Here is a 71571-nt window from a genome sequence, read left to right as displayed (position 1 = left end):
CTGTGCATCAGTCTTCTTTTTCTTTTTAGGGCTCCTTTTTTTCTCTGAGCTAGCAAGGATTTTGCTTATTATATGCTATTTATAGTGAGAGCTTCAGCTCCGCTCTCAGTAACAATTCACACCTCATTTGCTCTTCTAAACAAATGCGATGCTTCAGCAAAGGCCTTAATCGGAAGAAGAGAGACTTGAGGTGCTGTTACCGTCCCTTCTCTCTCTTTGTCCCCTTTCATTGACTCCTCCCCGTCCTGGTCTCTGCCTGCTCCTGGGGCCCCAGGACCTTCATTTTAACACGTCTTCCAAGAAGTAGCAGGGAGGCCGATCTGATCCGGAGAAACTTGTTCCTGGTTCTGGAAGCAGCGATGCAAGAAGCAGCCAAACGGGCACAGAGCAAATCCGTTGAGACTCTCAAGAGGGAGGTATCTGACAGAATCATACTAACAATGACAGCATTTTGCTTCCTTCAGAAGCACTCCAAGTGCTTCACCCATATTAGCTAATCTCATGTGGTGAGGAGGTGCGATTATGCCTAGCCAGGGGTTTACTGTCAAAGCCATCAGGCCACAGGAATTCCGTTTGTCACAGTATTTATAGTGGCTTTTCCGTGTCTGATTCCCCAACCCTTCCTCTGTTTTTTTTTTTTTTTTTTTTTTTTTTTTTTTTTTTTGCGGTACGCGGGCCTCTCACTGTTGTGGCCTCTCCCGTTGCGGAGCACAGGCTCCGCGGCCATGGCTCACGGGCACAGCCACTCCGCGGCATGTGGGATCCTCCTGGACCGGGGCATGAACCTGTGTCCCCTGCATCGGCAGGCGGACCCTCAACCACTGAGCCACCAGGGAAGCCCCTTCACCCCTTCCTCTTAAAGAGCCTCAGTATTGGTGAGAATGCATTTGTATCCTCACTCTTTTAAAACTAAACATTAGGGCTTCCCTGGTGGTGCAGTCATTGAGAATCCTCCTGCCAATGGAGGGGACACAGGTTCGAGCCCTGGTCTGGGAAGATCCCACATGCCACGGAGCAATTAAGCCCATGTGCCACAACTACTGAGTCTGCACGCCACAACTACTGAGCCTGTGTGCCACAACTACCGAAGCCTGTGTGCCACGAGCCCGTGTTCCACAACAAGAGAAACCACCGCAGTGAGAAGCCCACACACTGCAATGAAGAGTAGCACCCGCTCGCCACAACTAGAGGAAGCCCGCGTGCAGCAACGAAGACCCAATGCAGCCAAAAATAAATAAAATTAATAAATTTATAAAAAAATAAAATAAAATAAAAACTAAACATGACGGTTGAAGTAGAGGGTCTCTTTCATCCCAGTATACAATTTCACATTTACAAAAACATCACTCCCTACTGTATTTTCAGAGGTTTCCCCATCTCTTCGCCAATCACACCACAAGAGCAAGTGGAGCTTCGGACAGACGAGGCACCCGGAACTGCACAGAAGTTTCAAAAGTTGTGTGGAGATTTGACCTCCGAGAACTCTCAGAGCAAACAGCTGACCGGTTATCCTCTGCAGTGGTGACTGCTTCTGTCTGAAAAATGGAAGCAGTGGGATTCCTTGGACGGCCTGTAGGTCCTTGAAAGTAGGGGCTGCAGAGCTGACCCGTCAGGGCACCTTCAGCACAGTGCCTGGCACACCATAAGGCCTCCCTGAATATTCGTTTACCTTCTCATTAATGAGTCTGCAGAGGGAAAGAATCAGACTAAAGATGAAGGACTCTAACTCTTCAACAAGCAAAAAAATGAACAGGGACAAAGTGGTCAGCAGAGCGTCCCCTTTACATCCCTTCTATATCGCGGGATTCCCAGGCCCCCAGTGCCCTCCTGACTCCCCAGAGCCGTGGTGCCCTGACAAAGCTTCTGTTTTCCAGGGAAGAGCTGGTATTCCCATTGTCCCATTCCTTGTTTATTTAATAAAGATTTGGAAGAGAGAGGTGAAACTTATGTGTTTGAGCATCAGACACACCTGAGTTCCATCTTGGCTCTGTAACTTATTAGATGTGTCATCTCAGGAAAATCGTTTAATAACTCAGAGCCTGTTCTTTATCTGCAAAACGATGACAGTACAGACCACCTCCAAAGAGTGCTGTGCAGAGACTGGGGACATGGGGGGTCCCCTGCTCATCATGGTCACTCAGGGACTCAGGCTGAGGTTGCCGGGTGGCTGAGCCAAAAGGGAAAGAGAGCTCCCAAGGGTCTCTCGTTAGCATTTTAAATGGGTAACAGGCCCACTTACATCGGATGGGCTAGGACCAGTCACACGGTGCCACCTACCCACCCACAAAGGGCCTGGGAAGTACAATCCCCACGGGTGCCAGGAAAGCTGAGAGCCAGAAACATTTGGCAACTAGCGCAATGTGTAAAGTAGCTGGTGCTACGATGGCTGTGCTCTAAGGGCCGTATCCAGGCTAGCTGTATTTTCGTTTGGATCTGTTATATATAACATGTTGTTTCTGTACTATTTTAGTATATTCAGGAGTGTCCATGGCTGATAATTCATTGACGTTTTATGTTCTCCCTTTCAGGAGTACCCACAGTTGAAGAGGAGATTCGTGGAGATGTGATATTAAACCTTGAGGAATGAATCTCACCAGGAGCTCAGAGGGCGGAAGCATTCAGGCTTCCAGAGGAGGCAGCACCTGGCCTGGTTTGGGCGTGTGGGTAGCATCTCAGACACGAGGAACCAAGGGTGACCTCAGCATGGGGCATAGAGCACCGAGTTCTCTGCTTTGGGCCTGGGAATTTATCTACCACTTGCTCATTTGTTTATTCATGGACTGTTTACTGAATGCTCATATGTGCCGGGCACCAGGGCTGTGGCCCTGAGGACAACAGACACTGCCTTCAGACACTGCGTTTTAGGGGAGAAGACACGTGAAGCACAAGTAGGTGGTGGTACCTGCAGAGCCAAGGGTGTCGGGTGTGCCAGGGTGCACAGGGCGGGAGGGTGTAGCTGCTTTATCTGGGGTGGTCAGAGAAGGAATTGAGGGCCTTGGGGATCTGGGTGAAGAGCCTCCCTGACAGGGGGCTGCAGAACCAGGGAAGCGTGCCACGGTGGAAAGAACAGGATCTGGGAGTATCGGAGCTTCGTCGGTTCTGCTACTGATTTGTGCTGGTTCTTGGACCCAGTGCCAAAGCAACGCAATTGTGAGGATGGGCTAGGAGCTGGACCACGTGGATGTGAGTCCCAGCTCTGCCACTTACGACTAGATGAGCTGGCAAGTTACTTAACCTTCCCAAGCTTCCATTTCGCCACCTGAAAATATGGGGGAAACCCTCGTCCTCCATGCCCTCTTTGGGAGGATTAAATGAGTTAATTCATATAGAGCACCGAAACCAGGGCCGGATCTGCTGTGAGCCCAAGCTGACGGCAGCTATTTCTATGAGAGCAAGTTGTTTCCCCTCTATGGGGTGCGGTACTGTCCTCCCAGATTGTGAGCTTCAGAGAGGTGGTCTCTTTAAGTGCTCAACCCAAAGATTTTTGGAAATCTGATGCTAATTTACATGTTATTTTATGGACCATTTCATATCATTTGTTAACTGCTTTTTTTTTTTATGGTCTGCCCCCATCACAGTCCTCCTGCAGGATTTAGCTTCTTTCCAGTGATGTTGAGTAAGGGGTCCTTCACTTGTCTTTGCTAGAATTCCACTCCTCTCTGCCTCACTGGTGGGCTTTATTCCTTCCGGGATCTCTACACAGCACTCAGTACACTTAGTTGATTAAAAACATTCTCTCTATTAATTTTAATACACTGGCAAGGGATCTCTGTAGCAGAAACTTTAAAAAATGAAATTTCAGGCCTGTTTACTGTTTGGAGACCAAGTGTCTGGGTCCACAAAGTCACAGACACTCATGGATGGCCCACTCTGCAACATTGTCCTGGATGCCAACAAAGCTTTGTACAGCTCACCTGACTACTGCCCTGGCCACGGTGCCCCATACAGTGGGACACTTGAAAATCCCTCCAGCCTCTCCAGAACTCATGGTGCACTGCGATCCTCAATGCTGGGGACCAGCTGGTGCTCATATTGGATGGACGGGTTTTAGAATGAAAACTGTAACCAGGGATCCGATATCTCTGGGTATCAGAGACGCCTGACTTCACTTCCCCATCTGGGTGGTCAATTCCATAAGGACCCTGGTGAGGAGGGACCAGAAAGCCCGGACGGGAGTGCCAGTGCCACCGTTTATGAACTCTGTGACCTGAGTCTCACGTTTCTTATCTATAAAATGTGGGTCTGCACCTTTGTTTTGATGAATAAATGACAATCTGTGGCTTTATAAATTCTTTACTTATTATCCTGCATAAATAATGAATGTGCATATTTATCTTGCTACATAAATATACGGCGGCTCTTCAGTTTTAGATCCTGACAAGTCCACAACCTACTGAGTCTATTGTATTTCTTGGTCAGGTTGGAAGCAGAGAGAACAATGCCTGGAGAGGGCTCTGGGTCCAGGTAAACCCAGCAGAGGGTGGACCTTGTAAGGGTGTCTCCGCCTTCTCCTTCACCCTGGGGATTACTTATTTATCAACTAGTGAGTGCAGATTCATGCACCTGTAAATAAATCATGCTCTTAGCGATTCTCCCTTGCCCAGAGCATGTGGACCCTGACACCCGGGGAGGGACATCTGGACCCAGCCTGAAGCCCCCGTCTGGTTCCGCGTCTTCACCCGGCTCCTTTCCTGCCACCTGTCACTCACACGCGCCCGCTCAGCCTTCAGGCTGCCTTGGCCGCCTCCGCTTTGGCTGCCCCTCGGCCCACATCAGCTTGCAGACCGTCTAGAATCTCCCCACGCCCCTCCTCATCCTGCCTACCAAGACGCTGTCCAGCACAGGGCTTGTCCTTTTCATTCCTAAGTCCTGAGCCCACCTGGTCCCACAGTATGGCTTTAACTTATCTTGGGCGAACACATGGAAGGTCGAAGAAGCTGAGGGGAGAGAGAATGAATGGACTTCCTTCCAGGCTTCCCGGCAAAGCAGCTGCGCAGCCAGAACCCCAAACCGAGAATCCGGTTCCTACCTGGAGCTTTCCATCGTGTCAGGCTAGCTGGGGCCTGGCTGTGCTTCTGGGACGGGGAAGCCGCATTTGGCGGGGCCGCGGCGACATCTCCTTTGGAATCGCCCTCCGCCCGCAGGGGCGCCACCTGCCCGCCACGGGGACGTTGCCCTCACGCCCAGCTGGGACCGCGCTCCTTGCTTGTGGCTGAGACAACAGCGCCACCTGCTGGCCTTGAGGCCCCGGCCCCGGCCTGACTCCGGAGGTCTCGCGCGCCCTCTGGTGGGCTGCATCAGAAGATGCAGCGCAAAAGTGGCCTGGTTACCCCCAGGGCGCTGAGAGCCATGATGTCCCTGGGGCCTTTTCCACCTTTGATGTTTGAGCCATGCTGTGGGCCCGCACTGGAACCAAGACTAGAAAGCAAGGTTTTATAGCAACTTAGGATGCAGACGATCAGAGCCGTATGATGGAACAAGTTTCCAGGCACAGATGACATGGCATGCTCCCTGGTGACAGAAGGTCCACACAGCTCCCCCAAGTGGCACACACAGCCGTGGGAAAGGCGGTGGTGGTGAGAAAGAATTGTGGAGGAATTGGGAAGCAAAAAGAAGTGGAGGGAAAGGAAGGGGTGCTATTCTGACCTCCACACCCCTCCTCCAGGACTGAACTCACCGACGAGGCCATTTGCGAAGAACAGGCTGCAGTGTAGACCGCCTCTCCCCAGGAGGAGGCCTGCAGCATTTCCAGTTACCCTCGTCCTAGCCCTTCAGGAACACCCCGGCCCTGAGTGTCCCCCCGTCGCTGTCCTGTTACTGCCCATCATTGTTGGCTCTGCTGGAGCTCAGCCGCCCTCGGCTCCTGTGTCAGCCATGTAAGAATCTCAGAGGCTTGGGAACGCGAGCCCAGCTTGAAATATACTTCCCTGAAGGGCTTATTTTGTTTTGGGACAAGTCTCATGTCAGTCTGTCCTGCCAAGAAATGATTGGTGTTGAACCGTTGGTTTCCATTGCTGTCAAACACAATCTTACACGGAGAGTAAGGGGGCAGTCACCCTGGAGGGCCAGCTGGGAAAGAAGGCTTCTGACTGGCTGGGACTTTCTTAGAAGCCCATGGAGAATTTTTATTTTTAAAGGAACATCTAGAATGGCTGATGTCCGATGAGCAGGACACTTTTCCAGTGGGTCCTGTCCATCTCAAGTGGCTGCAGTCAGATTCCACAGGTGTCCAGGGAGAAGGGCGAACAGAGGCCCAGAGCCCCAGCTTAGCTTTGGGCACAGGCTTGGATTTCCTCTATTCCAAATGCAGACAGTCCTGCCGGGTCCCGCCTAGCACACAAAGGTCGGGAAGAACGCAGAAGCAATGTCCCCGTGTTTGTGCAGGTCTTAGGCTACTGAAGGGAGTCTGGACAACGCTGGTAGAGAAGCTCGCTTTCCAGTCATGCCTCTTAAGACACCTGAAGGTGTGAGGAGGTGAAATTTGATGCTGCTGGCCTTGTGCTCATGTTTATTTTGTTTTTCATCCTCATACAACTTATTTGAATGCAAAACCAGTAGAAAATTGATAGCTCAGAATCTGTTCAGATGAATCATCCCGTCAGACCCTGTTTTAGGAAGAGCTGATGGTTGGTTAGAAGTCAAAGACACTGACTTTGTGAGTGTTCACTGTATTCGTTCTCCCTCCCTGGGCCTCAGTTTCCTACTCTGTACAGTTGGAGGTTGACTGACTTTCAAGGACCTCTACAGTTCTGATGCTCTTTGGTTCTTTAAAATGAAGCCTCATATCATCCCGTGGTTGGCTACCCATCACATTATCACACATAATGGTCCTTACTTTACCAAGGAATGTTCATCTGCTCGTGCATATCCCCACCCATTCATTCAGCAAACAGTGAGTGCCTGCAACGTTCTGGCACTGCTGTGGGCACCAAGGACAAGCTGGGAATAAAGCGAGGTCCTGGCTCACCTGGAGCTTGCTGTTTTGTGCAGGTCAGAGACACACAATAAAAAAATCTAAAACTGTGTAGCATCGTGTACTGTCCTACAGCGTGAGATAATGTAATGACAGTCAGCTGGTAATAAGTGCTAGGAAGACAAAGCGGACAGGGGTCGTGGGATGAGGAAAGCTGTTTTCTAGACAGCGTGATCAGGAAAGTCCCCTCTGAGAAGAGAAGATGGCATTTGGCAAGAGACGATGGATGAGGGCGTGAGCACTGGACGTCTGGGCAGGCACGCGGGCAGGAGGGCTGCGCAGAGGCCTGATGCGAGCGTGCTGGGCCTGGAGTGGGGAGGTAAGGAGACCGTGCGTGGGAAAGGAGGCTGCATCCCTGGATCCCATCTTGGGTTTTGATGCCAAGTGTGATGGATGCCATTGGAGCTGGTATGTTCTTGAGTCAGTGTTGTGAGCATGCCTCCCGGCACTGGGGGCGCTGAGAGGTAAACTACAGTCTCCGCGTGCAAGGGCCTCGAAGGCGCCTGGGTGCCCACGTGTGGCGGTAACAGGCGGTGGCAGGAACTGTGTGCGGGATGGAAGCAGTGGTGCAGGGTCCCGCCCTGGAGGAGCTCCGCCTGGGGCCTGCAGGCTGGGCGCTCCGTGCTATGCCCAGCAGGAGGCATGGCCCGGACAGCCGAGAAGCGGCTCGAGCAGCATCTGGAAGGAGTCAGTGGGGCAGAGGCAGGAGTGGGAGGGACCCACGTGGGCAATGGCTGGGCTGCCCCAGCAGTTCTCACGGCAGAGGCGGCGGAGTGAGTGAGTGAGTGAGTGAGCAGGCTGGCTGAGGAGGCCAGGGCCCGCCCGCACTCCTCCTCCCCGAGCCGCACGGGAAGGGGGCAGATCCTCGCCCAGCAGGTCATCACGACCGAGCGGCCAGGCCCTGCTGCCCTCTCTTGCGCACAAGAGGTGCATGGTCCCCCTTGAGGCCTTGGCCCCTCCAAGTGCTGAAAGGGATGGTTCCTCGTAGGCCACCAGGCCCCACCTGCCCTGCGGGTGAAGCCAGCGCCCCCAGGGGCCCAGCTAAGGAAGGATGGCGGCTCAGCGTGGCCGTGAGCCCACGTCTTTCGTCGTGTGACCGGCTGCTCTCTGCATTCTGACTGAGCCCTCCAGATGCTCAGGGGCCTCCCGAGCAGGGACCGCCTTTCTGCGAACCAGTGTGATTGTCCAAAAGTGAGCCTGTCTGCACCTCGGCCTGTGTTTCCCCGTGTCTGCTTCTGGGCAGGAAGAGGTGCAGGACCCCAACTTACTGGGCACGGCTTGGAGCCCAGGGCCTCCGGCCGTCCGTCCGCTGAGAGCTGGGGTGCGCAACACTCCCGGGGCCAGCCGCCTTGAGCCGGTGCCTGCCCGCTGCCACCGGCCATGAGATAATGTCTCTCCATTTTGGGACTGTGACATAGTTACATCAGACCTCAGTGGCCAGTGCGCACATTCCAGACCTGAGACCAGGGTGGCAGCAGAGAAACCTGAGCTGTGAGGAGACATTCTTAGGCTCAAAAATCACAAACCCGAGAGGGAAAGGCACTTGATCAGAAAACAACACCATTCAGGTTATTTTAATGCCCTGTTTGTGCTGCCCTTTCAGTGGAGCCCCTTCTGTGGCGGGACTTTGGTGCCAAGTGACCCTGGGGCAGATGACCTTCACTTGTTGTTAACTGAAGAACAAGGTCACGTCTGGCTTGGTGCGCTCCCCGAGCTGTGGTTCTGTCTGCGTTTTCCGTGCACACGCCTTGCTCTCAGACGGCGGCATAGACCAGGTTCTGGGGCTCAGTGGCAGCTGGCCTGGTGTGAGCACACGGAGAACTCTCTTCCCCTCCCCAAGACAACTCCTGAAACTTCTCCCCTTTTCAAGCACTGTGGTGTTGAACGCCATCTGGGCAAGTTCTCTGACCACCTGAACTTGCAACCAAGGGGTAGGGATGATTGTCACCTACTCGGAGAGCCCAGCACCAGTCCCTCAGACGGTCAGTCCATTCATGAATTAAGCACTGTTTATGTCCCTGCTGAGTCCTGAGCATTTGCTACGTGCAACGGAGAGTACCAAGCCACCAACAACATAGGCTGTACTCGCAAGAAGTACATAATGAAAGTGCAAAAGACAAGACTTGTACTCAGAGAGTCAGAAACCAATGGTCCAGAATCAACTAGTCTGGCACCGATGAAAATGGCAAGAGGAAGGAAGAGAAGAGAGACTTTTCCGGTGGACACTCGGCCTGAGCGAATGCTGGGAGGTAGGAAGGAGAATCACCATGGCAACAAGTCACCCTGAGCCTTCTCTCTTAAGACTGAAGGAAGAAGGCCTTTCCCCAGGACAGTGGGAGTGTCTGCCTTCAGGCTGTCAGTAATACTGGATGAGAGAGCTTGGTTTATAAACTTCTGAAACTTTAGAGGGTTGACACCCTGCCCAGAGCAACGGGGAGCAGCTTTGTTTAATGGAGTTCCAGGAGATGTTAGCTCTGGACCCAATAAATGGACACTTGGATGAGCTTTTCAAGGAAACGTGGATGGCCTTAGGTTCTGGTCTGCACGCTGAGGATGACACCAGTGGGGGCAGTGGAAATATCCCTGAACTGGAAGTTGGGGGACTCGGGTTCTAGTCTTGGCTTCGGCAATGAAAACGACAAACATTTATTACGCATTGTGTGCTAGAGCTTGTACTAAGGATCCTAAATATAACCCCTTCTCCCGCCTGTTCTCTGTGAGGAGAGTTCCATGTTATTCCCATTTAATGAATGAAGAAACTAAGGCACCGAGATTTTAAATCACCTACTGAAGGACACAGAGCTAATCAGCGGTAGAGCTGGGATTCACACCTGGTTGTCTGTCGGCAGAACTATTTCTTAATCCCTGTGCTGCCGCCGCTTGAGAAAATGGGTGACTGATCTTGGGCAAAAGTTCCTTTTTCATTAAAATGAGGACACTACTAACTCCCCCAAATTACCTTAAAAAGTGATGGTCAAGATCTAAATGAAATATTGGATATGAAATACTGCATAATTTAGAAAGCCCTATACGTGTGTAAAGTATTACATTCCTCAGAGGAATGAGGAAAAGATAAAATGGAAGCAGAGCTGATGGAAAAGACTCTAGGAAGATGAAAACCAAAAGTGTGTACTTTGATGATCAACCCGAGACAGGCTAATGGGAGATGAACAGGTCCTTGGACTCCATGGAAGTCTGGGGGTGTGGCTTATTCCTCAAAGCTGCATGGTAGCCTGAATCCATGTGATTTTGGCAGGCTTAAAGAGGGAGAATGGAGGATAGGGACTTTTATTCTAGGAGCCCAGAGAAAGTCAAGACAGTCCTTCAGAGTCAAAGCTACCTTCTTTCCTCCCTCACTTTTTTTTTTTTTTAAAAAAACCCAAAGTTTTATTTAGAAAGGCTAAAATGATTGTCTGCTAATTTGAACAGGTAGGTTGTATAAGAAAATTCCATTTTTGATATCCTTCCAGAGTCCTCCCTCACTTTTATCATGCTTCGCTCCTTCCTTCTTTCCTCAAACTGAGACCCAAATGAAGTGGAAGAAAATCTCTACTGAGATAAGAGACAAGATGAAATATAATCATTCATTCGTTTGGATGACAAACATTCAGAGAGCCTCATCGCCGTTCCAGAAACTGGCCAGGAACTGGAGGGCACCGTCTTTGCTCTCTAACTGATGTGGAGGAGCTGGCCAGGGTTTCATCCAATATCCAGCCCATCCTCTGTACGGAAAGAAAGAAAGAAAAGTCCAGGGAGGTGAAGAGGTGTGTTCAAGGTCACCGTGCCCAGGCAAATCAATGTGTGTTCCTCCCCATTTCAGTCATTCCCTTCTGGGTGGATTTGGGGTGAGGGAGGGGGAGTTTGTTCACAATCCATATCCTGCCCTGTGGCAACAATTCCAAAGAATGCCGGGTGGTTTTTTTAAAGCTCATCTTTGAAATGGTTCTTTCTCTGCCTGTATATGCCTGAAGAGTTAAATAGGAACAATCTATATAGGGGTCTCATGGACTATCGATCACCTGCTTTCCCGTGTCAAGGAGTGCTTCCTTGTAAGACTGAGCTCAGCACCCACGTACGGAGTTGTGTGCTCCTGTGAGATGAAACGGTCAGTTACGGCCACTGAACACCTAACCAGCCCCCGTGGAGCTGACTCTCTGCTCCTCTCCCTCTTACCTTCCCTTCTCACGTGCTGGTGGCCGAATCTCCCCCACTGACTGCAAGATAATTCACATCCTCTGGTGTTACTCCTCCCTCCCACTTGAGCTCAGCATTATAAACAAGACAAAATGTAATCAAAAGGTAAAAAAGACAAACAAAAACACCTTTCACCAGGGGCTGGGTTGGGGACTAGAGAGTACGTCTGTCATTGGGGGAAAACAACATCCCTTTTTAGTCCAGAATTCATCAGAGTCCTCCTATGGTGATAGAGAGGTCCTTTCACCCCAGCAACCAGGAGGCTCCAGCTGGGCATGTGCTTCTGAGATGGGTCCTGGCTAAGGGCCGCCAGTCTGGGGCCTGCTTCTGGGGACGTCGGCACCTCCGATGAGATGGTCAGCCTGAGAGGCATGGGAGGCGGGGCCTGGTGTTACTGCTGCAGCTATGAAACCCACTCAGACAGCCTCCTCCCATACTGATCTGAGAAGCTGGCAGGTCTTTACAGCGGGGGTGCTGACAGATGTCTAAGGCTTCACCTCTGCTCAGTGGAAGGTTCCTGCTGTCATCTGGCTTTTAAGGGGGGTTTCAGGGGTGTGGTTCCATTGTGGGTAGGAAGATGGAGAGAAAATTGCCAGATGGCGTTGAGGATTCCAAGCCTACCAGAAGAGAAAGAAAGACATTACTCACTGACACAAGAAGGCTGCCAACTCCACTTACAGAGCAAGCCTTTGTGTGCAGGCAAAGCCTGTTCCGAGCCTGTGTGAGAGGATGAAGGAGCCAGCCATGGCCTCTGAGAATTTGTGAGACGACAGAATATTTAAGGGGAAACTAGGGAGATGCCACGGTGTACTAGTTGGAGAAATCACAGAACACAAGACAATCTGCCCCCAAGGGCTCTACAGCCGCTGGAGAGGACAGATGGGCACGTCCTCAGGGGCAGGGCAGGACAGCCCTACTCCAGGTGCAGCTCCATGAGCACAGCTGGATACAGTCCAAGCAAGATCTGCTGAGCCCAGCCAATTCAAGGGAAACTTCTGTTTCATTACGTTTCATTTCTTAAAAAGGAACTTCTTCATTACACATTGCTTCTCAGGGCAGCAGGTAAAAGACACACAAAACTATGAACAGATACAATCAGCAACCACTTCTGCTTTTACATGGCATCTTTCCCACTTGAGCATTAATTATTTGGCATTTTCTCCCTGGTTTTCAGAAAGTTTTCTCTAGGAGGTTGAACTTACAGAGATGATTTAAGGGAGAGGAAAGCTTCAGCAGTATCTCCAGAGGCTGTTTTGCATTTTCTAATGTCTGAAAGTTTTACAACAGGTTTTCCATGGAAAACTCAACAAGTCACTAAAGTCTCTGAGTCTCAGAACCCAGACTTAAAGTCAGGGGAAGAGATTCCCATGGCTAACCTTTCTAGACGTGTGTCCTGTCAGCTTGGACTGCCATAACAAAATCCCACAGGCTGGGTGGCTTCAACAGAGATTTATGTCTCATGGTTCTGGAGGCTGAGAAGTCCAAGATCAAATGCTGGCAAGGTAGGTTTCATCCTGAGGCCATTCCTCTTGGTTTGTAGGTGGCCACCTTCTCACTGCGGGCCCACATGACCTCTTCATGTGCGTGAGGAGAGGAAGCTCTGGTGTCTCTTCCTCTTCATGCAAGGGCACTAATTTCATCATGGGGGCTTCCACTCTCATGACCTCATCAAAACCTAACTACCTCCCCCTGGCTCACCTCCTGATACCATCACACTGGGGGCTAGGGCTTCAACATAAAAATTCTGAGGTGGGAGGGACACAAGCATTTTGTCTACAACATTGTGTGAATAGTTTGGAACATGTAAAGCATTTATGAAAATATTTAATCTTAGGGTTGATGGTTATTCTGATTTCACAGAAGGGAATACTAGGGCAATCTTCCTCATAGAATATCAAATATGGAGTCAAGTATAAGAAATATCATACATTTAAGGTTTACCTGCAATATTAAGTTGATGTCCATATTAATTTATCATAGAGACAATTAGACTAGTGGGACAGCCAAGTCAACCCACAAAGACTGGTAAGCTGATACAGGAGGAAAATTTAAGGAATAAAGAGAGAGCAATTTTTGAGTTGCATAAGAAAGGAAAAATGACAGAGCTATGAAGTCTTTATAAAATTTTTTTTCCTGTTATTATTTACTTAGTTTGGTTTTTAAGAAAAGGGTTTCAGAAATAAACACAGGAAAGGATTGGGTGAAGCAAACTATTGGTCCAAGGCTGCCTTCTATGAACAAGACTAGATGAGGAAAATTTCTATCACTTGGGAAACATCTACAGAAACCCTAATCTTATATAGATCTCAGGTCACTCCACTCCAGCAGTGGGCATTCTCCACATCCCAAACCTCAGGACGCAGAGCCTGCTGAAACACAAACTCTCACTCACCTCAATCCTCTCCAGACTGCTAGAAGGAGGTGCACAGCCCTGCTCTTCAAGCATTGAGGCCACGAGTATTACTGCCGTCTCCACACATGCATACTTATCTCCCCTCTTATCTGTCCAGACAAGCTCTCGCCTTGTAAGCAAATGCCGTATGCCACTCACAAGCCCATATCTGTGCAAGGCACACACCTGTACATGGGGGCAAATTCTGTTTCAAACATTCAAACAACAGCTTCTATCTCATCCAAACAGATCGTTGCAAAGGAAACTTTCTGGGTCCTCACCCATATGCAGGATATACAAAGCTGTCTGGAAGGGATCTGGTATTAATTACCTAGTGTTCTACACTGGAATAAGTGCTTAATCCCAAGGAGGTTTACACTGGAGACCGACCAACCTGCCCCGGGGTGGATACAGAACCAATCTTGGCTCCAGAGACTATTCCACATCATGTGTTGTGCAAATGTGCACTGGCACAGGAATGGACTTCGTTCCACAGCAGATGGGATCCTTCTTCCGTGGGCCGACTCTAACGTAATGTATGACCCAAGCACTACATTGTCTAGAGCTTCCTACTTTTCACGAAATGCATCACTGTCTTAATTCTCAGAATGAACTTCTTCCTCCTTTACCTGCACTTGCCCTCTTTCAAGTCATGGCCTGGAGGCTCCTTCTGGGGCCCAGAAACAGCAGGCGACTTTCATGTTGACCTGCAGCTAATTTGGATGTCTTAGATTCCTAAGGTTTCATTCTGATGGCAGCTGTCCAGTTTTGATCTGTGTTTGGGCAAATAGTTGCAGCAGCAAACGTGGTGGGGAGGATAGCAAACACCTGTGAGAGTGAAGAGGCATTTATGCTAGGTTTCCTTTTCTTCATGGTTATTACTGTGTCTTTGAAGAGTTTTCCTTGCCGTATCTTAGACGTGACTTAAACTATTAGAGAAGGTGTGAAATAGAGAATTTTGGATCTGGGACCAAAGGATTTCCAGAAAGCAAATGGGAGAGAAAGTTGTCTTTCTCCTCATGGAAACTGCATTCCTTACAAATTTGTGTCTGGGGCAGGAAGAAGTAGAGAATATTTCTTGCAGGCAGATTTTTGTTTTGTCTTATGATCTCAGTGAGGTAAAGAGTAGGTGAAGGTGGGGGACTTGGAAAGTAAACAGGGCACGCTGGGTGTTTTTATGGCTGGATCATTTTAGAAACCATTTTCAAATCAGGACGAATTTTCTTTAAAAAGCGTATAGTTTTAGAACCTTACGGCCTACATACTTAGATGGCAAACAGCACTCTTATAAAACTGTGTGGATTTTGGCAATAGAAAAATGAACTTCTTTCATTTGATATTTGCTTTAGAATAAAGATATAAGGTCCCAAACAGGAAAGCCTGGCTCCGCCTCACCCCTTTCTCCATCTTTTGTCCCCAGCAAGTTCTTCTTTCAGTCAACTTATTCACATACTTTACCTCCTAAGAGTCGATAAGCATAATAGTCTTTAATTAAACGAGCTTCAGTATTTATTTTGCACTAGGCAGATAAAAGGGTTGAGAAGGCACCGGGGTATAACGGGAGTAGAACAGATACAACGTTCGTTGCCCTTGAAGAATTATAACCTCTTGCTGAAGACCCCACACGTGTGCACAAGGACCTGAGAGGCAGCGTGTTGATAGATAACTCTGAGTGGCACCATCAGATAAAGCTTTAAGGAGAAGGTTGAACTTGAATGGCTCTGACAGATAGAGGGTGCCCACCCACGCACAGCTGGAGGAAGGAAGGGAATCTACCTGGAGAGCACGGGCCAAAGGACAGAAGCAGGAGAGAGCAGAACACAAGCCCCTAGACTTCTGTGAAACTATCTCATCCAACTTCCTGGCTAAACCAACTCCATAATACATTCTGTCCCCAAGTAAAAGTCCTACTGCCAACCAAGCCCACATGATTCTCCTAGAGACACATGAAGCCTTAATGAACGGTGCTCTCACGGTTCTGGAAAGAATCTGGTTTGCCATCACTTTGTTGAATTTGGACTCCATGAATTTGTAAAGGATATAAACTCTAAAGAAAGGGCTGGTTTTTTCCTCAATAAGGTCTGTCCTCCCTAATGGCAAGATATGAAATGCAATGCAGACATTTTGCTAAATCATGGTAAATCTTTCTGACAGCTACAAGGGCAGAATGATTTTTTATCAAGCGGCACAGGCAAAAGCGCTGATGCCCTGAGCTTACAGATCACCACACAATGCTACACCCAGCACAGAGAAGTCACAGCTTCTGTGGTCACGATAGTGCCTTTATCTGCAACCTCAGACTTTTGTGTTTATCTGTCTTGGTCTTTATCCCCCATTGATTAATCCAAGTGTCTGGAAGTAAGTATGACCCACTCTCCATTGGTCATAATAATATAGTGCAACAGTAACAGGGAACATATGGGGAAGAAAAAAAAGTCCAAGTGTGCACGTGACCACATGTAAAATAAACAACAAGGACTTCCTGTATAGCACAGGGAACTATATTAAATGTCTTGTAATAAACTATAATGAAAATAATCGAAACATAAAAAATGGATATACACATATATACGTATAACCAAATCACTTTGCTGTACACCTGAAACTAACACAACATTGTAAATCAACTATACTTCAATTGAGAAAAAGTCAAAGTGTGGATTATTTATACATAAGCCGCAGATTTACCTCCTTAACTGTTATGACACTTTAACACTAAAATTAGCTTGCATTTCCTAAACGAACATTGGTGAGAAAGAGGCCTATCTGGGATTAAAATGAGTAGATAATGTCACTTAGGAAATGTTTGCTAAGTTTGGATCTTGATTCTATCACTTTTCTTTCATTCCCCTCCAGCCCTCCACACCCAGAAACAGTGTGCCAGTGGCCCCTAGAGAAGCAAGCGCCTGTGGGTGAGGTCTGCAGTATCAAGATGTGTGGGGAAACCAGACTCTGTCCTGCTGGTGAAGACATCAAAGCCAGGAGTAGTTCTCTGTATCCTATCACTTGCTTGTGTGCACTTCCAGAAAAGCCGAGTTCACAGGTACTTTCAGACCAGAGACAGGTGGGAGCGCGCGGGACGCGGCAGGAGGGCTCAGCGAATCTGAGAAGAGCGCAGCGCACGTGCCACGGGGGCTGCTGGCGCCCGAACCTCCTCCACCGCTTCGTGCTGCCTCTGCTTCAACCCCGCTGCGCCTGGCTCACGGCAGGGAAACGCTATGATGATTTTCACTTGTTTCTTGCTTGACACATTCTTCCGGGTTCGTGTTTTCCTGCCCGTTTTTAAGAAAACCAGACCCTGCCGTCTCTGTGCACTACGAAGTAGCAGACCAGTCTCAGGGTGCGGGAGGGGCGTTTTGGGGGTAGCCGCCCCTCACGGGCTCTCTCCCGAGCAGCACTGGCCTCCTCACCCTTTACGCCACAGAGGAGCGACGGAGGCTTGCTGGCTGGAAACCCTCCCGCCTTCGGCGCTTTGTTCTCTGGCCCGCCAAGGCAGGGCAAGCAAGCGCTGCCCTGTGACGTCTGGCTCTCCCGGTGGAAAGGGGACAGAGGAGCCGCGTTACGGCGGAGCCCGCCCAGCGGGGCTTCAATGAGCGCAGCATCATGCTTTCCCTTCCCCCCCGTTACGGCTCCTTCCCGGCTCCTGCTCCCGTCTGCAGCCCGCAGGGCTGGCTAGCCCTCCCGTCCTCACCCTCAGAAAGCGCATCTCCCTGCAGCGCGCAGGGCGGCGAGGAGCAACAGCAGGCTCCCGGGCCGCGGCGGCGGGGGCCGGCCAGAGCGCGGCCGCCGGGGGCCCGGAGCCAGGCTGCTCCAGGGCTCCATCAGGAGCTGAGGAGGGGCCAGTAATGGCACCGCTGCGTCCCAGCAGGGCGCCGGCGCTTGACAAACCTGCTCTTACACGTGATCTCGATCGATTCTCAAAAGGGTTGTAACGTTTTCGCCCCTTTTTCTACTAGAGACCTGAGTCTCGGTGCAGGTGAGTTACCCAAGCACATGGCATCCTCAGAGCCGACTAGGTGGCAGGGCGAGGACTCCACCACCTCATATGCAGGCAGCGGCGGGAACAGGCTGGGAGGGAGCAAGGGGGTCAGGAGGGGCTGAGGCAGGAGCCGAGTCCCAGGGGCAGGACCAGGCCGGCGGTTCGCGCGCGTGTGGTCGAGCCCCCCGTTCCAGGCAGCAGGCCTGCAGACGAGAGACGCTCTCAGGGGGACTCTTCCTTGACCCCCGCCGTGCAGAGGGAACCCACCGAGGTCCCTCACCTGCCGGGCCCTAGTGCCCACAGGCCCCCTCCGCCTGACCCCGCGGGGCTCCCGCCTCGGCTCTCGCCCCTCCCTCCCCACACACCGGGCTGGCCCTGTGCTGGGCCGCACGCAGCTGTCTTTAAAATTTCTGGAGTGCTGTAACTTACACGCAAAATGTGGCGTCTCAGCCACTTCCAAGTGTGCAGTTCAGCAGGGTCACACACACTGGTGTAGACGGGTCTCCAGGACTGCTTCCTCTCGTGAGGCGGAACCTGCTTCCTCTCGTGAGGCGGAACCTCCGCGCCCGCTACACGGCCACCCCTGGCCCTCGACCGCCATTCCATCTGTCCTGTGGGCCTGGCCACTCGGGGCGCCTCAGATAAGTGAGGCCGGACAGGATGCGTATGCCGCGGTCTACTCTCCATACCTCTGCCCACCTGGTTCACTGTGCCCCCACCTGGACACACCCCCATTCCTTCACCAGCTAATTCCTGTTAATCCTTTAGAAGTCAATTCAGATGTTATCACCTCAGGCTCTCCCTGGCTCCCCAGCCTCAATTAAGTTCCCTTCCTGTATATTTAGTGGTGCATTAGCTGCACCCAGTTGGAGGTGGCGTCCGAGTCCTAAGCCCCTGATGCTTGAGGTGCGGTTGAAGGCCTGCATTCTCACTGGCTACGTCTGGGAGCTTGTGAGAATGCAGTTCGCTAGGCCTTTACCAGGGCGCCGGGTCACTCACGCACACACTCAAGTTCAGTAAGCACTGTTCTCACTGGACGAGGGGGCTGCAAACTACTCTGGCCTAAAGGCAGCCAGCCGCCCTCTGTGTGAACAAAGCTTTATGCCAACACAGCCGGTCATCTGACTACGCATTGCCTGTGGCTGCTTTCACACTACAGTGGAAGGGCTGAGCAGCTGTGGCCACACAGCCTAAAATATGTTCCCTGGCCCTTTACCACAGACATCTACCAGACCATAGGCTCCTTCAACGTGGGAACCCGTCTTATTTTGCTTTGTAAGAAGAAAGGCAGATTAGCACAATGGCTATGTGTGTGGGCTTGAGGGCAGACTGACAACATTCATATCTCAGCTCTGCCATTTCCCTCAAGTGTCACGTCTCTCTGTGCCTCATGTTCCCTTATAAAATGGGGACAGAGAGTAGAACTACCTTACAGGGCTGATGTGTGGGTTACGTAAGGTAACGTACGTGAAGTGCTTCACATGGCACCTTCCGCAAACGTTACCCTTAGCTGGTTTGTTATTTTTAGAGCACCGGGAACTTTGGTGATGTTGGCAGGATGGCCCCTGCACCTGACCCTGTTTATCAACACCCTTTCTCTGCTTCTTCCTTGCTAACATCTAATTATTTTTTCAGGTATCTAACCTTCCTGGAGAGTGACCTCCTCCCTGGGCGACAAACACTACTACGAACCAGTCGTGGTCACACGTCCTCAATGTCAGGGCACTGGCTCAGGGGCGGGCAGTTCTGGCCGAGTCAGGAGAAGAGCAATCTTGGAGGGCTTCTGGAAAACGGTGTCCTCATTCTTTAGAAGAAAACATGGGAGAGACGCCCCCGTTCTTGCATGGATATTGTTATATGTGAATGTGATGCCCTGAACCGCAGCAACTATGAAGATAGGCGGTCTGAGGACGAGCTAGCATGTTTACAAGGGCAAAGCAAAAAGATGGGAAGAATCTGGGCCCTCTATGAGGTCAGAGTTGCTGAATCCATCCACCCCTGGGCCTCACCCACTCAGGTACTGATCTGAGGGAAGACAATAAATGCTTCTAGTAATTTAATTTCAGTCTAAAGCAACCTAACTCATATAGCCAGGGACCATGTTGACACCTATTTTTACTCCGCCCAGGACCTAACAGCTGTTTCTGGGTGCCACGAGGAAAGGAAGAGTGGAAGCTGGAAATGGAGGGGCTGGGCAGGGCGAACGGGGAACCACGGATGTTCCAGGTTAGTGTAGGTCCAGTTCTTCATTCATCACTCACTCTCTCAGCTGGAGTATCTTTTCCTGAGACCCGTGGCTCGCTCCCAAATGCTTATCTCCCTCGTGGTCTGAACCTACTACCTAAACACGGGAGGTCGTTTCAGAGCCAGATGGGGTTTGATTATTTCCTTGACGATATCCATTATTTCCCTTCTGGGTAGAAGGAGGGTCTGCAGACAGCTGATCTTTTTGGGGCAGAGAGTATGGAGGTGGGGTCTCTTATAGAACACGAAATACAAGGAAGTGTTCTTTGGGCTGGAAGTATCAGAAGATTGCTTAGAATTTACCGTTATAGGGGTTTAACGGTGTGTCAGCTTGTGTACTGGTTTTGTGTCATATCTGAGCCAGAACCAGTAGCAGAGATTCAAAGCAGTATAGGTGGCAAGTACACACGAGAGCAAAGCACGGGGAGAGACGGGCAGCAGAGCCTCTCCTGGAGAGCACCCTGGCCCTGGCGGAGGGAGGGAGGGGCGGCGCAGTGTCGCTGGGCCCCCTGCAGTCCCTCACCCTGCACACACTTACCACAGGGAGAAATGCTGAGCGGCTTCTCCTGTGAGTGCCCCAGGTGGGAGACGCTCTGAGAACTCTGGAGCCAGAAAGTGACTGTAACAATCAACTTTTTTGTTTTGGTTTTTGTTTGTTTTTTTTGCCGTACGCGGGCCTCTCACTGCTGTGGCCTCTCCCGTTGCGGAGCACAGGCTCCGGACGCGCAGGCTCAGCGGCCATGGCTCACGGGCCCAGCCGCTCCACGGCATGTGGGATCTTCCCGGACCGGGGCTCGTACCCTTGTCCCCTGCATCGGCAGGCGGACTCTCAACCACTGCACCACCAGGGAAGCCCAACAATCAACTTTTTAAGGCAGAAGGAACCAAGTGACATGACCTTATTCATCCCCTTGCCTTTAGGCACTAACAGTACCGCTAAAGCCCCCAATTACCTCACTACATGTTTGATGGTTAAAAGCCTTCCAGGGTGGGGTGCAGGGAAGCAGAAAGATTTCACAGCTTTCTCCCGTGAGACGTTTTAATCTAAGAGAACTTTGACGCTTGTCCTAGACCCACCCTTTTCTCACCAGTCCAACCCCAAGACCCTCCTCCAAGTGGAAGGGTCCCGGTTCAGTGGCAGCAGGCACTCCCCAGCGAGCACAAGCTAAAGGGACGAGGGTGAGCGAACCCCCCGCGGCGAGACCTATGTGCAGCGCCTGCCTCCTGGCTCTCTGTCCCTCCTTTCCTTCCACCAATTTCTACGAATTGTCTGTCTTTCTAATGGACGCCATGCCTTTGCTTTCACCACTAGTGCTCTTCAAGACTAATTAGATCCTGAAGGAACAGGAAGTAAAAAGCTGTTTCTGGGTAAGCTGCTAATGTTCTTGGTTTAGAGTTAAAGATCCCTGCCAGAGACTTGTGGAGAGAGAACCCTCCCTCCTCTGGGCGTTCTCAGCCAAGAAGCAAGTGCTTCCCTTCCCTCGGGCAGCTCTGGGCTGAATGTGCAACGTGCCATGCGACTGGGTTGAAGAAAGACAGGGGAGGCCACAAAGGTCAAAACTCACTTGCTCTTGGGGAGGGGGTTAGAAAGCTAGTAAAGAAAACCTGCGGTGCAGCTATCAGGAGAGGGTATGGAGGGTCGGGTGGATCTACCAGAAGTGTTGTCAGTCTGTGCTGAGGTCTTTGGGACAGGAAGAGTACAGCCACCCAGGGAGAAAGCCTGCAGTGACACCCTCTACGGGGCCGATGTGCTGGAAGGAGTGCCTTGAGAAAGGTTTCCCTCTCTCTTGCGGGGCTGTTGGAAAGCTAGGTAGGACCAGGGGTCTGGCTTTCAAGAGTGGTCCCGAATGAATTTTCAGTTTCCTGGTGGGAAAGAGAACTCAGAAGATTGTCTTCTCCTCTAAGAAAATCTGGCTATGGTTTTTCTCCTGGTCTACCTAGAGCCTGCACTGGTGGGTGAGGCACACGTGTGCACGGGGCCAGGCTGTCGGCAAACAACCTGAGGGAGGAGGGCAAAGGAGAGGCAAAAGGGGCTCATTTCTCTACCTCACAGCTTTCTTTTCCAAAGGAAGCAGGATCCACCCACCAGCAACAGTCCAAACACCACCAAAGAGGCATGGAAATGGGTATGCATGCAACTGGTACATATACCCCCTCATTGCCTGCTACAAATGGAGTGTAAGTTGGGGGAGAACTGTGCCACTGAGACCCCAGGCCTTCTGAGCCACAGCCCAGTTCCAGAGGCACAGCCCTTCTGACTGGTCTCTGGGTGGCAGAGTAATGCTCCCTTCCTAACCTTCGAAGAAATGGGTGAAATAACCTCCGGCTAAGGGGAGATGCCCATCTTCTTGGGGCTGCCTGGGGTGTCTGCAGCAGAGCTGGTTATGGCGGACTCCTCAGCAGAGGCACTGAGATCCAAGAATTCCAGGATGATGTCCCAAAGGCAGTAAATCAAATGCCTGAAACAAATGAACAAAACAACTTAGAGGAGGGTCTGGCTCCGTCTAGAGACACCAGATCCTGTTTATGACATTTATCTTCCCTCTCCCTTTCCCCTCTACTGATATCCTTAGTGGACTCCAAACATCAACAGCTGGACAAAGCCTCTGCCATGAAACAAAAGTCTGTTGAACTCATAAAGGCTATGACCCTAGTAAAGGTGGAGATGGTACCTGAGACTGGATGTTAGGAAATTCTGCATTGCTTTATAGCTAGCTACATTAGCACACTGGCACTGCTCTGAAGAACTCTAAGGGAGGGAAAAATCCCTGTGATAACAACTTACTAAGAATTTTCGGGTTACCTGTGATGAGGTAAAGCCAGGAGCCTTGGGGTGCGACAGTTAACAGACACGGCGTGCTGCAGGACGGGGGCGTGAGAGGGGAGTGGACAAGCACTCAACACGTGCAAAAGATTCCACCCCAAGGCACCAGCCAGGGAACCACTGACCTCTCTGTACTATTCAAGGAGGGTGCACCAGCATTTCTGGTCCCCTTGTCAGAGGCCAACTCATCATCTTGTTGACCTCACATCAGGCAAAGACCCACGCTGAAAGTGCTGCCCAGGCCAAGGGCTGTTCTCGAGATGCTCACAGGGGCAGGCAGGTGTCAGGAAGAACAGGCCTGGGGGCTGACAGGGCCTTTTCAGTAGCTCACGTCGGGGCCTGCATCAAGTTCTTCCAAATGCAAACAGTGGCTGGTCCCACCGGCTTCCGACCACCTGACACCTGCTCAGGGGCCAGCGGAGTGGGTTTTACCCAGTGTGTGTGGGCCTGGTCATCACACTCCAGGGCCCAGGGCCCAGGGCGAGGAGAGACTGCAGCGCCGTTCCTCTCAGTGAGGCTGTTCACCCAGAAACCCGAGGTGCCTCAGACCAGAGACGGCTTCAGCCGTGCCTACCGGTTGATGAGGGGCTGCTGCAGTGACTCTAAGACAAGACTCCAGCTCAGCCGGCATTTGTTCACCCCAAGGATTTCTACGACGATATCTGAAGAGGAAAAACAGATGTGGTTTTAGTGTCACCGCTGAAGCTTTAGCTTCTAAGGGGTTTGTCTCCTCAAGATACCTGCTGTCTTTAATCATACTGGGTACTTCTGGCACACCTCTGAACCACACAGCCAAACTAAAATCATCAGCAAACAGGGAAAAGCCAAGAAAAATGTTTCTTAACTTTACATATCTAAATTAGAATGGGCCTCAAGAAACAATTTGGTAACCCGTCACTAAAGTGCAGGTACTTCTGATACAACAGTTTAGGTTGGAGAACAGAGGTTACTAAGAGTGAATAACACTGTCCAAGGCTAAGAGTTCACTACTGTACCCTGCTTCCCCCAGCACAACCACAGGCAACAAACTGCCTTCCCCGCCCTCCCAAAAAACCATATAAAGCAAAGGGAAAAAACCTTCTTCAGAGTTTGTTTTTGTCTACTGCTAAGGACCATACACTTCACTCACTGGCCCCAAGCTACCAAGCTCAGCTTCTGCAGGACCTATATCATTTTCTTCCCTGGTCCAAAATGCCATAAATTGGCAGAGACCAGGAAGTCTTCATCTGGTGGGAAAATGAAGAGACCTGCCTGAAAGTGAGCCTGCCCATTCCCTCAGCATCCCTGGAAGTCCTGACCATTTTCCTGTTAGCCTCAGAAATGGGGGGGTCAACAAATTTTTGAGTTCAGCCACAGTCAAGGCCCTTTTAAAAAACGGGGAAGGGTGTAGGTAATGGTGGTGAAGCAGGAGGGGAAGGAACAGTTATTGGCATAATCAGTCTCACTGTCCAGTCACCTGGCAGGACTCCCATCAGGCTCTGCAAGGCCTGTTTCTCAGCAGCTGCCTTCTGCTCCTGGGTCCTTACGGGTCGAGGATACTCAGGCAAAAGCCCGCCAGGCCAGATGGATTCCTGAAGAAGCCGGAGGTACTGCACCCAGCGCTGAGGACATGTCAGAGTAGCTACCTGCACCTCTAGCCACCTGTGGTCGAAGACAGAAGGGTCAGGTCAACCTGGAGGAAAGGATGCGGCGAGGCGTGAGTCATGTGAGCAATCAGAACAGAGCAAAGCCAAGTGAGCACCGACTCTCACGGGTGAAACCAAGCCAATCAACCACTTGGGATCACAGAATTTGAAGATGACTAATAATACTCTCATAATTATTCACTGAGCTCTGCTATGAGGCACGTGTAGTATTAGGGGCTTTAGAACAGAACATGAAAGGGGCCTCTGGCTCTGGGGAAGGCTGCACCTTTCCAGCTGTCCCCCAGTGGAAAGCACCAGAACTTCTCGGTAACGTGTACACACAGCCTTCAGAGTGCAGGGTTTGGTTGATTTTATACAAATCCCTCTCCCTGGCCACCCTGTCCGTATCCAGTTGCTCTTCAAGCCCCCAGGACCTGTCCTGAGGACTCCCTTCGTCTGCCCTTTGCTCCTTACAGACCAGGCCTTCTCCGTTCCAGTAACAGAAATCTGTCCCTTTGGCAAAACCTGTTCAAACTCCACCTCCTCCACGAAATCCTTCCTGAGCATTCCAGCCAGAAATGCTCTCTCTCCTCAGGTCTCCTTTGGCACTCAGTTCTAGAACACAGATTTAGCACCAGAATTTCACTTTGGAACATAAATTATTTTCTCATGTGTCTACAGCTTGACTTTTCCAACTAAATTGTAAGCACCACAAGAGTTCCCCATAACAAAAATTTCCCAAGGTGAAAAATTTGTTGATTGACTGGCAATTGTTCTTATTACAGTGAAAATTTACCCCTTTGTCTTGCTTTCAAAAACGAGTCAGTAACTCTGAGGGGGCAGGTATGCCTAACCTGCAGTTCCTGCAAGGCGTTTCAACGTTAATTCTTTACTTGTCTCTGTGTTTTTTCAGAGTGATACGGTCACTAGCTGAGGTTTAAGACTGCAGAGGCCTCCTTAGTAGGTCCCATTTTGAGACTGGCATGGCTGTGGCTGCGATGAATGAACCATCAGCCACGTTACTCACGCACAGAAGACTCTATTTGGTACCGCACCACATGCAGCTCATGCCACCACTCTCAACCCGAGCTACTTGTCGCCCATCCAAGAGCAGAGGGGGCTGCCAACGCAAACTTTATTTAACCTCCACTCTGCCAGACAGTCTGCATTCCACTCAAGCTAGGCATTCCAGCTTTGGGGGCTGCAATCCCCCAAGCCCAGGGCTCACAGATGATTCTAAGAATAGGAAGTCTGAAAGGTGATGGCAGGGCAAGAATGGCAGACGTCGATGGAGATCAAGAGCGGCACAGAGCTGCTCCTGCCCAAAATAGCCATCACAATTGTATTGTTATTGTTAGGGCTGCATCTCCTCCTTACAGGGCTTTTCATTCAGTGAGTCTAAGACGCCCGATGAAAGGGATCCAGTAGCAAGAATTCCTGTTCCTGTTTATAGAAGAGGGTCGCCAAAGGGAGGCGCATGCGGTGACCTGATGTTGACTTTAGCTAAGGTGTTGACTAAACTAAGGTGTAGCTAAAGTGTTGACTTTAGCTAAAGTGAAGGACCTGCACCAGCGTCTCACCTAAGTGATTTGAGGGAGAGGGGCAAGGACCTGAGAGTCAAAAAATTTAAGTCCTCCAAAGGAGCCAGGAGAATCCTTAACAAGAAGGCTTCAGTCAGCATTAGCTCCAGCTCAGCTTCTCATTCACAGACGCATACAATAGGCTGGCTTGCCCTTCTGTTTGCCCTTCTCTTTGCCCTCAGGAGCCAGTAGTACCTGTGACTCAACTCTTCAGAGAGATCTTAACATCCACTCAACCCTTCCTCGGCTAAGCATAACATACGACAGCAAACCTGGGCACCTCGGTCACCTTCACGGCACGTTTTACAACATATGAGTCTCACGGTTTTGAATTAACAGTCATTCACTCGATGGGAACAGGACCTCAGCTGCATTTGGGCAAGGAGGTCCTCTTTGTTCCCTTCCACAGTGACTGAGTGTCTCATGCACACATGCTTGATGCAAAACAAATGTGTGCACGTGGCAAAATATAAACTTACACAAATATACTAGACTGTACCTCATCAAACTCTACATGGGGGTATTGGGAAGAAGAATCAAAGTGTGAAAAAGTAAGAGTAAGCTGTTCTTAACCTACGAGTGGGAAGGTTAAAAAGAAATCTGTGTTTTGAAGCAAAAGGAATGGAACTTATGTGTCTGCAGGCCAGTGTGTCACAACAGCTTTTCCAGCATCAGTTTCTGGAATCTGCTGCTATCACTATTAAGCTAACAGACAGCTCAAGTTTCAAGGCGGATATACACACACATATCCCTCGGACTATTTACTATTTACAAATTATTTATAAGAAACCATCTACTAAATACAAATGTTACTGTTTACGTAATACAAGATGCATGAGGTAAATACGCTAAAATAAATATGGTAGAGAATAGCCTCAAATAGCACTGGTTTTATTTTCTACTACTATTCTAGTTCTGATATTTGATTTAGATATCTTCTTCTACCATCCTACCTTTTTCCCAAAGAAAAGAAGAAGAAAAAAAGCCAAACTACATCTGTTCTGTCTGGCCATCTCTGAATGATTCAGAGCACAAAGAAGCCTTACTAGGGGGCCCAGAATAGGCAATAAAATGAGAAAAAAACAACAACAGATGTACACTGAGACATGCAAGAGCCTCTATGATGCCAGACGTGGGATGCAGAGATCAGCGCATCCATTCCACCGGGCGCGCATGTCCAGTCCACGCTCAAAGGAACCTGGTCTGAAACAGCTATACGTAGAGGGATGAAGCAGTGGCTAAAAAGGGTACAGTTTAACACTAGGGCTTAAGATGGCACTTCAAGGTTAGCAGAAGGTCATTTTCCATCAAAACAGCAGAATCAAATCTCAAGAGTAAGGGGAGAAAGCTTTAAGGGACCACATCTAATTAGCCAAATTCCCCTCACTTCTTTTCTAAGATCGCTGCTATGGCTGAGTAGGAAGGCCCTGAACAAGTATGGCTTAATGGGGAGGGAGCGGGAGAAGGACAGTGAAATAACAGAAAATATTCACAAGAGCAGTAACAATATTCTAACAAAAATGCCTGGTGCAGTCTAAATGAAAGACAGTAACAGACTGCTTCCTGAATCCTCTTCAGCCACTGGGCTGTACCTCTGTATCCAACACAAGGGCGATGACGCCTCAGCCACTTACAACCAACCGGAAGTACCAAATACAGGTCAAAGAGAAAGAGAGAGAAAAAGAAGATGACGTTAAAGCTTCTGTCACTTTAAACAGATCTACAGATTGCAAGTGTCCACTCATCCTGTCACCCTTAGAGCAGGGTTAATGGTCATTTAAATGGGTTGCTGGGCACAGGGTATTTTTCAAACTGTGGCTGAACAGCATTAGAGGTCATGGCATCTACTCTGTGGTTTGTGACAACGTTTAAAAGAACACCTAAATGTAAATAGATAAGAACAGAAAAGATAGAAGTGCACTTCAAGTTTTGGGACCCTTTTACTTATGTATATATGGATATAGCAGATCTGTATTTGTGTGTGTGTGCGCGTGTGTGTGTTCACAGTGGGTCATGACGTAAAATGTATTTTTTACTGTGAGATGAAGTTTTAAAAAAGTTTGAAAAACATCGATATGGTTATAAGGAATTAAGAGTTCCAAGAGAAGGAGGAAAAAGCTCAAGCCACAGTTTTAGCCTCCTGGAGACAGTCCCCACGTCCACCCGCCCCCAAGCACCCTGTGAAATGTTTACAATGGCATAAACCCCAACACCGTGTTCTGTATACAGTCCTAGAACACTGCTCTGAGCATTTGCTCATGAAATCAGTAGGCCCAATCTATTGGGTGGAGAGAAAGGAGATCTTGAGGATGACGGTGTGGATCCAAGGTATTTCCCATTACACAAGTTGTTTTTGCCAACTTCACACCTGATAAAAGTAACAGTTCCCTTCCCTCTGATTCCTTTCCCAGGCCTCTGCCTTCCTGCTACGGCTCCTTCGTGTGTTTACAGACAGTTCCTCCCTGTCTGTGCTCAGCTCTAGGCTTCCCAGTCCTGCAGCAGCCAGACCCAGGTTGCTCGGCTGTGCCTGAGAGAGTTCAGGCCCTCTGACTGTGTATCTAGGTCACCATCCTTTCCTGCCCTGTGTGGGGAGAAGAATGAGGAGGAAATGAACTTCAAGGGCAAGAAACTCCTGTTTCTTCCTCCCAGTGACTATTGTGAAATCTAAAGTGGCTTGTAGAGTCTCACACAATTTCTTCTTTGATTTTTGCTTTCATGTTTTAAATCATGGATCCACATCTTTAAAACATGTGCTTCAAAGGAAGACTACTGACTGAACATCATGATTTAAGAATCTGAGTTCTATAGTTTTATAACTTAGCCACAAACAGTTTTTGTTTTTGATTAGTAATATATAAGTTGCAGATACAAAATTAATATGCTTTAATAATTGAAGTATTTTTAACCAAGGAGGTTAAAGAAATCCTCTGCTGAACCTTAGAGGTTATCTTTTCCAATGTCACCAATTCACGAATGAAAACACTGAGGAAAAAACAAGCATTTCACAGCAAGAGGCTTATAGAAACATACAACTTGAGAGCTGGAAGGAAAGAGGTTACCATATCCAACCTCCTCCCAAAGTAGAAATCCCCTGTGTGATATCATGGCAGAGCCAAGGGTTCTGGCCTCTGACTCCAGAAAGTTGGGCTTTTATCTTAGCTCTGCCACCAATGAGGAAAGTGACTTTGGGGAAGTTGCTTAATTCCTGAAAAGGGTAATTTCAATTCATTAGGGATGCTTCTTAAATACTGGCACCAAAATCTGCCTCCTTGTAACTACCAGCCATTGCTCCTATTTATACCCTCAGAAGTTTAACAGGAGGTATTAAAGTTACTTGGTCAAATCTCTTTCAAAAGACAACACTATGCATTTTTAAATTCAGCTGTTGTGCTAAGTCTCCTCCACAAGGTATATACATCTTTGATTCTGCCAACGTCAAGGTTGAGCACACAGAAGACACTCAACATCAGATGAATGAAGGAGAGAAATGAATCATTCCTCATCCTGGTTCCCTCCTCTGGGTGTGGGCTGCTTTGTTATTCTCTCTTAAAATGGAGTGCCCAGAACCAAACACAACTTCCAGATGTGCCCTGACCAGCAAAAAATGCAGATTAGTGCCTTGCTTGACCCAGACACCATACTTCTATTAATATAGTCAAAGGCTGTGTTGGCTTTTTGGGCACACACATCAAAGCACTGACTCATACTGAGTTTGCACTCAATTAGAACCCTAAGTCCACGTATGTACTTTAACAAAAAACCACATGTGCCTGTTAAGCCTAGACTTGTCCTTTTGTACTTGTGTAATTAAGAAAAAAATCTAAATGCTGATTTATAATATTTATTTCTATTAAATTCCATCTTGTTTGCTTTAGACTATCATTCTAATTCTTTTAATCCTTTTGAATCCTGACTTCTGTCACCCAGAGTATTAATTTTACCTCTAAGATTAGAGTTACTTGCAAATTTCTGATGAACAGGGTAAGTTCAATGCTCTGTCACTAGAAAATGCCCTCCAGGCTATCAATCTATTAGCTACTTGGGCTAAAGACACTCAGTTAGCCATGGACCACTTAAAAGTACCACAGTCCAGACCATTTGTGTCCATATGGATATTAGGAAAATATGGCATAAGCTTGTTGAAATTCACAGACAGTATAACAACCAATGCATTCCTTTCATTTAATGGTCTGATAGTCCTGCTAAGCCAAGAAAGAAACCTTGCTAATCAGGCAGGGTGCATTCCCACTGAATGCACACTGGGTTCCAGGGCTTGCTGTTTCTCTTCCTGAGTGTTCACAAAACATCTACTTAATAATCTACTTCAGAAATTTCCAGAGATAAATGTCAGGGTCAGGAGCCTGTATCCACTTTTTATAAGGCCAGATATTTGTCCATCTCCAACCCAACACATCTCTATATGGAAATTTTCTTAATGATCTTAGGTCTTCAATGATAAATACAAATTCTTTCAGTGCCATGGAACAGAATTCATCTGGGTCAGGTACATGAGTTTTAAAGCAGACTGAATGCTCTCTTATTATTTTCATTCCTATTTTAGTCTTCAATTCTAGTTTAAACACATTTGCTCAATTCTTCTTGTTAGACCCTTTTCCTTTACAGAAAAAAACAGAAATTAAATACCCTAGGCAAAATGTATACCAATTCGTTGTTGAATAAATGATTTCTCAATGTAACCAGTTAATACTACAGCATCTGTTCCAAACAATTTACCTGTATTTTCTTTGTTCTTCTTGTTTTTAACATGTGCGTTTTTTTTGTTTTGTTTTTTTAAAATCTTTTCCACTAGCATTTATCCACAATGTCAGCTCCTTCTGAGTCAAGCATTTTGGACACCATTCTTACCAGTTCTAGTTTCTGTTCTCTGCATTACTCAGTATGTTTCTCCTTTCTCTGTTTTTTATATATGTTCATCTATAGTCTGATCTCAGTTAACTACTCTGGTTTCATTTGATGCTGATTCTTTTTCTTTCTTACTGGAGTCATGTGTTTGTTTATTCCATTTACTCAGTACATACTGGTTGAGCTTCTTAAAAGTGCCAAAAGAATAAGACTGTAAAATTTTGAGGGGAGGCATCTCAATTCATTTTGGTATATTCCTCAGCATTTACTGTAAGAGCATCCTTCATATAATAAGGCATCAAATATATACTGAATGAATCAACCTTATTCCAAAACTCTCAGCGATAACTTCCAGTGTTAAAACTTTAAGTTCACTTGTTATTATGGCATATAAGACAGGATTCTCAGTTATGTTCTTCTGTGAATTCTAGTACCTCTCACCTACCTCTACTTTCCTCTCTGTCAGCTGTTTTCCATTACATCCACTTGTAGCTGTATCTGAGTTTTTCTTGCAGCTTCCTCCCCTTTGCTGAGTTGATGGGTCTCCTGTCAAGTATACTCTTCCTACTCCCCTTGGGTTATGTTTTAACTGCAGTCAGGAGTCCACCAGGTGAGCATCATTCGCCAGAGGAAGAAAATTCAAAAACCTTTCCTCTGTACCAGCTACACAATTAACTATTCATTCCACATTTTCCTTTTTCTTCCAAAGACAGAGCTTACGGATAAAAGAAAGGATGAAAATCTAGGCCTCCAAGTCCTGAAGTTTTCTACTAAAAATCTCAAAATTGTTAGAGATATAGTCCATGCCTCCTCATGTGTCATTATTTCTTTTTACACAAAGGTAGGTAATAATCTATTGATTTATTGATTTAATAAGCAACAAGAAACTTGCAGTATCCCAAGTCAGACATCCTGTTGAGAAGGATACTATGCCGTTCTGTTAGTTATGCTTCTCAATCCACAAGGTAGGAGACAGAGTCACCCTTGACTTCTCCTCTCCTCCATCCCTAGTCCATGTGCCCCACGCAACAGCACATAATTACTGCAACAATTACTGAAGCTAGTTGAGCGACCTCCTCAGGACTCAGTTTCTCATGAACTCATCACCCCTTTACTATCGCTGCAGCAATCATCTTACTTTCGGTCCCCATCACCTTTCATTTCTGTCAGTGTAACTCTTTCCTAATTTCTCTCCCCGGCTCTAACGTTTTTTCCTTCCATTAATCCTCGACAGCGCTATTTAAGTGCTTTTTCTAAGTTACAAAGTTGATCATGTCATCATCTGTTTAAATCCTGTACACGGTTTCCTAATAAATGGGGGTCGAATCCTACGTTCTTTGAATAGCGCACAGGGCTCTGTATGGGTCGGTGCCTATTGAACTCTTCGGTGTAATCTCTGGCCACTCTGGTTGCACGTCGTATATTCCCAATCATACCTGACTTCTTCGAGTACCATAAATACGCCACACTGCTTCACAACTCTGCCTTCAATACTCTAGTCTACAATGTCAGCTCTCGATTTCCCTTCATCCTTTAAATCCTATCTCAGATGTCATCTCCTTTATAAGCCTTCCCTGGGCTTCTCATAATTTACTTAGTCCCTTCTCTTAATCATGTATAGAGTTCTTTTTTTTTTTTTTTTGCGGTACGTGGGCCTCTCACTGTTGTGGCCTCTCCCATTGCGGAGCACAGGCTCCGGATGCGCAGGCTCAGCGGCCATGGCTCACGGGCCCAGCCGCTCCGCGACATGTGGGATCCTCCCGGACCGGGGCACGAACCCGCGTCCCCTGCATCGGCAGGCGGACTCCCAACCACTGCACCACCAGGGAAGCCCTAGAGCTCTTTTTAAAGTCCTAACTTCATACTATAACTCTTTATTTATAAGATTGCAGGGTAGGAATTTGGGGTCTTTTTTTGTATTTTAATCACTTAACATAGTGTCTGGCACATAGTAGGTAATCAATAAATATTAGTTACTACGTGAATTAATGGGACAAACACTGGTCTTAAAGCATGGCGCACAGCTCAAACTAAGCTGTGCAGAAGGCAAACCTCCCAATACTTAAAGCAGCAACAGAATAGTGAGCTCTTAATTATTTGTGCTTATGGAGGAGGACAATAATTAAAAAAAAAAGTAGACAATCTAGAAATCCTTTGTATTTGGCATTTGAGATGTATTTATATAAACATTTGGCAGATTTATTTTCCTAAGAACTTTTTGTTTAGGCTAATATTACAATTGAACTGTGTGCCAATACACCAGCTGTAGGGTGACCGTTCTAAGAAGTATACTGGGTAATAAGTCAGCTGAGCTACAATTATGAACTGGTCATGAATAATCCATGCAATTCACACCTGGTTATGTACTCCCCCGGAAGGGAAGAGAGGTGGAAGGCAAGGGAGTGGGTCAGCTGGGCTTCGTGTCTGGCACACTCCATAAATCCTAGAGAGGAGAGACAGCTGCCAGCAGTCTTATGTTTTTGTTAGTTTTCCTGGCAAATAGGCCCAGAGGATAGAAGAGACTCAAAGTCAAACAAAAGCAAGGGGGTTGTGAGGGCTGTGAGTCACACTTGTATTTTGGGAAGCACTCCTGATGGATGGAGCAGCATCGGGCTGACTCCAACCAAGTACTTGAAGCTAGTAAGAAGAATATAAGGTAGCAGAATGTCTGGGTACAAACGGCCAGAAGCAAAGGTCTGCCTACCTTCCTAACAAATACAGAATGAGAGGGAGCCGCTTGGGGGTTCTGTGTTCATGGGATAAATGAGATGGATGGCAAGTGGAAATGTTTACAAATCTGTTCTAGACTTGAGCAGTGTGACACTTGTAGGATTCCAATTTTAAAGATGATTACACAAATCTATGCCCCTCTGAAGGCCTTCAGGACAACTTTTCTCAGCCCCACACTATGTGGCCATAAATGTACCATAAACCAGCTCTGAAAAATCGGGACCGATAGACCTCAAAGCTGGGCAAAATCAGTCACACGTTTTGGATATCTGCCCGTTTTTCATGACCCAAGTAAAAGCTGCAGCAGGACATCTTTCTCACAATCAGTAACTCCCTCCGAGTCTCTGGAACCACCATATCTCTCCTCCAAGTCGGAGAGATTCCTGTCCAGAAGAGGCCATCACAGTTTTCACCCCAACACTGCACATAAAACTGGTCCATACCCTTCAGGGGAAAAAAAAAACTCGGTAGCCAGAAGAGCCACAAAGGCTTCACATAGCGTGTTGTAATGAGTGAGAACAGCACTGAAAAGCCACACACAGGATTGAGCCTGGTTTGGCCACTTAGAAGTGGAAAAAACTCTGAGTTCTGGATTCCTTCTTAAGACTGATTCTTGCCTTGCTTCCTTCACAAAGTTATCAAGACGAAAGGAGAAAAATGAAAGCATTTTTGAAAGTGCTTGTGTGTTTGCGTATGTGTCAGAGAAAGACTCCTTTGGATCCTCTTGAAAAATTCTACCAGATCCAAGGGACTAAATGATGGCAGGATGCTGAGGGAACTCTGCATTTCATCCTTTAGTTTTCCTTTTGTAAGACTTACTCTCCTCCTGTCAGGTTCAGGAATGTAAACATTAGAAGGGCGAACCATCTTGGTACTGTTTACAAAGGTTGAGGAGGGGGTCCCTGGGGTGATGGGTAACTCGAGGACACTAGTTCAGAATCCTTCCTAAAATGAGACCTATCTACACTCAACGATGAAACAATCACCACAGGGACTGCAGGATCCAAAATGACTCCCTTTCCTTCTTTCCTTGGTCCCGTGTGAACAGCACGCCTGGCTCGTTCTCAGTCACCAGGTAGTTATCCTGACCCTTTCCTTTCTCAGCACCTACGGTAGGGAGGTGGGTGGGGAAAGGAAAGGCTGATTCAAATGGCCGCGCATTCAGAAGAATACTGTGTCTGGTGGAGGGTAAAGGTCAGGGAGAGGGAGAGAAACACTTAGCGCTGGAGCACTGGGAAGAAGGGCAAGACACAAAGGAGGGCAGCAGCGGGAATTTAGTGGTTGTCTTGACAACCAGACCCCTGTTGTTCCCAGGGACTCTACCTCGCCGGCAAAGACGGTCACTACAGGAGGGGAGAAAGGAGGGGGACTCCTGGAGGAGGGAGAGGTGATGAGGAAGTATGTGCTCCACTTGATGCACCGGCTCCCAACGTCCACAAACATTAGAGATCACAGATTTAGAGTACGCTCAGCCACGATGTGGATGAGAAGAATTAGGGATGTATGTAAACAAGCAGACATGGCAGAGTTTCAAATTATGCCGTGAAAACGGCGAGAGTAAGCTGGAAACAACTAGCCTTGAAGAGAACAGAGGATGCACGTGAGAAGCAGATGTCGAAGTTAAGACAGCAGGACACACACTGGCAGGAGCTGGGGAAGAAGGAAAGCGAGTATCATGAACAGAATCACCTTGGGGAGGAGAACGACCCGAAGGTATCTGGCTCTGAGTTAACTGTCTACAGGCAGAATTTGAAAACCTTTCCAAACAGAAGGCTATCCATCCTGACACTAGGAATACAGGACACAGCAGTGACAACGCCAGAGCCTCCACACAGCAGAGACTTTGGGGGCCCGACTTGTGGTTGGAAAACAAGAGGGAGAGAGGAGGAGGTGGCAGAGAGAGTCCCTTGAAGCTGTATTTACACAGCAAGCACACTGTGTTTACATAGATTCTGTATTTATGGGGGTTAAATCACCCCAAGAAAACCTCTGGTCCTATAATTTTATCAGTGTTAGATAAAAGTATGTTTCCCACCAGTTCACCTCGACTCCCTCCCTGCTCCAGTACCAGACAGGCTGCCGGACACTTGGTGAAGTCTCTGTCTCAAGACAGAGGTAAAGGTCAAAACTGAGGCATTAACATTGGCTCCGTCTCCAAACCAAAGTTGATAGGAAAAAGCCAAACGATCTCCACCCGTGGCTGAAAGCAACAGGCTGATAAGGTTCCCAGCATCAGTGCAATCTGATAATCTCTACCTCAGTGACATGTGTATCTAGGACTTTGGTATCCTAGAAAGGCCTTCTTGAGCATAGGACCAACTAGCTTACAGAGAGTACTGACAAAATTTTTCAACCTCAGATGTCCAGCTGATTTTATCAGCTATAAAAACCCTGGTTCACTCTGGGTTCCTGAGTCAAAACGGTTCTCAACAAATCAGCTCTAGCACTGAATCCCCAAGGGGCTGCTCCAAGGGGCATCTTCTGGCTGCACACACTGCTCAGAGAAGTGCATGCTGAAGGACAATCAAAACAGGAGGAGGGGAAGGATAAAAGAAACTGGGCTGGTCTCAAAGTCAAGGGCACGAAGGAGAGGGCAGATAAGTTGCCTCTGAATCACGGAGCGGGACAACGAATGGTTTCATTACTATCACCACCAGGGCAAGGACCTAAAATTGCAGAATAAACAGCTCCCTCAAAGAAGGCAAATAGGTATCGTTTAACCTGTAGCGCCACCTGGTGCCCAGGGAGAAATCCCACCCTAACTCCCCCAAGCCCAGTGAGTGGCAGGCGGGCTTTCCATAATGTATTTAACAAAACAAAAGGATCCCTCTCTGCACACAGACACTCAGAAAGGGGCTGGCTGAAAATATTCAAAATATGTTTAAAGGTTACTTTTAATTGTAAAAGTAAAAATAATGTCCCTTTCCCTCTTTAAAAATGTTTCAGTGCCTGGAACATTCTTTACCCTAAACCGGTCTAAATGATTCCTATAATGCAAGGTCTAGCTTTAAACACTTTCCTCTCTAAAGCCTACCTAACATTTACCCCCAAGAATCCTTATGATTTTTTTTTTTTTTTACTGTGTTTATGGTCTATACTGTGCCATTTGGCCTCACACTGTTCAGTATTTCTGACTCTTACGGATTACCTCTTCTCTTAGGCTGAAAGGACCCTAACATAGAAATGACGCCATAGGAGGTCTGAAGAGCTAGTTCCCAACAAGTACTTAAGCAGACACAGGCGTCAAATCTTACACAGACTTTTCAAAGATTATCTGTAAAGAGATCACCATACAAGAACCAAATGAAGTGAGTTTCCTAGAAAGTAAAGGAAGAGGGCTGGGAGTACCTGGCTTAAGGGGCAGCTCCCTGGCTCTGAAGCTCTGAGTTTCTGCTCTGGGTATGACTTGGGGAGATGCTAAGTAAGTATGTGAGGAGGACAGGATGGCACTCAGAGATAGCTCACATGAAGGAAGAGACCCTGACCTGAAGGATGCAGAAAAGGCCATCTGTCTCACGGGGTCTTTGCTACTAACAGAACAAGGCAGGCTCACTATAAAGACCTCGCCAAAAAACCACTGCAGTGTAAACACATTATCTGTCCTACATCAGACATGTGACTGCCCTAGCAAATAAGAGGCCCAAGGAAATGGAAGGTGGAGCCTGTAAAGATGGAGGAGGACTCCCATTTATTGAGTGTCACCACATGGCAGGCATGCAGCAAGAGGCCTCAGTCACTTCATGAGCGAGGCACCGTTACTCCCACTTGGAGAGTAACTGAGGCAGAGGGAAGCTGAGTGACTTGTTCTAAGTCACACAGAGAACAAGCCTCAAAGCATGACTTGAATCCAGACTTCAAAGCCCACATCCTTACTTCCCCATGTGGAAGCAAAGAGGCTGAGAAGGCAAAGCAGCAACAGATGCTTCCAGAGGGGGCAAGCTTAGATGGAACCTCACCGTGGGAGGCCCACGATGGCAGAGGGCACTGTGTTCCTCTGGAAAGGAGATGGCCCGAGGCCCAACCACGGCTCTGGGAATGGGAGCTGCCCAACTAAAGACCTGTGGGGCAGGCCAGGAAGGGGGTTTCCCTTTACATTTGTGTTTCTCATCCCCAGCAGCACTGGGGAACCCCTGAGACTCTCACCAGTGATGAGGACAGGGACCGATTCAACTGGAAGGGCATGTGATGTTCATTCATCTGACAAATACTAAGTGCCTTCCATCTGCGCGGCTAAGTGCCTACAACAGAATGGTGAGGAAGACAGAGTCCCTGCCCACAAGATGCTTACAGTCTGAAACTGTCCTCAAAAAGTGTCTTAGGTTCCTCTTTGTAGTTAGAGAGGCAAGAGATACCAATAACCTGACTTGGAAAAAAAGGTTTTAAAGCTTAAATACATCGATGCTATTCTGTTTTTTTCTTAACTGTTACCACTTCTGTACCTTTGTTTGAGACTATGAGAGTGTAAGAGCATGCACCACACACAGAAGTGCAAATGCACACCTACCTGTTACAACTTTAAAGATGTATTCAAGTAGAAACTGTCAGTACCCGACAGGAAAGGCATTATGCCTTTATCCTAAGATGGGAGTAGAATAAAAGACCCCTAAGAAATATGACAGTGAGGTCACTCATACAATTGGAGACTGTTGCGGCCCATCCTGACCCAGTCTACGGAAGTGAAGAGCTTCCCTTTGTCAAGGTCTAGTGGAAGAGGCACAGGACAAGTAGTGTTCCTCTTCCCCAGGAAGCACAGTACAACCTGAACAAAGGCACTGCTGCAGAACATAGATTTCAGCCCCTTAAAACCAACCCGGGGCTAGAACTAGAGGGCCAGGAGATAATCGGACAGGAAAACTGGAAGACTTAGTTTGAGATAATTTTGTATCTGGGACTCTTGCAAAAGTATGCATTTTTCTACAAAAGCTACGCATAGAAAGAGATCAGGTGTAAGACGCCACAGGCACCAGAGCTGAATTGAAAGAGAAATTTATGGAGCAAAGGAAGAAACCATAATCCATGTTTCCTGAGAAACTCTGAATCGTAACTCTGATAATCTTTTTCTGATTGGAAATAGGATTTAGAATAGAGATACCAAAGGGAGACTATATAATTTCTGATCCAGAAGTGCTTTAAGAATACAGATGGAAATGAATTTATATGCTACCATCAAATACATGTGTCTCTGAGGCCAGACAGATGGAAAGTAAGAGAGATTAGACGGAAGTAGTGCACAGGGACTTTCAGGTGAGGCCAATTCTAGTGGCCGCTGCTTCGTGAGAAAGCTTGCTCAGTGGGGAGGCCCGCGTGCAGTGGTAGGAAGGGCACAGGCTTGCAGGCCAGGATGACTTAAGTGGAATCTCAGATGTGGCCCTTACTAGCTCTATCATTCTGGGAAGCTTCTTTAATCTGAGTATCATTTTCCTCACTTATAAAATACATGTCTACCTCAGAGAATTGAACTGCACCTTCGTATATAAAGTACACAGCTGCTTACCTGATATAGTTAGTATTTAATAAATGTCAGTTCCTTTTCTGTTGTGATTGCTCATGACCTTTCAGTGGTGGGCCCGGAGCTCCCCGTAAGATATAACCATCGTCAGAAACACCATTTAACTATCTGCTACTTAGACGTGCCCACCGAGAAAGAGGCCCTTGAACGGACTCCACTCAGAGAACACCTAAGATTCTGGAGTGACCCAAGAGAATGGCAGAGGCAGAAGAGCCCATGGTCATCCATTCATAATTGCCCTTCAGGAAAATGAATGTTCTCACCTGCGAACACAGCCCTCTCCAATGGTCCCATACCCTGTCCACAAACCTTCTCCTGACCTTTCCTGAGAGATGGTTTGTAGAGACCTCTTTTCTAAGAGAACGATTCCATGGCCTGGCACGAGGTCCAGAGCTTGCCATTTAATTTTCTCCTGGACCCACTGCTTGCTGAACAACTTCACCTGACATATTCTTTTTTTTCTTCTTCCTCTCTGTCTGCTTCCTGACTTCACGTACTTTTCTACCCATAGATCGCAGGACTTTCTCTTTTCTCCCAGCTCTTCTGCCATGCTACTCCAGTCCCACGTGCCCTCAACACACACACATGCTCACTCAACCACACTCACTCTTTAAGAAATCCTCACACAGATGCCAGGAATGTGTCTGCTGTCCTTTTGACACAGAGTCTGATGCCATCTTCGGGGCCATGCGGAGGGCAGAGCCACAGGACGTGGCATTCGTGTACTCTGCTGCTAGCCTGGCTCGTATTTTTATCGTGGCTTTGCTCTGGGCATCCAGGCAGGGAACCAGGCCAGCTTCTTCTCATTCCTTCACTCTATATCAGGACTCCATAATAATCTCACCCCTCACCTTGGCTGGGTCTTCCTGCCCCAAACCTTCTACCATCAATGGAGCACAGTACATCTCTCCTCTTTCCCTCCAACCCAGTCAATGTCTGAGTACTTGTCCAGTTCCCTAAACCTGATTCTCACGCATGCAGGGATACTGTCAGTTTCTCCTGTTTTCGGACATGAGCAGTCTACGCAAGCTGGACTCACTCCTTGGCTTAGACTGCTACCCCCACTCCTCTCCCCTCCCTTAGACTCTAAGTCCAAATAAGGAGTGCTCCTTCTTACATAATTGGATGTTCCCAGCACAGAAGCTGACACACGAGGTCAGGCGCGCATGTGTGCAAGACTTCCCTTTGACTTAACGATGCCTTTTTTGGGCATCTAACTTCTCTTCAGCTCCCTGCCCCCTCTCTCTCCACACCACCAACAATCAAGGGAGATTTATGGAGCCCGGCTCAAATCAGAACTCTTCCAACCTTGGCTTGGAACGAGGGGTCAGAAGGTTGAATTTACTCTCTCTCTTCTTTTTCCCTTGCAGGCCAGAGATAGAGAAGGAGGGGGGAGGAGGGGAGGGGAGAGAGGGAGAGAGAGATTGAGCCTGTGCAGGAGAGAGAAAAAGCGAGAGAGTGCATGCTTCTGATCTGGCAGCGAGCGGTCCCTGGCGTCCCAGGCAGTTAGTTATGCATATAGGTCTTTTAAGGGAGCAAGGAGAATAAGGAAAGCTGGAAGCAGAAGAAATTAACTTATCTTCTTGGAGATGATAATGCTGGAGGTTGGAAAATGATGACATTTTTAAAAGGAGATGCGTCTAAGTCTAGATGCCATCAGGGATGGCAGTGTGCTCAGGATAACCAGAGAAGTGGCGGTAGCTACCCGTGGCATCAACACCAACCCTCCTTCTCTTTCGAACTTAAAGAAAGAGAATCCAAGTGTTCTGCAAAAGGATATGGCTCAGACACAAGTGGTTTCAGGGAGAGAACAAACATGCTGCCTCCTGAGCAGCAGTCACGGGGACAGTCTTGGAGAGGCCAGCACTGAACCGGCTGGGACCACCCACACCTCTCCGTCGTAGCGAGGACAGGTGGGGCAGGAGGTGCTGCAGCTTTGGGGCGGTATCACGTTCCAGCGTATTTGCTTACCAAAGCAAATAACGCCCAAGAATGTAGCACTGCATGAACCTCTTTTTAAAAATAAAAATGCAAGCTGTCCAGGGGACAAGTAACATGGGCTGACTTGAGGGTGCTGCAGAGTGCTCTGTGTTATATGTGAGTGGGCGTATGTGGAAATGCAGTTTTTGTTTTACAAACTGACTGGCAGTCTCCTCTCGGGGAATGTATACTGCTTTGCGTCAAAGATTTTGGGGCTGGCTTTTATTCCTTCAAATCATAGAGCAAACATCTGATCCTGAGAGACAGTCACCATAGCTGAACATCAGACAAACCTGGGTTCAGACTGTGCCTGTAGTATACTTATTAGCTCTGTGATCTTGAATGAACAACCACAGTTCTTTGTAAGCCTTTGCATCTTTGAGACGGGGATCATAAGAGGTCTTTCACACGGCTTTTGCGGGCGTTCAGTGATATGCTTGTATTGCTCAGCACAGTGTCTGCACAAAGTAAACTCTCAACAAAAGCTTGCTGGATGGTAAACCCTGAAGCTGATAAGACTATTAATGTCTACACTCTGAACCCTGAACTAAGCCCTGTCTTTCCCATGTGTACCATGCACATGGAACTTGCTGGTATAGACCACGGGCCACAGGCATCAGATCCTCTAAGCCCTGGAGGGGGCACTGGGATTCCTTCTCCGATGTCCATGACTTCTTGACTGCTATCTTAAGGAAGCTTCAAGAACAATATGAACCCAGCACAAGATAGTTGAGGAGAGGGCCAAGTATATCATTAAAAAAGCTGGGAGTAATGATTTATAGAGAAAGGTGAAAAACCTTGAAGAGGGAGGAGTGAGACGCTTCATGTAATTCTAGTTTGTAGAGGCTCAGGGCAAGGAGGGTGTCAACATCTGTGTTCCTATTTCTGTTGCAGCTCATACAAAACAAAATGGACTTAAGGATAAAGTTTTATTAGATGTAAGAACTTTCTGACAGGAAGAAATATGGGGCAACTCAACAAGTACAAAATATCATCGCTTGGAAATACCTAGGATGAACAGAGGTTAACAGACCACAGTTACAGAGAGTTTTCCAAAAGTAACTAGCCACAAAATTCAGTTCTTGCACAGTATTCATTTTGGCTTCATTCAAATTCACTATAAACATTCAGAATTTTCTCCCTTTAACAACAAAAAAAGATGCCACCCAATTCAAAAAAAAAGTGAAAAGAGAAGAAAGTCAAGGGAGATTCAGCCACAAGCCCTCTCCCTGATTTTGTTTATGGCATGAGCTACATTCACCAGACAGCCATCTACCCAGCTAATCAGGTGTGGTTCCAGTGGAACTGTCAGGGTATGGGGACGGAAAGGGGAGGAACTTAGCCTGACTCCAAGTTCTTCTCGTGAGGAAAGGTGCGACTTGATTCCAGCAGCACCAGTAAACCTGGAGAACAGTGCCGCACCCTGTACAGAACCTGTGCTTGTCTGTGCTGCAGAGAGACCAGGTGGTCTGCCGCCTACTGTCAGACGCGGGGATGCTCTGGTTGTCGCCTTTGCAAATGAGTCCATTGGTATAAAGTCACCTTGAAAGGCCTCACACGCGGTCCCGTTTAGAAGAACAGGGGTTGTGTGCAACCGCAGAGACAGGCACAGTAGGAGCAGCGGAGGCTGCAGGAGACTGATCTGCGTGGGGCATCCTCAACAGGGCAGAGAATCTGGGGCCACTAGCCGGAGGAATCAGAAACAATGCACTTTTTACCCTGCTTTCCTTTTCCTGAAGCGCAAATATGAAGACCTAGCGTTTACTGGACATGTTCTATGCACCCAGATACCTACTGATAGACATCATTACTATTCCAAAGCTCAGACAGATTAAGGACAGCAGAGTCGTGTACACTGAAGTGGGTAAGAACTCGGGCTTTGGAATACCTGGGTTTGATTTCTACCCTCACCAAGCATTCACTTTGTGATCATGGATAAAGCCCTCAGTTCTCACCCCCGCTAAACAGTAAAATATGTAAAAGCAGGCACCATGTCTTACACTGACCAGCTCTTAATATTTTTTCAGTGAATAAAGGAATAAGACCAAAACAATCACCCTGCTGGAGAGAGAGAGGAGTATTTTAAGGTAAAGTGGGATGTGTGCCACAATGCAGGCTTACCCATGTCTACAGTCAGGTCAAGGCAGTGCTTACACTAGAGAGCACCATCTATTTACTTCACAACCCACCCTCCACCTTACTGTCTCCTCCCTATCACGAGGCAATTTATGATCATCGCCCACGGAGGTAATGCAGCCCGGCTTGGAATTCTCACAGCCTGCAATTCCCCTGGATTTAATTCTTGTATTAAAGCTCCCTAGCTACATAAAATACCATTTCTTCAATGACCTTCCTGTAATTCCCCAAATACACTTCTCTCTCCTTTCTGGCCCAAGCTCTTTAATATTCTGAGTTATTCAAACTTCAGGTAACCTTCCTACCTTTTTTATATATGAATCTCAATCCTTTTTGAATTTCTCCAGATTCATCTGTACTTTTCTGTTACTACTGAATAATTTCTTGTGGTCTGAAACCAATTTATCATGTAAATGACTTCAGGAGGTGGGGAGTCAACGACGACACACTAGCTCGTTTAGGATGTTCCCATTTTGGGGGAAGGTGAGCAAAGGTAAGCCTAACAAAGGAAGAGAAATGAAGCCTCAATCAGCAACATTCACACGTGATTGAACAAAACATACGAAGACTCTACTTTCCAGTATAAAGGTATTGAGAAGGGAAATGTTTATTCTTTTGTCCAATATTTAATGAGCATCTTCTATGTCCCAGGCCCTGTGGAAGCTGCTGGGGACATAAGCCAGTTCTGGCCCTTAATGAACCACTGGTCTAGGGCAAGGTTTCTCAACCTCTGCACTACTGAGGGTGTAGATACATCCTATTCAGGGTAGGATAATTCGTTGTTGTTTAGGGCGGAGAGGGTGCTCTCCTGGGTGCAGGATGTTTAGCAGCATCCCTGGCCTCTAGCCATATCCTGCCTCCCTTCCCAGTTGTGACAACCAAAAATATTTCCAGATATCGCCAAATACCGTGGGGGAAAACTGATACGCTGGGTGAATCACTAGTTTTGGGAAAGTAGACCATTTCTCTAATATACTGTGTTAAGTATTATTATCAAAACTTTGAGATTAGAGAAGAAGACTCCTTAGATCCAGGGAAAAATGGGAGAGGATGCCATAAAAAGTTTCACAGAATAAATGACATTGAATGTTGATGTTTGAAAAATATTTAGCAGTAGGCCAAGAAGACAAGAAGAGGGGAAGTTTAGGATGCAGGGAGAGAGCAGGAAAAGAACGAGTAGAGAAGACAATAAGGCAGAGACAAGAGGATGAAGAGAGGCCTGAAGGAAGAGCATCCACAGAGTACTGAGGCCACGGTGGGTGGTGTGCATGGGGAGAACTGGAAATAAGGCTGGGACCAGATCACGTAAGAAAGGAGTTGGAATTTTACTATAATAAATGAATATGTATTTTAAACACAGTGGAGCCCTTTTTCAAACAAAACCTTACCTAGACCCCCAGTCTATTAAACTGATCAAAATGGTCCACTCGGTTCTCCCCGTGGCTTCCAAGTTGGCTTCTGAAGCGCCTCTGTGGAACCCTAGAACTCTGGAAAGCATGTTGGGAAAATCACTCTTGTAGGCCACAGAGCACCCTGATGGATATTAAGTGCAGGACGTATGTTCATATTTGCTTTTCAGAAAAAGCAGCCTTGAGGTAGAGCTGAGTATGGAGGAGGGACAAGGGTGAAAGCGAGGCACAAAGACCAGTCAGCATTTTATACGTGGGCTTCACACGGAGACCAGTCTTCAGGCTGCGATACACAGGAAGAAGCACGTTGGCTTTGGAGTTGTGCACATCCAGTTTCAACTTCCACTATGTCATTAACTATGGCCTTGGGTATGTTGGTCGACCTTGCCAAACTCTACTTTCTTATTCTGTGAGATGGGGCTACCTAACTCACTTGGTTGCTGTAAGAAAATATACGTCAACAGAGGTCAGGTGCTGGAAATGATAAACACTGAGCAAATATAAACGTGCATCCTCTTCTTTCACTTAGTTTCCTAACGATGAAACCTTATTAAGACTCCCTGATCCTATGTAACTTTAAGTGTGGAAGGGGCCATTTAATTACTTGTTGTTAATGGATTTCCTACTTGTTGCAGAATAGATACATAATTCTTTTCTTAAGTTTTTATTTTTATTTTTGGAGTGGCCTATTAGCGTGAGCCGCATGGTAACAGAAGAGTTCAGGATTTGGCTTCTTCTTACTCTGGGATCTTCCAGGATGTCTCATGCAAGAGTGGCCAAAGCTCAAGCACTATTGTGTCTGTCTGCTTCAGAGACAGTGTCTCTGGCCTTCAGTTCAGCAAAGCTTGCATCAGTTTCATGGTTAGGAAGTCAGTAGCTAAAAACTCCATCTATGTACAAATCTTTCAGGAGATTCAAGCAGTGTTGGGATCACAAAGCCTGAATTATAAAATCCAAGTTTTAAGTCTAAGTATCCTTCTATTCCTTATCATCCTGTGTCAGTAAGTGCTTCTTCAGTAGTGAATATGTACACCCCTCCTGGAGAAAATCATCTTTATTTTGAGCACTGACCAGTTTTCTCCTTGTCTTTCTTGTTGCTTATCGTCACAGTGACTATACACTGTTAGTTAAGAGACACATCCACTGTAACAAGGTGAAAGGTATAGGACCCGGGGGTAAAACTGGGTGGAGAATTGATCCTAGAGGAGGAAGAGTTCAGCTGAAGTATCTGAGATCACAGGTGGTGCCTGCCATTCAGTGGATGATGCCAGAAGTCTTACAGAAGCAGACCCATTCACACTTTAGACAACAAGGGGATACTCTCCAGGCACTCTTCATCCCTGTACCCCTAGAACAGAGATTTTATCTTCTCTTATGGCCACAGGCTTCCTGGACTCTATACTTTCCCTTTCTAGTGGAGAATTAGGCATCACGTCCAACCCCTGTCCAACCTGAGACTCTAATGTGAAGCAGTCCTACCTCTGAATCAGGGTCCCAAAGATGAGATGAATAACTTTCTGCACGCTCTCCGTACATAGCCATCTCCACTGTTCCATCAGCAGCAAGAGAAGCAGATCCAGGGCTGTGTCAGCCAACTCTGTCTCTGTTCCTGGGGAATGAAAAGGCATCAAGAGTAACTCAAAAGAGACCCATACTTGAGGAACACGTTTCAGTGCACTGGGTCTTCTCCATCTTTATATCAGTCATCTTAAATTTTTGTAATCTATCTGTATTCAAGTCAAGAGATGTTTACTTCATTTCTACAAAGTTCAGCAATAGGCTCTGTATTTCTTGACAATTCTTTTATGTTCCTTAGTCACTTAGTAAGTATTGTTTATCTTTAAAAAGATTTTGCATATAATTATTTTGCCTCCCTAGCTTCTGTTTCTTTTGTACTTCCCTCAGGAAGCTGAATACATTTTGTTCCAAGGAAGTGCTCACAACTGGTGACTAACGGGAACTGGTAAGGTCCACTCCCTTCCATCCTTGTATTCCACTAGCCTCCACAAAGTAGCAAGGAAATGCTGTGAGCAGCAGATCTGGGATTCACTTTTCCGTAAAAAAGTTGCTTTGAAAGCATCTCCATTACACAGAGCTGATGGGTTAGGATCCAGGAGACTTCAGTTTGATTTTGAGATAATATGTGGTTGTAGGAAAAACACTACACCTTTGGTAAAATGCTATGACAATTACTCGTTTCTTTCCTGTTTCAAAGATTGGAAGGACCACAAATACGCTCATACCCATGCTGAGCTGAACTCTCTTAAACAGATGTATTTTATGGATGCAAGCACTGTTCCCTAACCTTGTTCATGGGGTCCCATGTCACTTCTGATTTGCTTCCCAGGAAACTGCCCCAGAAATACATACTGTTCCTGAATAAATCTCAGCTATAACCACAGCTACAGCTGTGATTAATGTTATAATTAATCACCAACAATCATTTTATTAGCCTAGGACCAATGGGTATTCTCTGCACCAGCTGGCCCCAGCATTCCTTGCTTAAGGGTTCTTTAGAACATGAATGATTTCAAATTTGGATAAATCTGCTAGAACTGAACCATACTTTCTTCTTAATCCCATCCAGTATATATTTTCTTTTTTCTGCACTGTATTTCAAGGGGGCATGGGAGCTGATGTGTCCGCTTTCTAGTCATTTGCTCAAAATGGGATATTCAGTTCCTTGGAAAATAGCATTCCTTATTCACCCTCTTCAATTCTATCATTTTCTCAGGTTTAGCATTTACCCAGAGCTGCCATCACGTGGTGACAATTAGTCATAGCAGTAAAAAATAAGCGACAGCAAACAAGGCACGAGGTCCTCTTGATAAAAGTGGTAAATTATCTACCACGTAAGCATGCTGAGTCTCTCAGGGCTGGTAGAAGGGCTCAGGCATAAATTATCCCTTTAGAGATATAACGTTCAAAATTTAAAGACTTGATTTTGGCTAGAATTCTATTATTTTACCCATCCCATATTTATAATTTCTTGGAGCTCTCTGATGATTTTGCCGTCGTAACGCTTCATTTACTTAACCAGTGAGATGTAAGCTCTCTGAACAGAGATGGGGTTGTAAACTCCATTTTTCACAGAGTTAAGCTAAGGTCCGTAGAGCAGAGGTCAGGTGACTGTGGGCACCTGAGAAACAATGGTGAAATCAGTCCTTTTTCCTTTTCTGAACCCAAGATTTTGTGATTTTGTATTTTCAGCAGGAGCCTTTGTTTTGGGGGATTTGAAAAACCTTCTTCTTATAAAAAGTTCTAGCTCTGCAAACCTACTGATATCCAGGGCTCCCAGTTTTTCCTCTGTAGAAAACATCTGCACTGCTGGGAAGTAAACCTGCCCTGCCTTAAATGCTTACGAGGCGAGAGTGGTGTCCTCACCGCTTCCTCTCTGCTCTTCCTTGGGTAACTTGGTGGTGTCGTTTGCCACAGCAGTAAGTAAACCAGAAGGAACAGATCCAGGGGAAAAGATAAATTCCATTCTGTGAATGCTGTATTTCAGCTGCCCTATAGCACGTCTAAGTGTAGGTTTCCAGTAGGCAGTTGGAAATACACCTCCAGTATTGAGGCATCAGCAGCATATGTGTTAGGGCTGAAACCAACCAACAGATGAGATCACCCAGGAGTGTGCAAAGTTAAGAACAGAGAGTCAAAAATAAAGCTCTGGAAGGCTGAGGAGCCAGCAGAGGGGACTGAGGCAGGGCCACAAGAGGGGCAGAAAAGAGACCCAGGGAAGTGGCACCAGAGACAGCAAGGGAAGAAAATTTCTAAATAAAGGGAGTCGTCCAAAGATACGCCAAAGCGTGCCGAAAATACATACGGATGGTATTATAACCGTGGATCTTATCTTGCTGGAACTCCCTGTTTACGTGCCACATTCCCCTGCTCGACTCAGCTCTGGGACTGTGTCGTATTCCTCTCCGTATCCCAGCAGAGTACCTCAAGCATTAGTGTTCAACACCTGGCTTGCTTAGCTGAACAGATGAGAAACTGAAGCAATGAATCCCAACAGTCCCAGGTCCCAGGTGGACTGTACCCCTGGCTCCCTTCTCTGTCACTTACCTGGATCGCTGTTGCTGAGGTCCTGGGCTGGCACGCCTGCACCTGACACGGAGTCATCCACACATCCCTTGGAGATTTGTTCAGAATCTTTTCCTGGGGCCTCTGCTGGCTGCGTTTCTAGTAACTTTGTCTGCTTTTCAATAAAGGATTCCATCCCAGACATGGAGAGGATCTCTGACTCCTGAAGAAAGAGCCAGTGGCACGTCACATGAAACATGCAGAAAGCGTCAGGCCAACTGCAGCACTTGTGGTTTCTCTGTTCCTTCCCTGCAGTGTCATGAGTAGAGGACCCACTGACTCTGTGACCACCTAAGTTTTTTTGTTTTTAACCTAAATTGCAAGGAAAACAATGCCTCTGTAGTCTCACTTGACACAAAAACTTTGGGTTTTCTTCCAGGAACTGGCTTTCTCATTCTCTCATCCATTATTCCAAGCCCACAACTTTTGAGAAGCCAACCTGCCAACCCAGAACTAGTAGGAATTCCAAACCACTCTGAGAAAATACTCCTAGAATAAAAATCAGAGAGCCAGATGTTGGTGAAGTCCTTTAGGAAGGCACCTAAGTCCTTTCTGATTTTGGAGACTGTCTCAGCTGCCTATAACTGCAGGTTCAACATCCCAGCTATTATGTCCAAGAATTCTCCAGGGACTTCTTACCACACTGCCTTCCTGGAGACAATAGAGAATCTTCTCGTGTGCCTCAGTTATATTCAGTGCTGGAGCAATTTTACTGGATGAGAACCTCAGTCTGGACCTGGTACAGAAACGAAGAGCAGAAACAGTATGTAATTCATGGTCTTGATCCCCATACAAAAGGGCTGACAGGTATTAATACCTCAAAACAAGAACACCCATACTTATTCTTAGGAGCTTACTATGGTTCAGGGTCAGAGAGACCTAGCCCTGAAAACCCCCAAACAATATATATTCTTGCAATACTTAATATACAGTGCAACACTTGCACTAAGCTATGCCTACCCTGCATTTGTGAAAGGACTTTTGCTAATGTAAACTAAGGACCAGTCTGTCATGGTTGTATTCCCATAGGCTAGAAGCGTGGCTAGCACATACTATGCACTCATTAAAAATTTGTTGGCGATTAAACAGACAAGTGGCACAGACCAAGGTTGTCCTTGTTGTTCACACCTTTTTGCACATCCACTATTCCCCTTGTGTTCCAAATAAAACCAGGGAAAAAACCACAAGTGCTAACCTCAATGTTTCAAGGAATAGGGTTCTTATAAGCACAGGCACCATGGTTACCCTTCAAATACGGACCCAGTAAAAAAAAAAAAAAAAAAAGGCTAAGAATTGTGAGTGTTATTGCCGGCCCATGAAACATGAACATAAAGACAGACAGACAGACAGACACACACACACACATTCTACAACCCCCCATCCCCCATTCTCTCTCTCCCTTCGTAATGGCCCAGATACAGATACGAAGTGTCCAGGAAGGGAAGTGTGTTGCCCTTCCTCTCCACATGCTGGCTCTGAGCGCTGCCAGAGAGCACCTGGGACCCTAGTGCAGGAGAGAGTAGCAGCAATAGCCAGTGACTAAAATCGGCCTGGTAGGTGTCCATTCTAGCCCATTTCTATTTACTGCTAATACACTCAAATTCTGAGCCAAGATTGCCAGAAACGATGACAAACAGAGATCAGTCATAAGCCTTAATTCTTAAAGGGAAAGAAACATCTCAACTTTCCAGGGGAATAAAAAAGGAGAATATCCATATTCTAGAATTTTCCTTCTAATCAAAATTCCCTGGTGAGTTTGGGCCCTAGGTTCTCATGGCAAGACAAACATTCACCAAGTGTGCCTGTGCAGGATCTCAGGCTCAGTCTGTGGTCTGGCTTTGTATAAAAATTGGTAGGTATGACCCATCTCCTCTCTTCTAGGGCCTAAGAGTGGGAATGGGCTTTGGCTGAAAACTGGGGATCAGCCTGAGAACTGGGAATGGTTTCTCACTTGGTAGCCTTCTTGCCTTCTGGCTGGGGCTTGCTTTCTGCCTCGGCCTCACTCAGTTCCTCTGTGGGGCTCTGGGGCTCAGAGCGAGGAAATGCTGTCTTCAGGGTGTCCACAATAGCGCTCACCACCACCTGCAGGGGTCAGAGATGCAGGGGTCAGAGATGCAGGGGTCAGAGATGTGGGGTCAGAGATGCGGGGTCAGACAGAAGCCACAAAGGAGCTTTCTGCACCCAGGACAAGGAGGTGGCTGGCCTATCTAGCAGAGCCTTATCTATCCACACAGACACTAGCTAATGACTTGGTGGAAACTCTCTCCCCTTTTCTCTCTGGCTATAAAAATCTTCTTCCTCACAGAGTTAAGACAAACAATGTCATGGGAAAAGAAGCCAAAACAATGGGATAAATAATAATCTGTAAGTTCTACAGGCTGGTGAAATACTTTTCATTTTCAATTTTTTTCTTTTCATAAAGAAGAATGATTTTTTTTTTGGCCACATTGGGTCTTCGTTGCTGCGTGCGGGCTTTCTCTAGTTGTGGTGAGCAGGGGCTACTCTTCATTGCGGTACGCGGGCTTCTCATTGTGGTGGCTTCTCTTGTCGCAGAGCACAGGCTCTAGGCAGGCAGGCTTCAGCAGTTGCAGCACGAGGGTTCGGTAGTTGTGGCTCGTGGGCTCTAGAGAGGAGGCTCAGTAGTTGTGGCACACGGGATTAGTTGCTCCGTGGCATGTGGGATCTTCCCGGACCAGGGCTCGAACCTATGTCCCCTGCATTGGCAGGTGGATTCTTAGCCACTGACCCACCAGGAAGTCCTCATACATTGGAATGATTTTCCATTTCCAAACTGATAATACTTTCACCAAGATGTGATTAAGTGGAAGGAATATAGATAGGAATATATGGAGAAAAGAAAGAGTGAAAAAGATTAACAAAATAAGAAATACACTCTAGAAACATATGTGATATAAAAATGCTCAGAGCAATTCACACAGAGTAAAAAATCTGGTTTTTCACTTAATTCGAACAATTTCTCTTCTTTAACTAGAGAAAGAATAACAAAACTCACTCCGGTTAAAGTTAAGGAATTTGGAATTGATATAAACTTCTCTACTCACAAGGACGAAATGAAACAATCCTCACTGAAGAGTAAGAATTATTTCTATCTCTCAGAATGGGAAAATAACATACAGACATTTGCTAAAAAGAAAAAAGAACAAACGAATGAAACCCTAAAATATCACAATGGAAGGAGACGTTTACTTTTCCTTTGGCGCCTCTGGCTCATTAATGGACACTGCTGGCTCAGAGCAGCCCAGCACCTGCTTGACCTTATTCCGTGTTAGTCCTCCACAAGCGCAGCCAGCACAGCCGAGGCAAGGCTGAAATGGTCAAGCAGCACCCCAGGGAAAGAACACAGAGAACCGCGTGAATGCGGATAATGTAGCTGAGAAAATACAACTCGCTCTCTCGGCTCACAGGACGGTAGTCTGTGGTGAGGGTCCATATCTGTCTTGTTCACTCCTGTATCCTCAGCAACGCATACAGTATGTGGCTTTAAGTAGGCATGCATGGGGCAGATGTTGAAAAAATCAATGAAGGAACACGTCAGCATGGATGAACACACCTGCAGGGAACTCTGGGGATTTGACCTCGTTTATCCCTTTCTGATTTGCAGTTTTTTCCTCACAGCAGTGAATGTCTCCTAACTCCCACCACATGAAGTTCCACTGTATCACTTTATCCCCTGAAGTCTAGATGAGAAGAGGGAGAGGCCTCTTCTGCCACAAAAGTCAGTTTTCTAACCTCTTAAAACATATGCATTTTCTGATAAGCAGAGACCTCAGCCTTCTGCCCTGGAGGTGCTAAAATCAGTTGGCAACCTCTGCTCACAGGCTCCAGTGTGGTGCTCAAATGTCCTTCTCCTACAGTCTCCAAAGGTTCTGAGTTACCATCTTGAAGAAGGTACAGTTCTCTCACACTCTGTTCTCCAGCAGAGAATCACTACACAAACCTAAGTCCAGGTCGGTGCCTGTCTTAGGGCTCTTTCCTGAGTGACCGACCCTGGGAATGACCTTCGTCTCTGGGAGAGACCTTCCTGCCCCACCTATCTGTGGAGACGCAGAAGCACCCTGACATCCCTCCCCTGGAATCCCAACGCCATGACATCCCTGGGAGACGTGTGTACACCGACTGTGGGGTGGTATCGTATCCTCATTAGCTGTTCACTGTCGTTTGGCAAGTAGACGACCCAACCAATATTGGCAACAGGTCTTGAAAATCCCAGTGCGTGTTCCACTTACTGCTGGGTGCTGCGTCTCCCACCCCCGCCTCCACACTGATGAGAAACTAAGACTGAGCACGGCGGCCCCGCTCGTACCTTGTCTATTCTGGAGACCATGAACGGTTTCTTGACAAAGGCAATACGAGCATCTGTGTTCAGAGCAAGGAACTCCTGCATCTCCTCACTGTTAGCGATCTCAGGAATGGCACAGAGTTGCTGCAAGAGACACAAGAAGGACTTCAAAGAGAAATTCTGGTCCCCAGCTCTCTCCACCTTGGCTTGGGTGTCTGCCTGGTGGCTACAACGAGAGCAGAGGGTGCTGACCTTCAGGAATGATTCCAAGAGGCTCTTGCGGGCTTCCACTCTGTCACTATCCATGTTTCCAAATGGAAGCTCTGGGAAGAGCTTCTTAGGACCCTTCACATCTTAAAAAAAAACCAAAGTTAATTCATTAACATTCACTAATAGCCACTGTATATAAAAAGCATCCTGTATGTAAACAAAATAGAACTGTTGAATGCATTTCCCAGGGATTTGTGTTCCCTCACCTGTGGGCTGGAGCTGAGAGGCGGCCCGAGGCTGGCGAGGGGGCTGGGTCCCATGGCCTGGGGCTCATCCCTTCAGAGTCCCTCCCCTGGGTCCTCCCCTCCTTCGGACTTTTTTTACTTCAGGAGTTCCACATATACTCCAGGGATATAATACAGACAACCTACTTTCATTATTAATGATAATATTAAGGTATAAGGGGCCAAACACTATAGTGGTTATGAATAAGGGCCCGGAAGTTTAAATTTTGGCTCCAAGCCCTACTAGAGTAATGACCTTAGGCAACTTGCTTAATCTTTCTTTGTTTCTTTTCTGTAAAATGGGGATAATGATAGTAGCTATCTCATAGACTGTTATGAGAACTAAATGACCTGGTAAGTATAAAGTGCTTAGTAGAGAACTGGGCATATATTTTCGGTATCAATTATCATTATGAAGAAAGAAAATGTGCAACTGAAATACACAATTTATGCCAGAACTTATTAAAATGTTTGAGTGATCGCTGGCGTTTTTTTAAAAAACAAAGCAGCTGCTTACTAGCTTATTTTTCGAGTAAAACTTTCTTTTCTTATTGTTCCTGTGCCTCACAAGTACCAAACAGCACACCAAAAAGCCTGTTGTTAAAGGAAAGCTGGCAAGGATTTCTAGAGAATATTTTAATATCTAAGAGCAATCGATCTATAAATTTGGAAAAGTTAATTTAACACCTCACACTACCTCACAGGCACAAGTGGACTGTGAAAGTTTCCTTCCTAAGCTTAAATTAGATGGGGCCCCAGAACAAAGCATTCGGTGGCAAAGAAGTACCTCGGAAAGAATGTCATTAGCGTTGTCCAGCACTAAAACCCAAAATACCCAAAGCAAACTGGGGGAGCACAGGATCCCTGAGGCTGCACTCTCCCCCTCCACCCTCCCCACAAACCAACAGGCCTCCAGCCTCTCAGCTCAGGGTGGCTCGATGTGAACAGCAAGCAGGCATTCTGGGGCTGGGGTAACTCCTGACTTTTGATGAACTTTCGTAGATCGGATTTCTCCTCCAGACGGGTCTGCAGATTCAGGAACTCACGGTAACGGCGGTTCACGGTGTGGTAGGCCAGCTGCTGCAGGCCACTGCTGTTCTCGCCGTCAAGGCCCGTCTCATACTGTCGGGTGAACAAATTTGTTTACTGCATCAGCTTACTGGCCACACAGTAAGAGTAGAGTAGGGGTAAAGGGAGCAAGATGTTCCTATTCTGTTCCCGAACGTATTAGATCTGTCTGTTGCTCTAAGTTGTAATGAATAACTCAAACTGAGTGAATTACGGGACGAGATGCGTTTCCCAACAGACGAGGCCTAGGAAGTGAAAAATGAGTTTTACTGCCCTGCACTCCTTCTTCCATCTCAAAGCTCTCCCTGCAAACACTCTCTTTACTTATAACTGTTTTCAAATCCCAAAGACAAAGGGTAAAACAGAAGGTACAGCACTGATAAAAATGACACTGCCTCTTTCATCCCTAGTTACGGGGTTGGATGTTATAAGGGGATAACCGTGGTGTCATTATACGCAAGCAGTGATTATCTATATTAGTTGGGGGAGAAACAAAGAATCCAAAACAGCCGATAAACAAAAATCATTTGTTTGCCTGGAATGCATTAAAGGAACATGTGTTTTTATTTTGCTTTGGGCAAATGAATTATCATTCTTGGGAGTGACGCTGAAGTTTTCTTCCCGAGCACAGGTCATCTGTATGAGGAGAAGTCATGTGGAGACTAGAGATGTTTTAAGGGGTCAGAGTCTGCTGTCTTCCCAGGCTTGGAGAGCTGGTATGTGGGAAAAGACAACGGTGCTGAAAGTTCCCCCAGAGCGAACACCCTGAACAGCATGAGAGCTGCAACTTCATACCTACAGGGGAAGACTTTTTGACAGAGTAGTTAAGATATAATAAATTCTGTGGAAGAACAATATATGTGCTTGTTTTCATTAAGAGTGAGTTACTGTTATTGTTTGATTAAGGTATTATACTGCGGGCAAGTGATGGAAGAAACGATCTCCTTGTTGGTGGGACTTGAGGCTGGTGTTTAAAATTTTTCTAGAGGCAGAGAGAGGTATTCCTTATGAGCTGAAATGAGCAAAGTAGTCCCTGAGACCAGTACTGAGAAGGAAGGTTCTAGATAAGACATGCAGGTGGAATTCAGGTTAGCGCTCTCAGACTTGGAGCACCTGGGAGTTATGATGCTCTCTGTGGAACAGTCTGCTCCTTGAGGGACGCTATTTGATACTGATACGGTCCCAAGCTTGGCTGCACCTCAAAATCACTTGGGCTGCAGACTCTGCTGTCAGAATACGGATTCAGAAAGGCGCTGACGGATTCTGAATGAGAATTTCCCAAGAATGGGCCCCAAGATTCGTATTTTTTAAAAATACAACTCTCCAGTTGACCTGGAGACAGCCTATCCCAAAACCAGCTTTAGGGAGCTGCTGCTCTAACCGAACCAGCCACCTGATCCATGAACCCCCTTCACATCATTTCTGCCAAGCAGTTCCTACTCCTGCTCTTAAACGTCTCTAGGAATGAAGAACTTGCTACCTTTTGAGGTATATATAGGTAAATAACCTTCCTTCCTAAAACAAAAAGTATGAAAGATACTAGTACTTAAAAAAAGAAAGAAATTAGCAGGGAAGAAGTTTGGAAAGAATCTCTGGACAAGACTGTATCCATTGGGAACCACTGACAAATATGACTCTCAGTATACCACGATTCTAGCATTGGTTGTGAGGGTATCAGACAGAGGCCTACTCTGCTTCACAAATGAGCTTCAGACCATTCACATACAGATGCTGGCTGAATTAACCATGGCAAACTAAGTAAGAGTAGCCTCTCCCCCTCAAAACACTAGCTTCACTGACTCTGCTTTCCGACTCATTCCCAGACCAGAGTGGATGACCATAGTTCCAACCCTGTTACCTTCACCGTGTAGAGCGTGTATGGGTGGAATCCGGTGCCGCTGTGCTCTCGAGCAGTAATGGTGCCGGTAATACGAAGGTTCTGGATGATAACGGGGCCGTCTGGACTGCTCAGGGGCTCAAAGCTGAAGGTGGCTGAGCTGAGGGGACCGGGTGGAGAGGAGGAGAGTAGTACCTGTGGGAGACCGGGATCTAGGGAGCTCACACCATTGGTGAGATCTTTCTCTAAGCACGAGGGTCGTGGGGGACACATCCTTTCCGGACTGGCCAGCAAAGCTGTAAGAGAGGTGACATCTCCCTGCTCTACGTCCTTGTCTGCTGCGTCAATCTGGATCTCTGGGCAGGAATCCAGCATGGAGACACGCAGGCCGGTCTCTGGTTCTGTTCCTGGACCCTCCTCAGCTTCTGCCCCCTCAGTTCCTTCGGATCCCCCGTCATCCTTAGACTCCAGAGCCTGGGGACCCCCTAGGGCACACAGGGAGTCCTGAATCCTGGCAGAGAGGAAGGTGCCTGGGTTCATGAGCGTGATGGTTCCTTTGCCCAGTTCAGACAACGGAGACTCCAGCTCCGTATCTTCGGACAAGAACAGAGGCTGCAGGGAGTGAGACGCGTTGCTTCCTACTTCTCTCTCTTCTAGCACTCCCCCCAAATCCCCCTCCAGTGCTTCATGGCCTTCTTCAACTTCTGGGGAGGGGTGTGAAGGCTCACTACAGTTCAGGAGCACTGGGGCTGGAGAAGGGGCTCTCGCATCTGCTAGACTCTGGACCTCCACGATCAGTGGCAGAGACGTGGGCACTGAGGGCTGTTCCCGGGCACTGGCTGGGCAGAGTGGTTTACCCCCTCCTGCCGGGCCAGTTCTGGTCTTGGAAAAGATGCCCACGAGCACAAGGTGGATCCAGTCCGGATCTGAGAGCTTGCTGATCAGCGGTAAGATGACATTGCAAGTAATGAGTTCCACCACTACGTGGCGGCCGGTCCGGGTCTCCAAGTGGGGCTTTGGCACTAGGCCTTGAAGCAACACATTCACGATGCCACGTGTGTAGGCGACCTCAGCCCTGGGACTCTGTACTGCAGGATGTGGGGCGGTGGCCTGGCAGTAAGCCTCCCAGAGCTGGGAGGGCTCATCTGTGCCACTCTGCTTCCCTGCCGTGGCCTCCTTTGCCTGAAGATAGCTCTGCAGGTGACAACCACAGAGAGTCAGAACCCTCTGGGCAAGAGCATGGCTGTCCACCCTGGCCATCCTCCTCCGGAGCTCCTGGACCAACCCTCGCATGGCTGCCTCCATTTCCTCCTCGAAGGCGGGCTCCTGGCTCACCGTGCGATACCAGGACGACACGAAGTCCCGCATGACCATCCGGATGGTGCGGTCGATCTCCTGCTCCAGCTGCCTCTCGGCCTCGGGGTTTGGGGGGCAGATGGCCATGGGGATGAAGCGCTCCAGGTGCAGCCGACCCGAAGGCCCCACGATGGCGTCGGAACCCAGCCATCCTCCCAGCACCAGCAGCAGCGCAGACAGAAGGCACAGGAGCCACACGTTGACCAGGAGGTGGATGATCAGGAGCCAGCCGAGCACGGCCCCCAGGGCCACCAGCTTCCGGCTACTCAGCAGGTGACTGAGGCTGGGCCCCGCCGGGGGCTCCTGCGCCGCGGTCGCGGTCTCTGCCTTCATGGCGGGCGGGAGGGGGCTCCCCGGACCAGCTCCCCCCTCCTCCATGTCAGAGCCGGCGATGGGGCGCCGACTGCGGCGCGGACACGAGAGCCGGGCGGCGGGCCCCGACGTCCTACAGGTAGGGTCCAGTGACAAGGGTGGCTCGGCGGCTCGGCCTCGCCGCAGCCCCCTCCGGCCGGGGAGCGGCCCTAGAGGAAAACCCTGCGGACTTCATGGTGCCTGGGCGGCGGCCCGCGACCTCAGAGGGTGGGCAGGGCCGTGGACCCACCGAACACTCACGGACGCCGAGGACCGCCCGGGGCGCCCGGGAACGGCTCGCGCTGCGCTGCGCCCCGCTCCGCTGAGTCCCGCCTGCAGTGAACGTAGCGGCGTCTCCTCCGCGGCCTCACAGGGTCCCTCGCCGGGCTGGAGCCGCCGGGCGCCTGCGCTCCGCACCCCGGCTCCTCTCTAAGCGGCCGTCCGGCCGGGAACCGGCGACCACTTCCGGGTCGGCGGGAGCGAGGCATGTTGGGAGAGCGCCGCGCGCCCCACGGCCCGGCGCGGCCCGGCTCCCTCTGGTGGTGAGGAGCCGTCGTGACCGCACAGCGCGAACCAGTCAGGCGTGCGCCCACTTCCCAGAGGTGGGGACCTGCGAGCAGGCTTGCAGGTAAGGACCCTCCGAGACTCACTTTCCGCTCCAGGGATTAAATGAAGTTTGCAAACACCGGGTACCATTTAGGCAAACTCAGTAGTCCAGTTACTTTAATCTCATGTGGGCATTTTTTAGTTGGCCTGGTGATACATTTTAACATTCACCCCCCACTCCCCAGCGCCCCTCTCCCAACACCCATGCTCAGCTCAGCGAACTTGTGCTCAGGAATTGCTGAATACAAGGCATAAAGCATTAACACAGAGATAGATTTATTCCTAACATTTCATAATACCGTATAATAAAATCTTTTTTTGTGATTTGGGGTTATTTGCTGGTGGCATTGCCCGAGCAATCAAATCTTTTGAGCATCTGCTAGGTTCAATCCCTGTGATAGGTAGTGTGGAGGAGTAGAAGCGGTCCTGTCCTCAAGGACCTTGCAGATAATTGCGGAGACGAGTTCTTGGGTCATGAGTGAATATTTAATAATGCACGTCAGTATGGGATATGGTCAAATGCAAATTATTATACGTATGAGGGGAAGGAAAGGTCACCGTGGGTTGTAGTGGTTAAGGGAGACCTCAAAGAGAAGGGAGCCTTTCTGCTGCCTTTCTATTCCCCTCCATCTTTTCTTCCCTTTTCCTCCCCAAATATATAGGAAAAGAAAGCAGAGGTAGAGATGTCTGTTCAGTCTTCTGATGGATTTGCTTGGGAATGTGCTCTGTTTGGTTTTGGGTTTTTTGCCTTCAGTTGTCCACACAGACGGAATTACCTGTGGGAAAATTAAGTATCCGTCAGTAGCACAGACCAGGTGTAAGAGTGTTGGTGCCAGTTTCATGTGAAGCCAGCTTCCTTCTGCATTTTGGTCCCCGGGAGCTCTGTGTGCATGTGGCTTTCCTTTTTATTTTGGCACGGGGCGTGTATCATTTGTACAGGGCTGTTCATGGTTGTCTTCAGCACTCTCGGTGCTGTTAGCAGCTTTTCATCATGATGGCCTTAGTCCCCACATATTTAGAGGACTCTTCAGGCAAACTCCAACCCCAAATTGTGCCAACAGGAAGCATATCGTGGCTTCTCCTCTCATCTCCTTTTCTGCTATTGGGGTAAAGATCTCTTTTGAATGCAAAGGGAACCATCGTTTAGATGTGGGGCATAGTTCATGACTATCACTTCTAAAGCAAAAGTTGGATTTAGCATCAAAGTGCCCACAAAGCGAACTGGGCACATTCCTGAGCTCCCAGAATGCTGGCCACTTCGCTGGTGCTCTCCTTCTCACAGAAAAGGAGCCTCAGAAGTGAGTGCTGCTGTCTTTGTCCTCCCAGACCATTCCATTGTCTTCAGGGGCAGCTAGAAGATCACACAGAAATGTCCCTGCCACCGAGCCAAGAACTAAAATAAGAAGTGGATGACGGAGACTTCCCTGTTGGCGCAGTGGTTAAGAATCCGCCTGCCAGTGCAGGGGACACGGGTTCGAGCCCTGCGCCAGGAAGATCCCACATGCCATGGAGCAGCTAAGCCCATGTGCCACAGCTGCTGAGCCTGTGCTCTAGAGTCTGCGAGCCACAACTACTGAGCCTGTGTGCCACAACTACCGAAGCCCGTGTGCCTAGAGCTTGTGCTCCACAAGAGAAGCCACTGCAATGAGAAGCCTTCACCACAAGGAGTAGACCCCGCTCGCCGCAACTAGAGAAAACCCGCGCGCAGCAACAAAGACCCAACACAGCCAAAAATAAATAAATAAATAAATAAACTTATTTAAAAAAAAAAAAGAAATGGATGATGGAGGGACTGAGGATGAGTCTGAAGACTTCCCCAAGATGGTTCAGAGAGGAAGTTTACTCTGCAGCAGAATCTGGAATGCTCAGGGCAGCAAGAAACTGACCTTGTAAGTGGGCGCTGTGCCACCTGACCAGATGGTCTGGAGCACTGAGGTAGCCGAGAGTACCTTCCTGATTTTGAAGTGGATGCGATGAAGCAGCATCCGCAGATGAACATGCCAGCGCACTTGTCATTTTGACTGGTGTGAGCTGCTGCCTGGGGGTCTGGGGCGAAGGGCCTCAGTCTCCAAACAGATTAATCACTGGGGGGAGGTGGGAGCATGACCAGTGTCTGATGGTGGTGACGGTGTGTGGACGTGGCGGGGGAGGCTGACTGTTTGGCCACATCATTCACTATCTCTGAGATCCTTCTTTCTTTCCTTCTTATCATTTCTCAAAATATTCTAGGCATCTTGCCAGAGTGCTGGGGATAACAGGACACACAAGACACTGTAATTCACCTAAGGGGACTCACTCTAGTTACAGGACAGAGACACTGTTGTTGTGGGGGTTTTTTGTTTTTGTTTTTTTTACATTTTGGCCATGTGGCATGTGGGATCTTAGTTCCCTGACCAGGGATCGAACCATGCCCACTATGGTGGAAGCACGGGGTTCTAACCACTGGACCACCAGAAAGACCCTGTTGTGTATTTTTTTTTTGTTTTTTTACACCTTTATTGGAGTATAATTACTTTACAATGTTGTGTTAGTTTCTGCTGTACAACAAAGTGAATCAGCTATATGTATACACATATCCCCATATCCCCTCCCTCTTGAGCCTCCCTCCCACCCTCCCTATCCCACCCCTCCAGGTTGTCACAAAGCACCGAGCTGATCTCCCTGTGCTATGCAGCAGCTTCCCACTAGCTGTTTTACATTTGGTAGTGTATATATGTCAATGCCACTCTCGCACTTTGTCCCAGCCTCCCCTTCCACCCCCCTGGTGTCCTTAAGTCCATTCTCTACATCTGCGTCTTTGTTCCTTCCCTGCCACTAGGTTCATCAGTACTGTTTTTCTAGATTCCATATATATGCGTTAGCATATGAGCATATGATATTTGTTTTTCTCTTTCTGATTTACTTCACTCTGTATGACAAACTCTAGGTCCATCCACCTCACTACAAATAACTCAATTTCATTCCTTTTTATGGCTGAGTAATATTCCATTGTATAAATGTGCCATATCTTCTTTATCCATTCCTCTGTCGATGGACATCTAGATTGCTTCCATGTCCTGGCTATTGTAAACAGAGCTGCAGTGAACATTGTGGTACATTTCTCTTTTTGAATTATGGTTTTCTCAAGGTATATGCCCAGTAGTGGGAATGCTGGGTCATATGGTAGTTCTATTTTTAGTTTTTTAAGGAACCTCCTTACTGTTCTCCCTAGTGGCTGTATCAATTTACATTCCCACCAACAGTGCAGGAGGGTTCTCTTTTCTCCACACCCTCTCCAGCATTTATTGTTTGTAGAGTTTTTGATGATGGCCATTCTGACTGGTGTGAGGTGATACCTCATTGTGGTTTTGATTTGATCTAATGATTAGAGATGTTGAGCATCTTTTCATGTGTTTGTTGGCAATCTGTATGTCTTCTTTGGAGAAATGTCTATTTAGGTCTCCTGCCCATTTTTGGATTGGGTTGTTTGTTTTTTTGATATTGAGCTGCATGAACTGCTTGTATATTTTGGAGATTAATTTGGAGATTTATCCTTTGTCAGTTGCTTCATTTGCAAATATTTTCTCCCATTCTGAGGGTTGTCTTTTCATCTTGTTTATGGTTTCCTTTGCTGTGCAAAAGCTTTTAAGTTTCATTAGGTCCCATTTGTTTATTTTTGTTTTTATTTCCATTTCTCTAGGAGGTGGGTCCAAAAGGATCTTGCTGTGATTTATGTCATAGAGTGTTCTGCCTATGTGTTCCTCTAAGAGTTTGATAGTGTCTGGCCTTACATTTAGGTCTCTAATCTATTTTGAGTTTATTTTTGTGTATGGTGTTAGGGAGTGTTCTAATTTCATTCTTTTTTGTGTAACTGTCCAGTTTTCCCAGCATCACTTATTGAAGAGGCTGACTTCTCTCCATTGTATATTCTTGCCTCCTTTGTCAAAGATAAGGTGACCATATGTGCGTGGGTTTACCTCTGGGCTTTCTATCCTGTTCCATTGATCTATATTTCTGTTTTTGTGCCAGTACCATGCCGTCTTGATTACTGTAGCTTTGTAGTATAGTCAGAAGTCAAGGAGTTTGATTCCTCCAGCTCCATTTTTCTTTCTCAAATTGCTTTGGCTATTCAGGGTCTTCTGTGTTTCCATACAAATGGAAAATTTTTTGTTCTAGTTCTGTGAAAAATGCCATTGGTAATTTGATAGGGATTGCATTGAATCTGTAGATTGCTTTGGGTAGTATAGTAATTTTCATGTATATTGTTTTGGTATGGTTTCAAATCCACTTGTTTGTGACTTAAGTTGACTTAATCCACTTCTTTATGACAAAAGACCCAAAAAAGTTGTTTTAGGAAGTAAAGTTGTTTTGATATAAGAATAAAGTATGTTGTGACATCATCTCATCAGTTGACCTTGATAAGCACTTAGCAGCTCGGCTGCTGAGGGACCACTGGGGGCTTATCGATAAGAACATGTGGGGAAGCAACCCCGGGGGCGGGGGGACACTGAGACTCTAAATACTGAGAGTTTAGAGGAATATCTGAGAGTTTCTGTGTGGGCAAAAGCCACCGTTTGCTGATCTAGGTCTCTGGAGATCCTGAGACACCTGCTCCTGCCGTGGCCAGAATGCTCTGGGCTGGCAGTGGTGGGAAACTGTGCAGCGGTCTCAGGCAGAGAGGGGACAGCATTTCTGCCAGAGGGGTGCTCCTCTGGGCAGTGGTGCCAGCAGTGAGAAGGTCCCTGGAGTGATAACCCTTGGAGCAGCCTCGCCTGCCCCCAGCACCCACACCTCGTTCCCTAGCAATGTACGCTAGTGACAACGGACTCTAGTTGTGAGCTGGCAGCTGGAAGTCAGCTCTCGGTGGCTTTACCAGGTACCAGCTCGTATAAAGGTACAGCTTGAACTACATTTGGTCTTTATTTCTTTCATTTCCCCTTGCCTGGAACAAGAGTGTAATTTATCATTTGTTTGGTGTCTGTTATTTCTTTATGGGCTTATTAATAGACATTACCCTGTATGCTCTTTGCTTGTGCAATTCCCACAGTGAACCTGTGTTCAATAAACTATTGGCAAAGACAAGCTCAGTCTCTGAGCTTAATTTTCCCCCCAAAACAGAACAGACACGTAAGTAGATAAATATAACTAAATGTTATCCTGTGGGGTATGCTAGCTGCAGTAGAAGTACAATAACCTGGGAACTCAGAGGAGGGTGGTCAACTGGGGAATTGCGTGGTGCCATTAAAGTCTTAATAGAAAGTTTACTCTTCAGTTGGAAAAAGAAAAAGAAGTAAGTTATTTTAGGTGAATGGAGGGTACAGACAGCAAGGGGAATGGGGTGGTTCTTTTAGGCAGAGGCAGTCGTAAGAAACAAGCAGGAACAAGGCAGGGGTGCTGTAGCAAGAGGACAGGACGGAGGCAGCTCATGTCCCACCTCGATTTTCTCTCAAAAAGAGGAGTCATGGTAATGCAGGGAAAAGAGGGGTAGTGACGGCACAGGTGACTTGGGAAGAGTTGATGGCTTGGAATTATTGCTACAAGAATTAGAAGGAAGTAATGAAGGTCATGGAGAAAAAGGAAGGGGGACCAAGGACCAAGCTGAGGTTAAATATCACGACTTTGTAGTGGTGCCAGTATGTGTTATTGAGCTATTTTCTCCCGAGGTGTTTAGCCCTCTCAGTATAGGAGAGAAGAAGGAAGGAGGCTGGTTTGCTGTGATATTTGAGGTGTCTGGGTAGAGGAAGTGAAAGGATGAGTTGTTCAGACCTTGACCTCCTGAGGAGAGAGCTGTTCAGATTTAAATTCACAGTGTCTGGGTGTCCAGGGAAGGAAATGCAATAGGAGAGGGAAATGAGTTGTGAGAACAGGGTTAGGGGTCCTGGGAGAGAGGGAGCGAGCCAGAAGAGCAGGAGTCTGTGGTTATAGATTTGTCTCTTGGAGCCTGGGTTTGTGTGCTGATGATGCTCTCCCAAATTACTACAAACTCAGTACACTTATTCTCCTACAGTGCGAGAGGTCAGAAGTCTAGGCTGACTTGGCAGGGCGGCCTTCCTTTTGGAGGCTCTAAGGGAGGGTCTGCTTTCTTGCCCCTTCCAGCTGTCTGTATCCGCTCGCTCACAGCCTCATGTTACATCATCCTCTGCGTCTGTTGTCACGTCTCTTTCACTCTGACCTTCCTGACTTCCTCTTACAAAGACCCCTGTGATTGCTTTGAGCCCTCCCAGACAACCAAGGAGAGTCTTCCCACGTCAAGATTCTTACCTTAATCACACCTGCAAAATCTCTTTTGCCATGTACGGTAAGATAGTCACAGGTTCTGGGGATTAAGGTGAGGACATCTTTGGGGGTCCATTATTTGACTTTCTACAGAACCTTCGTATCTACAGATGAAAACGTTTCTGTGATGGTGAAGTCTGGGTACGGCAAAGTAGTGAGTTCCTGAAGTAGGGTATGGATAACGTATTAGGGCTGAGGAAGGAACTCTGAATCTGTTTTTTAGAGGCTGATCCACACAGCATTGGCAGTCACTACTGCTAAGCTAGGGAGAGGGACCATGGTCTTGGTACACATGTTCTTAATGATGAGGAGGACGGCCAGGAGGTTGATGGATGATATAATGAGGAGAGTAAAGTATGGAAATACCAAAAAAGGAGGAGGACATTTTGCATAAATTAGAAAATGAGTCGTCTGAAAGAAGCTATGCAGGGCTGGGACATTGCTGTGACATCTCACACCCTGCCTTAGACGCAGTGTTGAAAACTAAATAGCCACCAGAAGGCAGCAGGGAAAATTGCATATTATTTATTCATTCACTCTCTATTCATAAATCCATCCATCCATTCATCCAACAGACATTAACCAGATATTGAAACTTTAAAGATGGATTTTATATGGTTGCTTTTCTTAAAGGATTCACAATCTATGATGGGCACTGACACAATGTGTAAAGTTCTATAAAAACATGTGTCAGAACATGGGAATGCAGAGAATTGGGGGAGGCTTCATGGAAGAGGTGACATTTGAGTTGGCCTTGGAGGATGGCTAAATTTCCCATGAAGATGAGAGGAACTGGTCATTTCAGGAATAAGGAATACTGAGTAAGCTCCCAAACTAGTTTGCTGGGACTCTTCTAACAATATACCACAGACCTTCAGCAACAGAAATTTATTGTCGCACAGTTCTGGAGGATGGAAGTCCAAGGTTAAGCTGTTGACTGGCCTCTACGGAGGTCTCTATCCTTGGCTTGCAGATGGCGGTCTTGCTGTGTCTTCACATGTGCCTTTCCTTTGTGGTGCCTCCCCGGTGTCTCCCTCTCTTTTAAGGACACCAGTCATGTAGGATTAGGGTCCACTCATTTAACCTTAGTCACCCTTTCTTTAAAGGCCTGTATTAGTCAGGGTTCTCCAGGGAAACAGAACATATACACATATACGTATATGTACACGTAGCTGTACATTTATTACGAGGAGTTGCCAGTGAGGCTGAGAAGTCCCAGGATGTGCCATCGGTGAGCTGGATGCCCAGGAAAGCTGGTGGTGTAATTTAATCTGAGCCTGAAAACCTGAGAACCAGGGAGCTGTGGTATAAATCCCAGTCCAGGAGCCAGAGAAGATGATGAGATGAGATGTCCCAGTTTGGTCAGTGAGGCAGGAGAAAAGGGGTAAATTCTTCTGCCTCTTGTTCTGTTCAGACCCTCAAGGGATTGGACAAAGCCCACCACGTCTGGGAGGATGCTTTACTTTACCGAGTCCACTGATTCAAATGTTAATCTCTTCCAGCAACACCTCGCAGACACACCCAGAAATCATGTTTACTTTGAGCACCCTGTAGCCAGTCAAGTTAACATAAAATTAACTGTCACCAGGCCCTGTTTCTAAATACAGTCACTTTTGAGGTGTACTGGGGGTTAGGACTTCAACATATGAATTTTAGGGGGACACAATTCAGTCCATAACAGTTCCTTTCTATCTGTGGGTTCTCTGAATGGTCACATTTTGATGATCAAGATACTGAAAGAGACAACGATAATTTTTTTTAAATTAATTAATTTATTTATTTTTGGCTGTGTTGGGTCTTTGTTTCTGTGCGAGGACTTTCTCTAGTTGCGGCAAGCGGGGGCCACTCTTCATCGCGGTGCGTGGGCCTCTCACTGGCGCGGCCTATCTTGTTGCGGAGCACAGGCTCCAGACACACAGACTCAGTAGTTATGGCTCACGGGCCTAGTTGCTCCGCAGCACGTGGGATCTTCCCAGACCAGGGCTCGAACCCGTGTCCCCTGCATTGTCAGGCAGATTCTCAACCACTGCACCACCAGGGAAGCCCGACAATGATAATTTTAATAGTTTTCAAGATTTGTTTTCATGGCACATAAAAATGGAAATAACAATGACCTGCAAGTTAACGAGACCTAGGCTTAAATTCTACATCTGGCTGTACAAAATACTAAGTGTTCTAATAGTCTCTCCCATGACAGAACAACTAGATCCTGAATAGAAAACACTTTCTGATGCATTGGGCTCATAAGAAGATGAGAATTAGATGATGAGTTCAAGGTACAGTGTCTTGGCCCACTCCATTAAATTCCATAGTCATTAGCTACTACATTAACAGTTAAAAGAGAAAATTCATATTATCTCAGCCGATGCAGAAAAAGCATGTAATAATATTCAATATTCATTCATGACTTTAAACTAAAAGCAAAACAAAGAAACTGCATAGCAAACCATGATAGGAAGGTATTTCCTTGACTTACAATATCATTCTGAATGGGAAACATAAAAGCATTTTTTCCATGCAATTATTATATTTAAATATGTTAACAGGTCTATTGAGGTCTAATAGGTCTAATTAACATAAAATAAATTGCACATACTAAAAGCACACAAGTTGATAAGCTCTGACATATGTATACACCCATGAAACCACCACCACAGTCATGATAACGTATCCGTCATCTTCCCAAGTTGCCTCCTGCCCTGTCAGCATTGCCCTGCCCCCTCCCCCAGGCTTTCTTTCACTTTAGAATAGTTTGAATTTTGCAGAACTTCACATATATGAAATCATACACAATGGATTTTTGTGTGTCTGGCTTCTCTTACCCAGCATAGTTATTTTGAGGTGGATCAATTGTTCTTTCCTTTTTATACCTGAGACGTGTGCTCCACTGTATAGATATATGATAACATGTTTATTCATTAACCTATTGGTGGACATTGGATTGTTTGAAGTTTATGACTATGACAGATGAAGCTGGTGTGAACTTTTGTGTGCAAGTCTTTGTATGGAGATATCCTTTCATTTCTCTTAGAAAAATGCCTATGGGGGCTGCCGAAGGCTCCAAACAGCATCCCTATTGATCACTGACATTCAAGCACCATTGATCTGTTGGGTCACGTGGCCCAAGGGGCACAGCAGCATGCATTTCAGCCTGGACCGGTTGCAGAACCTTCTCTTGTTCTGGGCCCTAGTCAAAACTGGAAGCTTTTCATGTCACTTGGAAGTGGGCCAGAGTAACGACCTAAATGAGGAATAGGTTGCCTCTAAAATCCAGAGTGGACCACTAGGCATTGTGCCTGGGATATACAGGAATATCTCAACATGCACCACAGCACTGGATTTCTAGAAATTTCACGGAGGTGGAAGGCATCTGAATTTTTCTTGTATTTATTTCCCACCCTCTGATGTGCAAATGTCTTACCAATAAGTCTAGAATAGTTGCCAGTTCTAGCCTGCTAGCTCATCAATGCCATTAATATTATCAGTGGAATGAAACAGCGTGATGTTCTGTGGAAGGTAAAGGCAGCCAAGTCTCTGTGGACGAACTTAACGACGTAAGGCTGGAACATGGATGTACCCCTAAGTTAGGACAGTGAAGGCATGTTGCCAGCTTAACTGCTTCTGGTGGTCTTTACTAATAGCCATCAAGAAAAAAGCCTTTCCCAGATGAACAGCTGCATAACAGGTAGGAAGGATGTGTTAATATGTTCAAGCAGTGAAATCACATCTGGAACAGCAGATGTAACCTGATGAAGTTTATGATAATCCACTGCCAGTCTCCAAGATCCATCTGTTTTCTGCACTGACCAAATAGGGGAGTTGAATGCAGATGTGGTGGGAATCACCGGCCCTGCATCCTTCAAGTCCTTGATGGTGGCGCCAACCTCTGATCCATCCAGGAACACAGCGTTGCTTTCGGATTACTGTTTTCCTAGGAAGAGGCGGTTTTAGTGGCTTCCACTTGGCCTTTTCTATGATAACAGCTCTCACTCTACAGGCTAGGGAGGCAGTGTGGGGATCCTGCCAGTTGCTCGGTATGTCTGCTCCAAGTTCGCATTCTGGAACTGTGGAAATAACCACAGGATGGGTTCATGGGCCCATCGGACCCACTGTGAGATGGACCTGAACTAAAACCCCATTGATCATCTCACCTCCACAAGCCCGTACTCTGACTGATGGGCCACAGTGACATTTTGGGTCTCCTGGAATTAATGACAGTTCAGAATCTGTGTTCAGTAATCCCCCAAAGTCTGATTATTTTCCTTTTCCCTAATGAACAGTCACCCTGGTGAAACACGTTCAAGTCTGAGAATTGATTGAAGCGGCATCACTTTCTGTTTTGTTGATTCAAGTTAGACTTCTATACACTTGACCTACAGTTCTTCCACTTAATTTAGCAGATTGCCCATCTATTTCTCCTCTAGGGATGATGATCAACTAGCCAATGCCGTAGGTCCCTGTGAGTCAGATTATTCTGATTACTGCTTTGACCCGGCTGTCCTATGGTAATCACACCCACCTTGTCTTTGACGGTTAAGTGCCCCCACTTGACCCCTGCTACCATGGGATCCACTATCTCTATTGCATTTAAGTATCTTATTCAGAGACAGTAGATCCTGCTGTCATTTCTGGGCTACAGAGAAGAGTGACCACAGTTAAGGATGCCAGGGCTCCCCTCACCATTTATTTCCCCTGGTTGTGGCAAAAGGCATGTCACTTGGACCCCCTCACACAGAGCAAGCAGGTCTTATGTGATAAATTCATTGTAACGTTCTAATCTCCCTAATAAGCCTTTGGATACTTTCCTCTACAGTACACCAAGGCAGTTCTGGCATTTCATTTTCACGTGGTGTTGGCCAACTTCTTGTCCGTGTTTCAGCTAATCAACCAAACAAACAGTTAGGGAACTTTCTGACCCCTGAAGCTATAACATTGAATCCTGAATCTCTGCTTAGTGGGCCCATATCAATAAATTTGACCTGATCCAATTCTACCATTTTTCCCACACCCTTAATGTGTATTACTACACATATTCTCCAGATTTCTGTCTGTATAAATTGGAAAAATCATGCAGTTCTTTTCGAGTGTAGTACACCTCCTAACAGGTCACACTTGGTGTCTCACCAGTGGGGGCCTGCTGGGATTTGAATCCTGCTATAGGTCTAGAAACAAAGATGGGTCATGCTGGGGGGTGGGCCCCGAGGAGAGCCAGCAACATCTTGCAAGGCAGCTACTCAGGACGGGTTATGACAGTTTCCTCAGGCAAAGCTGGGCTAACCTCTTCAGACGGGGAGAGAAGGGCTGCTTCTCCTGGCAAAGAAGACTCAGCAGGATTTAAGGGTTTAGTATCCCCAGCTGCATCAGGATCTGCCCATATGTCCCCATTCCAATCTTCAGGATCCTGTTACTTCCCAGACAGTGCTCTCTGTTTAACAGAGTATATACCCTGTGAAGTTGAGAACTCAGTTTGCTTTGTAATTCAGCTACTTGTAGGATGAGACTCTGAGTTAGGCTTTCAGAAATCTCAGTTCTGCAGCTGTAGGAGGTGCAGTTTTCTTTCACGGATGGCATAGACACTTTCAGTTAATTGACGCTGTGTTTGAGCTGGGAACTTGAGGCCTTGAACTCTTCCTTTTCTTTTCCTACTTTCTCCAGTGTACTTAGGAGCAACCAGCCAATCTCACTATCCTTGTTATTTTAACTAAACTAGGTATCAAATACAGTCACCCAGCACCTTGCTTCTTATAAGTATTTGATTAGAGTATCCAGTGATGATATTTTGTATATTTTTTGCCACATCACACCACAGACTATCAGTGCTTTTTACCACTGGAAGTGATGTCATTAATGCCTTTAAATATAGTCTGATTAGAGGACCAATTCCAGATATCCCAAACCAATTCAGAAAATTTATACTTAAGATTCTGTTTCTCGGGCTTCCCTGGTGGCGCAGTGGTTGAGAGTCTGCCTGCTGATGCAGGGGACACGGGTTCGTGCCCTGATCCGGGAAGATCCCACATGCCGCAGAGCGGCTAGGCCCGTGAGCCATGGCCGCTGAGCCTGTGCGTCCAGAGCCTGTGCTCCGCAATGGGAGAGGCCACAACAGTGAGAGGTCCACGTACTGCAAAAAAAAAAAAAAAAAAAAAAAAGATTCTGTTTCTCTCTTTCTTTATATATGTCCTGCATATATAGAGAATTTAAATTAAAAATATACATTTATTATACTATTTTAAATAATATATGTTTATGAATATATTAACTAAATAATAAATGTATATATGTGTAAATTATCTATCTGTCTAGAGATTTGTTTCAAGGAATTGCCTCATGCAGTTGCAGGGGCTTGCATATCCAAAATCTGTAGGGCAAATCACAGGCAGAAATTGATGCTGCAGTGTTGAGGCAGAATTTCTCATTTGGAAAATCTCAGATTTTGGTCTGAAGGACTTTCAACTGTTGCGATGAGGCCCACCCACATTATCAAGGACAGTCTCCTTTACTTAAAGTCAATTGATTGTAGATGTTAACCACACCTACAAAATACTTTCACAGCTGCACCTAGATTAGTGTAGCTTAAATAACTGGGCGCTATGCCTAGCCAAGTCAAGGCATCAAAACTAACATTCACATCATCTAATAATTTTTCTATATCCATTGAAATAATCATATGGTTTGTTAATATATAAGTTTCTCTGACTAATGTTCTAATGCTAACCCAACCTTGGATTCCTGGGACAAGCCCCTTTTGGTCACAATATATTATTCTTTTTAAAAATATTATTA

At 47.2% G+C, this 71571-nt stretch overlaps 1 protein-coding gene across 8 annotated transcripts; it reads right to left on the bottom strand.

The window, feature by feature from the left end:
* Window positions 1-20803: 20803 nt before the first annotated feature.
* SNX19 (sorting nexin 19) lies at window positions 20804-57956 on the bottom strand. 8 transcript variants are annotated; one of them, XM_081240442.1, is made up of 11 exons: window positions 56242-57956; window positions 54218-54437; window positions 53074-53174; window positions 52846-52965; window positions 50473-50603; window positions 49161-49257; window positions 48504-48684; window positions 45918-46047; window positions 24063-24247; window positions 23181-23268; window positions 20804-22241 (listed from the first exon to the last, which is right to left on the bottom strand). In XM_081240442.1, exons 1-11 carry the CDS (start codon window positions 57952-57954, stop codon window positions 22109-22111), a joined length of 3099 nt encoding a protein of 1032 aa, XP_081096568.1. In that variant the 5' UTR covers window positions 57955-57956; the 3' UTR covers window positions 20804-22108. The 8 variants fall into 8 exon arrangements, with proteins under 8 accessions (XP_081096568.1, XP_081096569.1, XP_081096570.1 ...); XM_081240443.1 differs by having other exon boundaries at window positions 54299-54437; XM_081240444.1 differs by having other exon boundaries at window positions 56416-57956.
* Between the last annotated feature and the right edge of the window lie 13615 nt (window positions 57957-71571).

The sequence above is a fragment of the Mesoplodon bidens genome (assembly GCF_964165515.1).
Source record: "Mesoplodon bidens genome assembly, chromosome: 7".
Classification (NCBI taxonomy): Eukaryota; Metazoa; Chordata; class Mammalia; order Artiodactyla; family Ziphiidae; genus Mesoplodon; species Mesoplodon bidens.
The sequence above is the reverse complement of the archived record's forward strand: the minus strand, read 5'-3'. Positions and strand labels throughout refer to the sequence as shown.

Coding starts and splice junctions, on each gene's coding strand:
- SNX19 (XM_081240442.1), bottom strand. CDS start 57,954: ATGGAGGAGGGGGGAGCTGGTCCGGGGAGCCCCCTCCCGCCCGCCATG. Junction 46,048..48,503: donor CCTCAGCAACAGCGATCCAG/GTAAGTGACAGA, acceptor TTCATTCCCCAG/GAACAGAGACAGAGTTGGCT. Junction 24,248..45,917: donor TTTGGGACCCTGATTCAGAG/GTAGGACTGCTT, acceptor CTTCGACCACAG/GTGGCTAGAGGTGCAGGTAG.